Genomic DNA, 60,948 nt, shown 5'->3' on the forward strand with positions numbered 1-60,948 from the left:
GAAGAAGCATTCAGTAACTTGAAACTGGCATTACAGACAAATACAGTTTTGGCTTTGCCTGATTATGATAAGCCTTTCTACTTGCATGTAGATGGAGGTGCAGGTTATATGAAGGCTGTTCTAACACAGGCCTTTGGGGAAAAACAACGCCCACTTGCATTTTATTCGTGTAAATTAGACTCCGTTGCATCGGGTCTGCCTACGTGCGTGCAGACTTGTGCAGCTGCAGCAGAGGCAGTTAAAAAGTCCGCTGATATTGTTTTAGGACACACATTGATCATTAAAGTCCCACATGCTGTGACCTCCATCTTACTGCAAGCAAATCTATCATACCTCACACATGCACGACAACTTTCCTATGTAGGCATTTTACTCTCACAGTCACACATCAGAATTGAGAAATGTGGACAGCTAAACCCTAGCACACTTCTTCCCACTCTGGAAGATGGCGACGCACATTGCTGCATAAGAAAGCTAGATGAAGAAACCAAACCACGAGTTGACATTTACAGTACACCATTTTGCAAAAATCTGGCAAAATAGAGGCATGGTTACCTCCACAGGACATCCAGTACAACACGGAAATCTTCTAAAAACACTTTTAGAAGTAATAACTCTGCCAAGACAGCTAGCAATATGTAAATGTGCAGCACACCAAAGAGACAACTCAAGCATAACAAAAGGCAATAACTTCGCAGATCAAGCTGCAAAATCAGCGGCACAACAAACTGTAGACACACTAATGTCAACATCACCCTCACAAATACCACTTGATGTTTTAAAGGATGAACAAAAAGCAGCTCCCACAGCTGAGCAAAAGAAATGGCTGAAATGCGGAGCGCAACTAAAAGATGACTTGATGATTTGTGAAGGAAAACCAATACTTCCAAAATCTCTACACAAAACAGCAGCCTTAGTGACACATGGAGTTACTCGTGTGTCAACGGGAGGGACAGTAGATATAATCTCCAAAACACTTTTACACTCTAAATTTTGAAACTTCAGCGAAAGAATTTGTCAGAACATGCATGATTTGCCAAAAAACACAATGCACAAGGGAATCTCAGACCAAAAAGAGGTCATTTTCCCACACCACCTCATCCTTTCCACACAATCCACATGGATTTTATTGAACTAAATGAATGCCAAGGCTCAAAATACGCTCTAGTGATCATAGACGTATTCTCAAAATGGCCAGAAATCTACCCAGTAAAGAAAGCAGATGCCATTTCAGTAGCAAAATGCTTAGGTAACCATTTCATTCCAACATATGGCATCCCCACTCTGATAAGATCAGATAATGGGACACACTTTGTCAATGAGGTAATCAGCAAAGCCTCTGAAGCACTAGGATTCAGCATCAAAAATCACTGTGCTTATCACCTGCAAAGTCCAGGATTAGTATGTATGGAAGAAACAGGGAGACCATGGCCTGAGTGTATAGGCCTAGTAAAAATGTGGATGAGACTAACACAGGGTTCTCAGAAACTCACACCTTTTGAAATCATTCATGGCAGACCATTTCCACTGCCAATCACAAGTGAACCTTTAGATAAATCAATCAGAGAGACCACACTAGCAGAATGGATGTCGAAACTACTAGAAAACAAAGATATTGTTTTGAACAATAAATTGACTTCTGAATCTTCTCCAGTATCTTGCAGGTTGAAGCCAGGTGATTGGGTCCTGATTCGAGTTCTCCATAGAAAGAATTGGAGCTCGCCCCGCTGGGAAGGTCCCTACCAAGTGCTCATCACCACACCAACCGCCTGTAAGATAGCAGAAAGACCATCTTGGATTCACCAAAGCCACTGCAAGAAAGTGAGTGACAGCCTAGACTCATAGACTCCAGCACCCCTACCTTCTGGTGATCTACCTGGTGAAGAGAGGGCTGATTGGGTATATCCCGCCCTCTACTTCTCGCCAGTAGTCTACTCACCGGAGGATCTAGGTGTGTTTGGCTGTCATGAAGACACTCGCCGTCCTAGCAGCTGTCCTCCTGCTCCTAGCAGGACTCCTCGCACTTTTCGAGGACAATAAAGAAGACAAACAGCACCACCTGCAGACAAGATGGACACATGACAACTCACATCTTCGTGACATGACACAAGACCACATTCACCCATGGATGAATAACGCATGGTATCGCTACGTGCATGACAGAACCAAGGGAGAGCCTAACAACACTGCGTGTTACGTCTGCTCCCACATGCCAAGCACCTCAACGCATCCCACCTTTTATGGAGACTACATGAACAAAACACAAGCCAAATGTGCCGCCAGCTTTTCGGGCGTTGGCTATCAGCATAATAAAATCACCATCAACGATCTTTCAGGGACCACCCCAACACGAGATAATCACCATTGAAGACGCTGGACTTGACAATGGGACGTGTGACCAACTTTTCTGGATCAACTTCAACGTGACAAACCGGAACACATCCATTCACTTCCCAGTGTTCTTGGACCAAACCCCAGGGAAGAACCACTCCATGTGCTATCAGCAAAACAATGGTAACAGACCGCTTGGAAACACCACTAACTGTAATCAGACCGCTGGAAGTGGAGAAGGTGCCCCTGTGAACACGACCGGCCCCTCAAATGGCACTTACTGGGTGCAAGGAATGGCCTGGCTATGTGGACAACGTGCTTATTTCATACTACCCCCAGGCAGGACCGGAGTTTGTGCCCCCATCTTCATATCAGACCACACCTTCAGGATGACCGCTGTAAACACCACCCCAACCACACGACGGAAAGGAAGATCAACATCTCCAGGTATCCAACCACACGACCCCGTGTACGGCAGTGATGTGCTCGAGGAATTCAAACTATGGACCACTGGACAGAAGGTCCTCCACTCACTGTTTCCGTGGGTTGGAACCGGAAAAAACATGTTAAGGATTGAAACATTGGATTATCGCTTTGGACTCTTTCTGAACGCGTCATGTAAAATCAACGACGAACAAAACCAAGAAATCGACGCTCTGCGCATTGCAGTAATGCAACACAGAGTAGCATTGGATATGATTCTCGCCGAGAAAGGAGGACTATGTGTCCCCTTCGACAACACCTGCTGTACCTACATCCCGGACAATGTGCATTCCTCAAACATGACTGATGCTCTGAATGCCTTAAGGCAACTGAAGGAAGCCCAAAGTCAGGACTATGTGAAAAACACCACTGATTGGTTCACCTGGCTTTTCAACAGCTCATGGCTACAAGTACTGAAGAGACTACTCATTGGAGTTGGAGTGTTTTTAATTTTGTTCTGCTTCTTTGCCACATGTATTATCCCATATCTAAAAGCCATAATCAAACAAATGATTAACACCTCACTTGCAGCATACGTCAGTATTCCACTTGATTTAGAACCTAATGATGAGAGTGAAGATGAAAATGATGAAAATACCACTGTTTAAAATTATAACGTGAATATAACCATGTTTGATTAAAATCACATGCACAATGACGAGCTACTTGAAAATGCAGACAGCAAGAAAGTAGACTTTATTAAATCAGCAAAAACAGGAGGGAATGTTAAGAGATTTTTACATTTACTTACTTTGATAACCTTTATTTTGCTTAAGTATAATTTCTTGTGAGAACATGATGTGCCTGTAACCTACAGATTAAGGAACAGAAGCATGCGTAAGGAAGTTACAAAGTCACACACGCTCAGGCAGAGACAGTTCCAACCTGAAGCTGATATCCAGTCCAATCCAGTTTTATTTATAAAGCACTTTAAAATACCCAGCACAGGAACAAAGTGCTGTACAGAAAATACATTAAAACAATAGAATAACAGAAAACAGCAAAGATAAATAAATAAAACACATAATAAATAAAATTAAAACAGCCCTATATTAAAATAAAAAACAAGATAAAACAGCATCGACTCACCTAAAAACAACTGAAATAAAAATAAAAAATAAAATAAAAATAAAAACCAACATCTCACGTGGTGTCAAAGGCCAGGGTAAAGAGGTGGGTTTTCAAGAGTGACTTAAAAACAGGTAAAGAACTGGCCTGTCTAATCTCTAAAGGAAGCTCGTTCCACAGTTTTGGAGCTGCTACAGCAAAAGCACGATCTCCTCTAAGTTTACACCCACTCCTGGGTACATTCAGGAGCAGCTGATCAGCTGACCTGAGAGAGCGGGTGGGTGTATAAGGCTGTAGCAGCTCAGAGACATAAGATGGGGCGAGGCCGTGGAGAGCTTTAAAAGCAAATAAAAGAATTTTAAAATGAATCCTAAAAGAAATAGGCAGCCAGTGAAGTGAAGCTAAAACAGGGGAAATGTGCTCAAACTTTCGAGTGCCAGTTAAAAGACGAGCTGCGGCATTTTGCACCCTCTGTAGATGACTAATATATGATGCACTGACCCCAATATGAAGTGCATTACAGTAATCCAGCCGAGTGCTAACAAAGGCGTGGATCACTGTCTCAAAGTGCTGCCGTGAAAGAATTGGCTTTATTTTTGCCAGCTGCCTGAGGTGAAAGAAGCTAGATTTTACCACTGCCTTAATCTGATTTTCAAACTTCAGATCACAGTGCACTTTGACCCCCAGGTTTGTGACAGTTGGCTTAACATACTGGGCCAAGGAATCTACATACACATTGGGGGTCTCAGTGGGGCTACCAAAAACCATTACCTCTTTTTTTTTTATCATTGAATTTTAAAAAGTTAACAGACATCCAAGCCTTAATGTCGTCGAGACACTGAAGTAATGGCTGTGTAAGGTATCTGCCTTTTTTCTTTAGAGGGACATAGATCTGACAGTCATCAGCATAAAAGTGGAAAGTAATGCCGTGCTTTCTCAGTACAGAACCAAGAGGAAGCAGATATAAAGAGAAGAGGAGGGGGCCTAGAACTGAGCCCTGTGGGACACCACACAAGAGAGGAGCGGAGGACGACACATAGTCACCAAGACTGACACAAAAAGTTCGCCCCGCCAAGTAGGACCTAAACCACTCCAGTGCTGTGCCCCTAATGCCCACCCAGTGCTCCAAACGAGAGAATAAAATGGCATGATCCACAGTATCAAACGCAGCTGTCAAATCTAAAAGCACAAGAACAACACAGTCCCCAGCATCAGTTGCTAAAAATATGTCATTAAAAACTTTTAAAAGGGCTGATTCAGTGCTATGAAAGGGTTTAAAACCAGATTGGAAAACCTCTAACACATTTTGCTTTTCCAGGAAGGCCATTATTTGGCTGTAAACTACCTTTTCAAGAATTTTAGAAAGAAAAGGTAGTTGGGAGATAGGCCAAAACAAAAGATACTAGTTCCTGTTGTCTTATGGATAACGGCCACTCATGCGATAACCATATCTAGAGATGTTTTTCTATTACATATGCTCCACCTAGAGATGCTGTGTAATCTATTCTCTGCTATAAAATAAAGAATGGACTGAGGCTCTGCGCGACTTGCTTGTGTCTTGCCACGCAGTAAGCTTCGCCCGTGTACACGAAATAAACTGAGTTTGTGTTTCTTGCTCTCCTTCCAGGTTTTCCTTTGACATCAGGCTACGTCCACACGTACCCAGGTATTTTTGAAAACGCAGATTTTTCTGTGCGTTTGCACCTTTCGTTCACACGTAAACGACGTTTTCGGTCACTGAAAACGGAGATTTTTTAAAAAAACTCCTGCCAGGGTGGAGATTTTCGAAAACTCAGTTTTTGCGTTTACGTGTGGACAAGGAAAACGGAGAAAACGCAGCGTCAAAGGTGTGCGCCTTTTTAACGTCACACTGTGCGCCAGGTTATTGTTTTGGTGAAATGAATTTCTACTAGTGATGCGCGAATCATGAACGAATCGTTCAATACTCGAGAATCACTTTACTGACTCGTGAATCATGATTCACAAGCGCAACTGACTCACTGACTCATCCCTGTTGCTGTTAGCAAACTAATTTCATTAGTAGAAATATATCTAGCTTATAATTCAAATTGTGAAGAAAAACACAACATCCAGTATCTTAACAAAAACATTTCTGCTCTGAATTGGAAGAAAAAACCCTGAGTAGAAGCTCACATCAAGACAATAGCTCCTCGGTTCACAGTAGCATCGCTCTGCTAACATGCTAACAACACATTTGAGCTACTCACCCCCTCCCTTTCTGCGCTGAATCGTAGGGGAAGCAAATCACTCATGACTCACTAACCCCCTCCCTCCTGTGCTGAATCGTAGCGTAAGCAAATCACTCAGGACTCACTAACCCCCTCCCTCCTGTGCTGAATCATAGAGCGAGCGAATCACTCACTCACTCACCCCCTCCCTCCTGGCTCGCAGCTACTTCTTCTTCTTCTTGGTTGGCAACCAATGTTAAGGCGCACTACCGCCCCCTGGCTCACAGCTCAGTGGACATTTAGATGAGAAAATATATATTTGACACATGTAAGGAAAATACTAATAAAATAAAAATAAACAAAAGAAATGTTCCCTTTAGAAATTCTTTTGCTCTTTTTTGCTATATAAAATAGTTGTTTTCTTTAAGAATCACTCATCTTAGCAGTAGGATTTGCATTAAAAGAGAAACAAATTAAGTTTGAGTGAAAATGTACATTTTTTGCACTTTCTGGTCAACTGACTCAGTGACTCAAATGACTCAAAAAACCCGATTCACTTTGGTGAGTGACTCATTAAAACTCGATTCAATAAAAAGAATCAAATTTACCATCACTAATTTCTACAATGGTGGACTTAGACAAAATACCATTAATGTTCATTTTAATCTCTGCAGTGTTTAAATGCTTACATATAAGCACACAGTTACTGTCCCTCCACACACAGGACTCAGTTCTGCTTCTATGTGCCATCTTTGTTTACTCTTTCTCACCCAGGCTTCTAGACTTCTGATTGGCCAACATTTCTACACGGTTAGGAATATATCGCCACCTGCTGCTTTTGCATGTTCCTAGCAGCGTTTTCCTTTGTTTTTGCGTTTACGTGTGGATGGGATTTTCTTTAAAAACAAAAACGGAAAATCTCCGTTTTCAAAAATACCCGTGCACGTGTGGATGTAGCCCGAGTTACATGTTTCTTTATATTTTATTATGTTACAGATTAAGTCATTTGTTCATACTTACTTTGTTCTTTCTTTATAGTCTTCATGTGGGTCAAGTGTGGGGAAACGCATGCCTAGCATTTCCTCATTTTAAGTCCTGATGATGTCACACATGACATCAGCAGGTCAAACCAAGCGGAGGGGTTTCTTTGGCCATAGAAATGCTTCCTTTCGTTTGTTTCAAGGTCTGAATGGGTTTGTTGAATCTTTTTTTCCATAAATAGAGCCGTTTAGTTGCATAAATGTGCCAATTAGAAGTGTGAGGAGGTTTTGTGTCTTTTTTAATCATCTGTGTAGAGTTTTAGTTCCCTCAGCTCAAGTGAGTGGTACTGGCTGGGCTGGGCTAATTGAAGGGAAATTGATGGCCCTATTTAAAGCCAGTCTCTGCCAGATTCAGGGAGAGAGGAGAGGTGAGCTATGTTACCAGATCCATGTACTGTTGAGTTTTGTTAATTGACTTACTTTAGGGGGAAGTTTTGTTAAGTTACACATTAAATTGAGTTCACTGTAAATAAATTGCTCACCCCTGGAAATCCAAAATGTCTGCGTAGTCTGCTTCCCTACCACCTTCTTTGACGTTCGAGTCTGACTACCTCACAGTGTTACATTCATATAGCATTATTTTTAGTCCGTTTAGAATGGTCCTCACCTATCATATCGGTGGACGCATCAGGGCCAGTTTTGCGTTCATTATCTTGGCCCATGAAAACATCGAGATGCGGACTACAATCACTGAGATTGATCACTGACCTTCCGATTGGTAAACAACTCAATCATGGTCCCTGTGAGCCATAGCTTTACCAATAAACATACTACATATAAAGTTGTCACATGCATTTGTTGGTATTTGTCATGTTATTAAGATTTTAGTAACTTTACAGTGACCTTAGCTTTTATAATTTTTTTAATCTATACCAAACTCCTTTACACATCTCACTGCAGTGGAAGGTAAAATAGCTGAAAACTATATCTTCTATAAACTACAACTATATGCTTCAATAAACAATAATTGTGCATCAGCCACATATTTGCCACGAGTATTTGCCTTTGGCAATTCACCCTCTCTGAAAGAGAGGCAGACAGCACTAACCTCCTCTTTTGTTTCATCTCAAGAACAGAAGTTGTATTGTGGTTACGCTGTTTCACTGCAATGGAATGTTCTCCGGAGAGAAGCCAACTGAAAACACACACACCCAACTGTTTTCACTGCTGATAACATCATTGGTGTCATAATGACAGCTAATTTTTTTGGATGCTTGCAGATGAAGATTTATAATTTATCTATTGTTATGCTCCCTGGCTTTCTCCCCAGAACTATAAGTTTTGTATTTGAGTGTTTTCAGTTGGGTTCATTATTATTGGATTATCATTCCTGTCTTTTGAGTTTTGTTTTTGTTGTTTTAGAAATCTAGTTACTGTTAGTGCTTATACACTTCGTTATTTAGACTTGATTCTTTGTGCTCTTGTTTATTATTTTAACCTCCACTGTTTCCTTTTGTGTCATGTTTTTCTTTGTCATCTGCAGGCATTTGGTTTCATTGATACTCTGTCCTCTTAGTTTATTTTTGCTTACGTGAGGTTTAGATTTTTATGTATATTTGTATTTTGAGCATTTTAGTTCATGTTTTATTGAAGTCCTAGTTTTCAGTCTGGATGGAGTTTCTAAGTGTAGCTTGTCTCTCTGTTTATTAGTTTGCTTGAATTAGTTCCTCCTTTAGGGCCAGATTTACAAATCAGGGCAAAATAGCGCTGATAAGTGTGGTTAGTTTTGCAAAAGTTCATATTATTGTCATTATTATTATTATTATTATGTTCATATTATTAATTTTGATGAAAGTCACAAACTAAGGGCCACATTTACTAATTAGGGCAAAATAGTCTGTGAGAACTCATAGATGTGGTTATTTCTGGGTGATTTACAAAAGCTATGTTGTTTTTTAAACACAGGCCTACACAGTTCATTTCAATATCAAGTGCTGAAAATAAGACATGCATGTTTTTCAGCTTTACAATATTGGTGCAGTTTGCAGAAAAACTGCATGTCGCATCAGTTTGCACACCTGATTTAAGCATCCTCCTCTCTATATCTTGTGGCTTGAGATTGGAACTCCAAGAAGTACATTTGCATTGTCCTCTCTTTGTAAATACAGGCAGTGTTTTATGCCATAACAGAGTATCTTTACCTTTACTGTCATTGTAACAAGTACAATGAAATTAAGTGCAGTCCCTGCGGTTGTCACGGTTCTGGGTCATTTTGACCCAGCGTTTTCTGTTTGTTTTTTTATTTTGGTGCTTTTCTGTTTTATGATTTATGCTCTGATTCTTTCTTCGTTCCAGCTCCTCTGTTCAGAGTTTTTGTGCTGTTTTTTGTGAGTCTTATTTTGAGGGTTATTTTCCAGCAATAAAGCTGCGCTTTGAGTTTAACCTACCTGTTTGAGTCCTGCTCTTGGGTCCACTTTTCCTGCCTGCCTGCCACACAGCCTATCATAACAGCGTCAAGTGTCAAGAGAGAAAAGTTATATTGGTACATGTTTGTGTTTTACATAAACTGTGGAGTGTATGATTGAATCCTGTATGTCCTATTCTCAATCCAGTAAACAACATCTCTTCCTTTAGGTTTCTGCTCTGCACTCCCTTCAGACCTACTTACTTTTGGATACTGTACAGATGTCTTCTTGTGCCAGCTGTGTCCCAATATTCCTGCCAAGTATTCAACATATAATTCTTAATAATTTAAACCTCTGCTTTGCATAGCAATATTTTCATATTAATTTCATCATTTTTTTCCAGCAGTCTACCTTTTCATTCCCTTCAAAGTAATGACATTCCTTTTTTTTTTTCTTTTTTTTTTTTTTTTTTTTTTTTAACCTGTCCCGTTTGGTTCTTTTGCCATCAGAATTATTGTCTAAAGGCGAAGAAAGATGCCCAACGGATTTACTTTACCAAATTGACCATCCCAGCCTTGCCGTAATGGTCCATTTGTAGTTTGTGTGATCACCTGTGTGTACACCTGTGAGCATGGACGCGCTTGTTTTTTTTTGTTTGTTTGTTTGTTTGTTTGTTTTTATTAAAGGTTCCTTCATGTAATGATCTGCTAGAGGGTGTGGGGGGCCACTGCCCCGTCCTCCAGGGCATGACGCAGGTATGGAGGAGATCAAAACTCTAGACATCCAGAGGCCCCCAGAACACAAGAGACCAAGGAAGACCAACAGAGGGGCAGCTGCGTCACTATCCCAGAAAGAGCTGAGGAGAGCCCCAGATGAGGGGTCACTCAGCAGCCGCGGAGCAGAAGCCAGGGGGGGGTTGCAGTGACGTGCCCGTGAGCTCCGCCGGCAGCCAGCTGTGCCTGAGTGACCGAGCCCCGGGCCGAGAGGCCGAGGGCACCCCGCCTCCAAAGTGGCCCGAGCGAGCCCCAGGCTCCAGGCCCCGATAAGCAGCCGCCAAGGAGTGAGCCGGTGTGTACCTGGGCGTTCATTATGTAGTGACATTCAGTGACAGTAATGACATTCCTAAATTACGGAATTCCAAAAGCATTTGAAAAATCTGATAGAAAATACACATACAACATATAATTTATATTAATATTTTCCAGACTTGAGAGTGCTAATAAGCTATCAGAAGCTATGATGAAACTATGTTTTGTTATTTTCTTTCACCCACTGTAAAGCAAACATTATTCACTTTAATTCCACTTTAATTCCACTTGCCATTATACTGACAAATCTGTTCTTCTCTTCTTTGCTGCTGCTGCATATTGAATGAAAATTGTAAAAGCAACCGCCATCTGCCCAGTCGCTGATATTCTTTTTGATTTTCCTTTCAACTTCTCCCACAGACGTAAGAAATAAAAAATCTCCAGGGAGGTAGGACTGACAGTGAGACAGTCAGGCTTATTTTCAAATGTGTCAGACCTGCAGTTTGCACCTTTCCTATCCACCCACTATAATAACTGGTTTGGTTATGTTCCCAGCATTCCTGCAAAATACTCTAGCACTAATATTGCCTTGTATGTGCACCCAGTACGTTAACACAAGTTTTATGTTCCTCATTTTCAGTGGCATTTCTCCCATTTCCTCTTCCATTGTACATATTAGTTATGTGTTGAATGCTCTACTGTAAATTTGGGCCTATACCTGTTCAAAATCAAACTTTTTGAGGTGGGTTTCTGGTGTAGACATATAAGATATCCTAAGTAATTTAAATTCTTACTTATTAGACCATTTTTCAGATGTTCTTTTACTGTAGTTTGCATTTTGTTTCTTAGATATTGTAGATACTGACCACTTATCCACAATGCCCCATCAATAGCATAAAGTGGTTTTCCTGTGTTTTCTCAAACTGCTCAGAAATATTATTAATCATTAGTTAAATTATCTGTGACTGCCACTATCAACTATATGCTTGCTTGAATACTCTCCACCTACTTTTACCTCTATTGAAGTCTATATAATTAGCAATTTACTGCAGCTCAGGAGATCGAGCAGGTTGGAAGGTTGCTGTCTGCTCTAGTCTGCATGCCAAAGTACCCTTGGGCAAGATACTGACCCCACAGTTGCTCTGAAATGTATGTGTATGTATGTATCAGTGCATGAGTATGAATGTATGTAAATGTTGAAGAGAAAGCAGCACTTAGGTGTGAATGAGGTATGTTGCATGTAGAAAACTGCTTTGTCCTGTGCTTTTATTTTGAACACATGAAATAACTATCTAGGATGTACTGTGTGTAAGCAGGACAGGATTGTCTTTGTGTATATGGTACGTGCTACAGAGTTCTGCAATGTGCCTAATAAAGTACAGGTTGTTATACTCCACTCATGCCGTAGTTTCTTACACAAACACTACAAAATTGGTGACAAGATTTTGTTTACAACCCTGACAGCGGCACGTGCCATTTCCACCTATTTACTGCTGTGCCATTTAACCCTCTAAAGCCATCAGACAGGTATTTTGCAACATTTTTTAAACATCTGTAATGCCTGTAACTCCTGTCCACATGTTCATTTAGCCAATGGACCTAACTGTCCAGCAGGTACAGCAACATGCAGGCAATGCAAAAAACTGAACACTTTTCTAAAGTTTGTCGTTCTACTCAGTCTAATACAAAGGAAGTATGCTAAGTTAAACTCCCTGAAATTTTAGTGCTATACACAGACCATGCTGCTAGTGCAACTACTAAAATGTCTTGCACCGTGGAGATTTTAACCCACATTTCACAACCCTGCACAGCAGACTTCATTGTTGACTGGGTCCTCTGTATCCATCCTGCCTCAAAGCATCTATGTGCGCCATTTGAGCACATTCAGCCAACTTAGCTTATGGTCAAGCTTGTGTCTTACTCAGGCGAAAGTCACAAGTCTGTTGATCTGCACAAACTTTATTGTGGATGCATCTCCATTGCCCCATATGGATGCTCCACTGCTATCCACACACTTGGCTTAAAACCCCAGCCTGCCCTCTGACAGCAACCCTATCCTTACTCGGGATCCATCATCACCCACTGGATGCCAAGTAAGGCAAACAGACACAGTTATCTCAGCAGCCATTCTCCAGCTCCCCACTTACCAGTATAACCCAGGCTATTCATTAGGGTATGAGATTGGCGCTTGTTTAATTGTCATTGAATGCCCCACAGTAATGTTGGGGTGTGGTGTGTGGCAGACACCTGGTGCAGGTTAGGAATTTTATCTGCCACCCATTAACAACTCCTCCAGTGACTTGGCCTTTAATTCATGTTTATTTTGAGTACATATGCTGTTCCTTCATGCTTTCTCTAGTAAGATATTAGATCAACTGCTGTGATACTGTGATGTTAAGGAAAGAAGCTAAATGTTTGTGGACTGTATGAATAAGATTTATTACCAGGGTGATAAGGTGACTGGTAGCAGGTTAGTAGTAGAGCAGGCCTGATTGTCACCTTATTATGTCAGTGGTTGTGAAGCCAGTTTCAGAGGTACTTTGTGTATGCAGTAATCTCTTACATTTTCATGTGAATAGGCTTTGGTAAAGTCTGCTGCACACTTGTTTCTAAATACCTGCATAACAGTCAGCATTACAGCTTTGGGGCAGGTACAGATGTGTTACACTAGTACTAACTCCTATTCTCCCTGTTCACAGATCCTATCAGGTCCTCGGTACAGCCAATAGTTTCTGCCTGCCCAGTTCCTCCTCAGTTACCAAATACACTTAATAAATAAACAAAATAAAATAATGTCTGCTTTTTGGGTTCAGTAACAATGAAATCCAGCAATCCATGAAACACTGCAAGGTGTGTTGAGAAAGACTGCCTAGTAACACACATGACCTTGTGAAGCTCGAGGCAAATCTGATGCATATACACATCACAATGACATGCTTGCATCCATGTCAGAGCAGGTGTAGCAATGGGCAACAAAAATGTTTTGCATGTGAGACGGGATATTTTACTATTATTTTATCATTACATCAGAATTATATAATAAGCATTGCATTGAAGCATTTGTTGAAGCTATTGGCATACCTCCTGTATCCATCCCCAATATTTTGAACCTGTAACACATGTCAGGAAGTACTCACCCCTATTCCTTCAAACCCTGGAGGAGGTCCTCTTGGAGTCGGGGCTCATCCCACTCTTTTTATGATGCATGTATCTGCTGAAGAATGATCACGATATGGCCAAGCTGCTCATACTGACTTGCTAAAACCTTGTAAATTGCATGAAGTCACTTTTGGGTAATCAACAGGGTGGAACTTATAGCAGAGTATTTTTGCTTTGAGATTAAAGCTCAGTGAGAAGACTGATGATGGAGGGCTGACTACTGGCCCATTGACTCAAAACCTCCATCTGCCAGGAGCAGGAGCTGTTTATCTACAAAAGCTTTGACCTCAGCTTCTGATGCCAAACTCTGGAGACAGCTGCCAACATAAAATGACTGCATCGCAGTCTCGCAAGCATTCTCACCTGGGTGTTGTGGTCTTGCATGTGGTGCAGAAGGGGAGTGCACTCCACTCATATACAGGCGATTCTTCAAAGTAAGAATCCCATCACATGAATCAGAGCAGTGGCCATTCTTCCCTTAGTTGTCAGGCCTGATAAAATATCCTATGCATGTCCATGTGGTTGCTGATTGCAAAATGATGTTGTCTAAATCGAAATTGTTTCACTGTCAAACATTTACATTTGTTTTCTCTCATTTGATGAACAAGACAAAACAGTAAGTTTACTGAAAGATGACGGTTCTGGTAAATAGAAAAGATAAAGTGCAACCATTAAATGCAGATGCACAACTTGCAGGCTTCTTCTTGAAAGCTAAACAGAATACTAAATGTGACACTAAATGTGATTACTTTAGTATCCCCTCAGTCTCTCATCAAGTATAACAGAATTATCTACAGTTTAAAGGGGCGGATGTTAGAATGAGACACTGACCAATTTGAAGGTTGATAGATGAATTCTGCATGCTCAAGCATCCATGTCGAAAGCACTTAAACACTGATAAATGGTAAATGGACTCGTACTGAGCATTCAAAACCTTTGTTGATATGAGCTTCATTAACCCATTCACACACATTCTTACATGCTTTTTTTCTATACCTAAGCACCTTAACCTCCTAGGACCTGGTGTCCACCTGTTATAAAAGGTAAAACATTTCTTCCCTCCTACCTTTGTTATCTTAACTGCTGTTCAACTGGGTTTACATGATTAAATGAAATTTATAATGCTTAATTTTATTTGACTAGAGTGTTAGTGCCCTGGGACAGACTGAGTGTACCCTGCCTTTTGTAGCATGAATAGATATATATTACTTGGCTAAATGAATTCATTAAATTAAAAGTCAGCATATACAAGTTCGTCAGGTCCATTGTTAATAAATGCATTTGAAAATCACATGAATTGGCTAACACCACTGCTGAAGTGTCGGTATAAAACATTTCATTCATTTAGGATGGCCTGAATGGCCCCATCTCTGTGGAGACAGCTGCTCTCTGCTACTGCCACAAGTGGCAAAAAATATAAAGCCATGAAATGGGTGGATGCTATTTCAGTTTTGACTGCTACTCCTTCCTTCCCATGGCTGCAAGTGAGGAGTAGCATTCAAAAATGAGTTAGTGTGAGAAAATATGTTGTTTTTAATTTGCCAGTGTCTGGCAGGCGATACACACCTATGTAGTCAGAAAGTTTAAGGTATGAATTTGAAGAGCTGTCTGACAATGGCAAGTCTTAAAATAACAAACATCTGTACATGTTCCCTCAGAGCAGTGTTAAAACCTGTTTTTCATCCAGCTTGTATTCCAAGGGATATATGCATGACTGAACATGTAGGCTCCCCTCAACTGGTACAACACAACGAATGATAATAACGGCCAGAGACCCAGTGTAAACGGTTACTCTACAAACACATTCGGCATGCATGATTAGCTATGAATCATTTTCTTCACATTTAAATTTACGTATCTAAATGTTAATTTATATATGTATACATTTACACATGCTAATAATTATTCTATTACTATTTGAATTTACCAAGTGAATATTGCTGATTTACTTACGACGTATGTAGTTTATAAGCTTAAACATTCAATTGTCAATTCAGTTTTATTTATGTAGCACCAAATGACAGCAACAATTGCCTCAAGGCGCTTTATATTGGAAGGTAAAGACTCTACAAAAATACAAAGAAAACATAGAAAACCTCAACACTTTGGTGCTTTGGTGACAGTGGGAAGGAAAAACTTCCTTTTAACAGGAAGAAACCTCCAGCAGAACCAGGCTCGGGGGGGGCGAGGGGATGAAGACAGACATGCTGTGAAAGAGAGCTGGAGATTAATAATAAGTAATGATTCAATGATCACGTGGCGGAAAACTAACACAGCTTTTCATTAAAAAACTGGTCCCAACCAGTCGCAGCAGATGGCCGCCCCTCCCTGAGCCTGGTTCTGCCAGAGGTTTCTTCCTGAATGCCCACCCTGGAAGAAGGAGGGAGGCCCCACTTCAGGCATTCACAGCCAAAGTGCAAGAGCCCCAGATAACCAGAGGAAATGGGCACCACCCCACCAGAGGCTGGGGTACCACCCAAGACACCCATTACTGTTGTGCAGTAAAAAAAAATGTAGTGGTAATCAAGTAAATGGTAAATAGACTTGTACTTGCAGTACATGTACTACACTAGCTGTAAAATAAATATATAGTATTTAGTCTCTAATTTTGACTCGAACATATATGCACCATTCACCATTCTGTCTGCTCTGTGGCTGTGTCATTATCTTATGTCTCTATCTAGAATTTAAAGAATGAGGTATCTATAAACAAAAGCCTCCTTGTCCCACTCTGGCAGCAAACAATCCCAAAATGTGCCAAAAGCATGAAAGGTGTTTTCCAGCAGCATTTCTTTGACAAATAAGCATTGTTTGAAAATTGGCAGCTGAAAGTTGTGTTTCCACCATACAAAACATTCTCTTCGTATCACAAACAGCCAATTTCAAGCTCCATTCATTATTAAACCAATAAATTGTTGATAACATGACATGTTTTGACAAACAACACTGTATGGCAGCTTTTGCAATCAGAAATATGATCTGAATGCACAATTTTGCCTAGCATATTTTGTGTTCCATAACAGGCTCTATAAATTCTCTATAGGCTCCTCGTGTTTGTGTTTTTCTTTGTATTTCAATGGGGAGACCCTTCAAACCCTCTTTCAACTTCATCTCCACATACTTCCACATACATTCACCTACAGACACCATTCAAACTTTAAAATGAAGCCAAGCAATTGAACTATACAGCTTGTATTTACCTTTTCAATATCTTTCATATGTTTTCCTCAGTTCCAGTTTAAATTTCATGCTTTTTTTCACCCGTTTCAGAGTTTATAATGGGTATCTATGGGACCATTTGTGGTTGAGGGCCAACTGACACTGTGGCAGAAACCCAAAGATTCATCTTGAAAAACTTCTCTTTCAACAGTGTTTGGTCCACAGGCATCATTTTACTCTCAAAAACGTATCTTTCCAACAACGCGTCTCTCAAAGTTAAGAAATGTCAACTTTTTGGACTGTGTAGATCCAAGTGGAGATAGCACCTTCTAACCGACCCATAGAAACACATTTTATTTTGACACCGGGAACATTAAAAACACACTGTTGTGTAGAATAAATCCTCGGGATCGTCACGGTTCAAAAATGTCTTCTATAGAAATTACAGTTTTGGATTTACCAGCAGTTTTTCAACAGGTGCATCAAGGTGAATTTGACAGGGATTTGCTACAGAGAAACAGTCTGTTAGAATTTACTGGAGGCCAACTGGATAGATAGAGCATTCTGATTGGCCTGTTAACTTCTTGCTTATTTTTCATTGGAGGATTTGTGTTCAGCAGACGGGTGGTTCACACCTGGGCAGTTGGAGTCAGACTTTTAGAATCCTCTTTTCTGACGGGGTGATTAGAACTGAAACCATTTACCGGTCTGTAGCAGATTCTCCCACATTTCAACTCATCTAACTCTGTATAGTTTATCTCCCCACTAACACACAGTTAGTCTGAAAATAAACCCACAAATGCACACATGCAGACACACAGAGACATACACATGCACAGATGAAAATGCACACATATAGACGTGCATACAAGAAAACTCACACTCACAGCAGATATTCTGGTTTTTCTTTTAAGATTTTAAGATTCTTGAGTTTAGAAATGTAAAATTCATACTTTCACTCTTCAAGGGATTTAAAGAATATGAGGTTTCCACATTAATTCAGATCTTTTCTGATTTTAAATTTTCTTTTGTCATTTGTTATCTTTTTCTAATGTACATTTGAAAGATTTTCAGGAATGCTCCAACTTTTAAACTTCCTCTGTGTGAACTTCAGCTTTCAACAGTTCTGTACTTTGGTTTTCAGGTGAATGATTCGGCTAATTTGACATTTTTTAACTTAAGATTCAGAAATTATTACATTTCAGTTCAAAACATTCAGCTATCAGCATTCACACTGCATTTTCTTCAGAAAATGCATTCTATAGTTGTAATTACACTTGTAATTTAATAATGCCAAAGCTGACACAGGAAATTAAAAAAAAGAGCACATGTAGAAATGCACAATGGTGCAACAATAGCTACACCTGTAGGAAGAAACAAAAACAAACAGCACCTGGAAGATAAACATATGAAAAAATACAGATACACAAATCAAGAATCTTGTTATGATGTGTGTGTGTGTCAGTGCCTGTATATGTGTCTTTCTCACTAATCATATTTGATAATGAGCGTGAGAAGCCGCAATAACTCAGATCCACAAGCAGACAGAGGAAGACCCAGGAGACATCTGCAGCCCCCAAGTGTACTGAAGACCCAAGGCTGCACATGTTGATGACAACCGTGTGCCCACCCCAGCAGATAAAGCACTCACAGCCAGCACTCAAAAAAATGAAACGTTGACTTTAATTAAAATTATTTTGTCAACAGGTTCCACGAAATTGCATTGTGTTAGTTTAAAGCAAAAATCTTTAGTTCATCTAATTTTAAAAAACTACTTAAGATTAACAAGAGATATTTAAGACTACCTAAATCAAATTATGTTGTATGAACATAAATGATATATTTACAGGTTAGATAGTTTAGATTAGTTACTTCAACACATTTCTTATTTGTGGCAGTAAAATGTTAAATTTAAGTTAGATTAATTCAAATATTATATTTTCAGCCACCTTGTGCTTTACTAATTAGTTTTACATAAATCTATTTTGTCAACAGGTTCCACACAAATGAATTAAGTACATCCAACTTATTTTTTAAATTTCTTTTATTGCCAACACATTCAGTGAGCATTTGTGTAAACCCAGTCCAAAATAAAACACAACAGGTCATTAGGGTTAGTAACTAACAGTATGTAGACAGATGCAACATCAAGACTTTAAATTAAATGTCTGTATCTGCCAGAAATAGAAGAAAAACATTGAAGACCACATAACATGTTGATAAGATGACACTTGAGTTACGTATATGTGATGCTAGTAAGGTCTGTGGAGTGCTTTTTCTTTTAGTGTCTAAAATGGATAGCAAAGTTGGTATTTGCAATGATTGCTTAGGGTCAGTCCAGTAACACAACGCCAATGAAGTGTTTTCCTTTAACAATGCAAAGTGAAGTGTCCACCTCAACAGCCACAATTAAAAAAAATTAATGTTGTAATAATAATAATAATAATAATAATAATAATAAATAGTCCACTGATATTAGCAATCAAAGAAAATTATATCACCATCCCAAATAAAACTTAAATAAAGCATGCCAGCATTATGGTCTAACAATAAAACAGCTTGTCAGCGTTCAGTTTTTTTGCAACAGCACAAAAGTAACCATTTAACACTTGCCACCCTCAACTTTTATTTTACCAGTGTTTGGGCCAAAAACTTGGGTTGTAAACATTTTAACATGGAAACAATTGTTCGTCTTTAAAAGTCCGCAAAATATACATTCATCCTGCATTCCTAACTTACCCTTATTCTTAGTATGTATTGCAATTACCTTTACAATGCACACAATGTAACACAAACAGAATATGAACATATTTCCACCTCATAACAATATACCTTGAACGCTAATATACACACCACCCTTCAACATTTCTGGTGCAGTATCATCTCTCAATTAAATCCTTTAAATCTCAATACTTTTGATTGTCTCTTACTAGCCCCCCCCCCCCACAAGAGTAAAATCTCTCAAATTGTAGTAGTTTACAAACTTTTCAAAATTTCTCTTAAATGTAATTTTCCCTTTATCTGTCATTTTCAACAAATTACCGTTTATTCCCATTCAGCCTCTGAAAACTTCTGTCCATCTGACAGAACATTCATCATCCAAATTAAGGATTGGCTTATTCGTTCAGTTTATTCTTGAGTATCTGTACCTTGGTCAAGAGTCTGCTGACATACAGATGAAGGAAGAGCTTCTGAAGTACTTCAAAGAAAGCTTTCAGTCTCGAGGTCAACTGCGATTCAGTGCATACAGTATATCCCACCCATTAAGAGTGCACATGCAGAGGCCATGTCTTCCAGGTCATGCAGAACACCCTAGATGGTTATACCCACATCGGCTGGAGGAGTGCTGACATCAGCTTTTTCAATGGTGAAGATAGCAAGGGCAATTTGTTCCAGCTCCTCTGAACAGCTGTAGCTGTAGCTTAGACACAAAACAAAAGAAAATGGCGTCCAGTTAAATTTAAAAAGGAAAAGAAAAAAAAAGAGCCAAAGCTACCCTTTAATGAAGTAAACACAATATTAGGAACATGCACCCCAGTGCGCTACTATTTTAGACTACAGATTCAACAATAAATATAAATAGTTTGGGTATACAAGAAGATTCCCCAAAACATTTAAACAGGTTCCATGCAAATTACAACAACAACAACACTACAACATGCAACAACATTAGTTATTCAAAATTTGGTTTAATACAGATAAAAACTAAACTAAAATTACCAACCAATTATTCTTTGAAGAGGATGCTTGGGTCTTCATTCAGGTAGAAAGGTAGTGCCCTGAGGACACACTCCTCCCTTTTCAATAGTTTCCTTCTGTAGAGAGTGGCAGAGATACAGGAAGAGAAAACAGATATACTTTAGGATGACACAAACTCACATCATACATAAAATGAATGACATATTTACTGCACAGATAGACATGTACACAAGACCAACTAATCATCACATGGACATGAATAGTTAACCTGTTGGGCAGGGTTTCCACCACATTATATATGTCCATAATGGAGGTATAGACAAACTAATACATCATCGTTTTTGCATTCAAAAACTGATCTTTAACATAAAAACATTCACTTATGGTTTAACCCGAAATTGAGGGATCAGATTTTACTTATGTTTAGGTAATTTTAATTTTCCAAAGTTTTGAGTACCAAACTTTGTCTTGCTTAATATAAATGTAAGTACACTGTGCAGCTACCATACACTAGCTGTTTAAATTTGAAAGTGATCTTATTAGCCATAATATTTTGCTACCAACAGAATAATGCACCTTTGTGGCTGGAGCCAAAGTTTGTCTAATTTTCTTCACTGCAGTGCCTCCTTTTTTCTTGAAGACTTTTATGAGCTGGTCAGTGTATTGTTCAAGTTGTGCAAAAAGCCTTGGAACAAGTGGAGCAGTAGTAATCCTCACAAATTCTGCTTCCACCTGAAAACATGTCAACAAACACAACATACTGTACTGTAAATATACATACTATATGTACACATATACATACTTTATAACTGAAACTAATGTAGAAAGACCTCATTAAAGCTATAATTTTAACACAAACATTTACACAAAATGCTAATGGAGCCATTACAGCTTTTATTGTTATATATCAAGTTCCAAAAATATTGATCACAGCTGATCTGAAAAGAATTTCATACCTCAGGCCCTTGAACTGCAACCTTTACAATGGTTCAGATCTGGAGAAGAAATAACAGGGGCATTGAATGGGTCACTAAAGAAAAATTAACTTATAAAACAGTTTTGTTTTTAAAAGTATAACAGTTCACATACCACATACAAGCTCAGCGGTACCACATACACCACATCAGTATAGGAGGGAGCAGGTAAAGGCAGGATCTGAAATTTATACAGTAAAACAAGAAATTCATTACTTAATTTCAAGAAGCAAATTATTGATTGAATTACAACTAAATAAAATACTACTCAGAAGAAAAGCAAGAGATTGACACTGCCATGTACTAACTTTCTATAGAAGCAATTATCACCAGGTCTGTCGGCCTCCATTGTCTGTCCACTCATATGTCGTGAATAATTTTATTTAAAAAGTAAGTGTGTGATTTAACAAACTGTAATTTATAACTATGCTGATCTGTATCACTCCTAGGAAACATGCTGTATTTACAGACCATTTTACATAATACAGATTACTGATAGAGCATAACAATGGTGTCACAGTGGCTTTCGCCCTCGACTTTTTGGATTTTAAATGTCACTTTATGCTATCCTTGCTATCCTATTCGATATTTATGACTCTCGGATTACAGTAAAGGAATCCCAAGAAAGCAAATGAAAAAAATAACCCCATGAACCCCTGTAGCTAATCCCTTAATAAAACCAAAACAATAAAATGTTTCTTACACAGTCCACAAAATAAGCATGTTAAGCATGTCCAGGACCCAGTAAAACTAATGTAGAACAAGCGCACGCAAACGATATAACATGTCTTATAAGACAAACGCAAAATATAACCATGCTCGACATGTAGATACTACACAACATAGTCAAAGAAAAAGTGGTCTTACCTCTCAAAGAAACAGCAGCTTGGCGCCAAAACAACGTTTTTGTTAAATTTGAAGTCTTGCGCATGAGCAGGCCCAAGCCGTGAAACCTTGTTGTTCTTCGCGGTTTCATTACAACTGTTTTTGCATTACTGCCACCTTGTGGATATACAAAGTATATCGATCCTAATTGACTTAACTTAAATGTTATACCATCAAGTAACACATTAGTATTATGTACAGTGAATAATAGACACAATTACGTAGACTTGATTAGAAAAACATATGTTAACTTAACAAAAACATATATTTTAAGTAAAATGAAAATAAATAATTAATATACACTGAACAATCCACCTCATTCATTTTTTTGAGTGAGAGGGAAACAGCTCCAGAGAACCAGAGGCAATGGACATCCCACCCCAGCAGAGGCTGCCAATCCAGGCATGAGCCAAGAACAGGGTCCCAAGGTTCTAGTCACCTGGGAACCATCCAAGACCAATCACTACAAAATTCTTAATGTACATTTAAAAAGAACAGTGTAACAGACGTATGGCAGACTCGACTACATTGTTACACTTTTCTTTATTTCCGGTTAATGAACACTCTAACACACCCGGCTGCAGCCTACACACAACAACAAGACCCAGTTCATTCTTCTTAAGCAGGTGAGGCTTAATTGCTGATGCAGCTCTGGTGTGTCAGCCTGGTGCCGACCTCCAGCTCCGGCTGAGCAGGACTCTCCGGCGTCTGTGAGCAGGTCATGTAACTGGAGGTTGCTCAGCCGCCCTCCTCCGGGGAACAGGAACGAGTGCAGGCACCTGCTAGGCACTAGCCACTCCAACCAATACCCTGGGTCTTTCTCTGTCCCAAGAATCACCTGACATCTGCCAAGGTCCACCCCCTCCCCTACACCTTAGAACCAACAAGTACCCGGGAGGGGCAGCAACATGCAACACTCGTGCGTTCACAGTAAACAACTTTGAAATAGGTCAAATATGTTAAAGATATGCAAAATTAATTACGGTTCTTCACAGTGAAAAAGCAGTCCAAATGTAAGATATACGGTATTTTACTGTAAAATCTTAATTCATGGTAAAATACTAGCAGCTGTGGTGTCCAGAATTTCACTGTATAAAATACATTACAACACATAAGAAACTAAGCTTAAGTGTAAGTTCAATAAGGAAGATTTGTAATAACTCCTTGTGCCTGCTTTCCTTGGTGTTCGACTGCTTTTCTGTTCTTTATGAATATTGCTTTCCCATGCTGTCAATCTTAATTCTTACATCAATATTCTAGTCCAATCATCTTCTCGCCCACCTGCTCTGAGTCAATCAGCCTCCACTTTGCATAGTTTAAATTTGTGCTCTACGTCATTCTTCCTGTCAGACTCTCTTTCATGCAGCCTAGCTCCACCTCAGACACCTCAGTGAGAGGTGATTCTGCCATGATGGGTCATTGGAGTTTAATCACCAAATATATTAACTTCTCTCTCTTAGTCAATCAGGTTAGGTTCTTCCAAATGATCTCTCCTTAATGAAATTACAGTTAGGGTGACAGTTAGCGGGCATGTATTTTACAATCAATAACTGCTGTAATTTTTAATTACAAAGGAAATAACATAAAGTCTATTGTAGACCAAGATATATTGGTAAACATTTAGGTGTTTGTCCCATAAGCACGTAAAGCAGTGTTGAATATTTTTGATTCTGGGTTTTTGTTTTTTTTATCAATGTTTGCTGAAATAAGTCTTGCAGGAGTGCTGGACCTTTTAAAAGTATTTTAACTAGACAATATTTTTTGGTGTATTAGTCCTGATGCATTTTGAAGGTAAGAAAGACCAGTGAAAATTTGGGGGTTTATCTATAGTGAAACATTTGTGTTGAGAAATTGGTGTTTAATTGGTCCGAATGACCATTTGTCAGAGAAATATATCTTGAAAAGTATATGAAATAGAAAGCAAAAATTTCACAGCAGTCATTATTACTTTTTTGTCTGTCTTGTCTTTCAGCTTTTGCAATTAAAATCCTAATCAGAATTCACTGTTGTGCCAAATGTATTTGCTTTTCCAAGATGAGCTCTACAGGCTCCATATAGACTCCTCTTGTTTGTGTTTTTCTTTAAAATTAAATAAAATAAAAGTTGAATTTAGTCAGTTTATTAATCTCTATTATTATTAACATGATCACATGTGTTATGTAGCATTACTAATTTTGACCAGCAGGAAAAAAGAGAAAGAAAAGAAAAGATGGGAGGAGGAAAGAATAACCAAACAGAGCAATATCTGCACAAAACAAATACAAAAAACAAACCACGCTTGAAAAGGAAAGATGCGATAAAAAAACAAATACACAAATTTTGCTTTGTGTGTGTGTGTGTGTGTGTGAATGAGAGAGAGAGAGAATGTCTGAAGGTGAAAAGCCACATCAATGCCCCAAAGAGCCAGAGGCAGACAGTTATGCTTCTTTTCCACTAGTACATACTGGATTTGAGTCGACTCGAGTCGAGCCGAGTCAGATTTTAGAGTTTTCCATTAGGTAGTAGTGTCTGGTACCAGGTGTTACCGCCTAATCAGTCATTGTTCCAAGTGAGCTGAGTTGCAACAGACTGCATGCCACCAGTTGGCCTGTCAGTGGTGTCGCTCGATGTGTCATGACAGCAAGCCTTTCTCAAAATCAAGATCACCATTTTTGAAACGGCAACAAAACATCAATGAGGGAAATGGCATGGTCGCCATGACACCAACCATTGCTGTGTTGTTGTCAATGGAAAATTGTACTTAGTAGTCAGTATAAGCTTTTAATGATATGAGTTTCCATATATGCTTAGAGGTGTATAATCGATTGTGTAGTGATAGGATGTGTGATTTTTAGTAGGCTTTGTGTGATTCCAGAGTGTTCTGGTATTCACCCCCCACATCCTAGGAGCATGGGAAAGGTCGTACCTTCTTTTATTGTTTTATGGTAGGATAAACGTAGCTAAGTGCATTTTGTTTAGATGAACTGCTGGACTTCCAGGCCAGCAGGTTTAGGGAAGTCATATATGGGGTCATGCTTTGACCACACACACACACACAAACACAAACACACAAACCTAAACATCCACATTCCAATGTAAGGAACAAACACCCACTGATGTATAAATAAAGACCAGGGCAGTGGCATGGGGCGAGTCTCAGAGCCCGCACTTCTGTGCGAGTGCTGTGGCTGCCCTTGCTTGCAAGTAACTAACTACAGTGTGTGTTTCTCCTCTCTGATTCTCAACTGAAGAAGTAGTTTAGAATAATTCTCCTGACAGTTGTATTTGTGTCAAATACAAATGATGTCATGGGACTTTTGGCCACCTGTGTATAACAACTTCACACACATTGAGGTGGCAAAGGAAAATGACCAAAACCAAGTAGAGCAGGGTTAAGTCGAGCCAAGCCAAGCAGATAGAAGAAGGAGGTCCCAGACGGCACCAAAGGGCAAGAGACACAGAAAACCAACAGGCAACCTACTCTGCCAGAGGCTTACCATCTCAAAACAAGCTGAGAGAAGGCCCCAGGATGCCAGGCGGCATTTTTAAAAATATTTATCCTGAAAAGTATTGAAGTATATGTATGTATAGTATAGGAAATTTCAGAGCAATCATTATAAATGTTCACACTGTCTATCATAAAAATTTTATGCAAATTGAAGACAGAAAAGTCTCTTAAAAATTGGCCGATTTGAGCTGGAATGTTCATTGAATCAGTGTCTGGGTCTTGTGTTTCAGTCTACATTCTGCATAACTGCAAGGGATTAATCATTTTGCTATGGGTATGGTAAGATGCATGGAAAACAAAAGTAGTTTAGGAGTTCACAAAATCCACGTGTGACAGGAGTTGCACCATTTCCAAACTAAGGAAATAGTGAGAGTACAGGAACAGAACAATTCTAGATATAATAACTCATTAGCCACAACACATGATTTGGTTGCTGAACAAAACTAAGACATACATTATAAGGTATAACCTAATATGAAGGATTTAATGATTAAATCAAAGGTGAAGCTAATATGTGAGAAATGTGATCTCATATATACTAACTTAGCCTTGGAAAAAATATACACATGAAGTAGCTTTTCAGCTTTACTCCAAGACAGGATCTTTACAATTTTAAATATATTTTAATAATACTGTGCAAATAAATTAAGACACTCATTCTTACTTATTTACATTATATAATGTGCACATTGAAGGACATATCCTGAATAAATAGCTCCCAGGATCTTCAAGGTGCTGCTGTTGGCCAAGGTAAATGGTGCCTTCACATGTGCTGGTTTAGGGCAGCGTGTTGAGAAAGCGCCCACGTGTCATATGGCTGAGAGTGGCCAGTTCGAGTCTGACCCGCGGCCCTTTTCCACATGAATCTGTCAAATATAGCTGAAAAAGGCCCCAAAATAGTTGTACCTTTTCTACTCCACCTGAACACTCAAAGCATTTTATACTACATGTCTCATTCTGGCATTCAAACCCAGTAAGACAGGCACTTTGGTCTACGCCTAACTGCTTTCTATCTAACATTCACAGTCTGATGGATGCATCGGAGAGCAACTTGGAGGTTAGTGTCTTACCCAAGAATATTGGCATGGACACTGGAGCAGCCAAGGATTTCTAATTAGTAAATGACATGCTCTACATCCTTAGCTACAGCCACTCCAAAAAGGTAATGAGATTCAGAGTAAATATCTGGTTAACAACCATATTACTAAGCCTTTTTGGGCTGAATGCTCAACCACTACGAAAGTAAATTTCCCTCACTGTATCTCACAGCTCATTTTACTCTGTGATTAAAAAAATGTTTTCAAAGAGCCTGGCACACACCCTGGCCTCTTAGCGATGCTTGAGAAATACCTTTTCAGTGTATGATTGATCAACTTATTCCCAGCTGAGTCACTAGCAGTCATAATAGAAAGGCCCCAACAAGGTGTGGACAGCCACTCACGCTTCACTTGTTTCATATTTGAGTTTCACTGAAAAAAATGTCAACATTTGTCAACAGAAATGTACTTAACCAGGACAAGCTAAATGTAACGACTGCTTTGATCATGGGTTCAAAAGCAATATGCTGAAATAAATCAACACATGAAATTTCAGATTTACTTTGAACACGTTTTCATAGCCAGGCACTCTTACAGTTACATTGCCACTACAGCTTTACACAGTGGCATAGTTATCGTACCTCTTAAAGCATGTATGGGCAGAAATAACAACAAGTAACGTCTTAATTTCATATTAATTTTACTTTTTCATTATTTTTGAGAACATTTTTTAAGTAACAGGCATTTTGTAAGAACAAGGTGAAAGGACATTTACTTACAGTTGAAGACATTATTAGTCATCATTAGTCCTAGCAATTAATTTTCAGACATGGCATATGTAACATTACTAATATCATCTATTTGCTCATCTATTTTTAAAGCAACTGTATCTATTCAGAAACAGATCAATTTTCCGAGATGCAGTCTGTCCAGCACCAGAGCCTTTCTCTAGTGAGTTGGGTCTCCATCTCTGAGGGCAGTGCTGCTAAGCGGCTCCTAAATTTACGACAGGGCAAGTGGAGTGTTGCAGAATTTGTGGCTGATTTTCGTACCGCAACCACCAAAGCTGACTGGCCTGATCACACTCTGCAGGGGGTGATCAGATCAGATGAGAGATCATTTGGCTGCCTGGGATGAGCCATCCACCTTTGAGGATTTGGTCTCTCTCTCCCTGAGAACTAACAACCACCTGAGGGAGAGAAAGGCCGAAAAGAGCCACAAACCCTATTGCGTTTTCTTTTGCTTATCCCCAATTCCTGTACCACTTCCGGAACCCATTCCCACCTCATGCCTGGTACTGCCAAAAGGCTCTGCCCACTGGTAGACAATGGGCGGAGCAACCCTTTAGTAGAATCTGATTGACACAAACTAGTCAAAAAGTTGCACCTTCCCCTGATCCTTCCAAATCTGCCCATACCTGCCACCGCCCTGAACAACCAGGTGTTTGTCACCATAACCCACCAAACAGGACCCGTCACAGTAATCACATTACGCAACCACTGAGAGACCCTCACATTCGTTTGTCCTTTGACTAACTTGACACTCCCCTGATTTTTGCCTTCCCTTGGCTCAAAAGACACAACCCCAACAACTGATCCAGTTATAAGATCTCCGCGTGGAGCTCCTTTTGCTCGGGAAATTGCCTTATTTCTGCACAACCCGCTGGTGGACAAAACCCCCCTGCTAGTGCCCCTCAGTCTGTAGATCTCTCAGCTGTTCCAATGGATTATCACGACCTCAAGGAAGTGTTTAGCAAAACCAAAGCATTGTCTCTCCTCCTCTGCCTTCCAGGAGGCTGTACAATCTTTCCTAGCCTGAGAGGGAGGCCATGGAAGTCCATTCCAGAGTACCTGGCAGCTGGAATAATCTATTCATCTTTGTCTCCAGTGGGTGCTGTTTTTTTCTTTGTGTTTAAGAAGGACAGATCCACCTGTGCATTGATTACAGGGGTTTGAATGAGATAACGGTGAAGAATAAATACCTTCTCCCACTCATAAGTTCAGCCTTCAAACCCATCCATGATGCTACTGTGTTCACCAAATTAGGGTCCCCGTAACGCCTGTCACCTGGTTCGCCTGGTTCCGCCAAGGGGATGAGTGGAAAACAGCTTTTAACACTCCATTAGGGCTTTTGAGTATCTAGTCATGCCGCTAGGCCTAACCAATGCACCTGCAGTATTTCAGGCTCTTGTTAATGATGTGCTCAGAGATTTCCTCAATATCTTTGTGTTCGTGTATCTTGATGATATTTTGATCTTTTCCAAGGACTTCCAGGAGCACCAGGTGCACGTCCGTGCTGTACTGCAGCGACTCCTTGAAAACCAGCTGTACATAAAAGTGGAGAAATGTGAGTTTTATTCCTCGGTTATGTTTTAGCAAGACTTTCACCATAAAACAGTAAAGTATGGAATGGCAAAACTGACACACGAGCTTGACACAGGAGTGGAGGAAAGGCAAACAAGAGAGAGAGCGAAGGAACACGAGGGAGCACGAGAGAGAGGGGACAAGAGAGACATGACGGGCCAGGCAGGGTGAACATGGTATGACACACAAGGAGAGGAAACAAGACAAGGACTCACACAAACACACATCAACTGTCCGAGTCCAAAACAAAACGTCCAAAGAACAGTACTGGAGCCGAGGAGAGTCCAAAACAAAGCAGAAGAGCTGTGGCAGACCATGAGTCCAAGGGAGCAGAGTCCACAAACACAGTTCAGGGGGGCAACCCGAAGGTCAGTGGCACAGGAGTACAAGGCAAAGTAGGTGCGGGGGCTGCCTGCGTGGAAAGATAAGATAAGATAAGATACCTTTATTAGTCCCACAAGGGGAAATTTCAAATTTCAAAGCAGCTGTGGTGCAGGTGAAGCAGGTCCAGAAGCCAACTGTGTGAAAAGCGGCAGAGGTGCAGCAGGCGTGGGCTTGACCGGAGACTCATAGGCAGCTTGGCAGGTGGCCAGCATGCATGACCAGCCACCTGTGGTGTAGCTGCAGGTGACAGTGTGGCAGCCGCAGGTGGTGTCTGGACGGACTCTCCAGAGTCGCCAGCCGACGAGGAGAGCGGCTTGGAGGGCTCTTCAGAGCCCCCAGCCGATGAGATAGGGTGCTGGACTGGCTCACCTGGGCCTCCAGCAGGGGCAGTCGGCGGCGTGGGAGCCGCGCTTAGCTAAGCAGGTGGTTGATGTGGTGGTTGACTGTAAGCCACAGGCAGCTGAACTGATTCTCCTGAGCCTTTCACTAGCGAAGGAAGTGGCTGGACAGGCTCGACTGAGCCACCAGCGGAGACAGGGATGGGTGGAGGCACCTGCAGGACACTAGCCGCTCCCACCCGAGGAGTCTGTAGGGATGCGGAGATCGACAGTGTCCTGGGCTGGCCTCAGCTTGGGGGCTGGCATGGGTGCCGGTGCAGACCGGACGCCAGCCACCCCCACCCGAGGAGTAGGTATGGGTGCAGGAGTCCGGTGGGTCACTGCTGCCCTCACCCTGGGAGCCGGGACAGGGACAGGGACAGGCAATGGCTGGGCGCCGCTATTCCCACTGGAGAAACAGATACAGGTGCAAGAACGAGCGGTGTCTCAGCCGACCTGGGACTAGGAACAGGAATCACCTGAGCTCCAGCCACCCTCACCCGAGGCACTGGTACGGGTGCAGGGAAAGGCAGGAGCACTGCTGCCCTGGGGCAGAGACAAACAAATGAGCAGAAGCAGCCTTTACATAGTCCAAAACAGGTATATTTACACAGGCAGAGTCTACGTAAACCAGCTGGGAAGCAACACAGGGATGAAGCAATGCCAAAAACAGTCTCTAGAGATGCAGCACGAACAGTTTCCACAGAGACTGGCTCCAAAGCACAGTGAACAGGTTCGAACACATATGGGTGTGGGACACAAAACTCGACCTGATCAAACAGCTCCGAGGCACCCAGTCCGAGTTTCTTAGCCAGCTTAACAAGGGAGGCTGCCACCCTGTTGCCCTTCAAACTTGCTTGCTGAGAACCCGAAAAGGCAGTCACTGATGTGGCCCTAACTGTGCAACACAAGGAATTTTAGATTCAGGAGCAGGTTTACCAATGTCCAGGCAAGCTGGCTGAAAAACAGTCCATAGGAGCAACGTGGCTAACAGTCTCACTATTCTCTGGCTGGCAACCATTCTGCGTTTTTACCTGCTCGGGTGACTCGAGTACTGGCTCAGACAAGACACACAGAGCATAAATGAAATTTGCTGACTCGGAAACACAGGACAAAGAAACTAAAGAGCCACTTGAAGTAATGTCCTTATGGGTTAAAAAATCTGTCTCAGGGTTAGCCCATTCAACTTGAGGTGATTCACTGAAAAACAAAATGATGTTACTACTCACAGTGGAATTGATACTGGGAGCCCCAGCCACAGCTGATTTTATTTTTGCCTTATATACTGTGTTTGCAGGTATGCTTGGACATGTTTCAATAAATTGCTGAAACTGTTTCATATTTTCCTAGCACAAAAGCTAGCTCAAAACTTTTACACATGTACATGTATAATTTCTTGTCATAACTTGAGCTCCATTATTAACACGTTTGGACACAACTGCTCCAGAGACTCCAGACATGACAGCTGGGATAGGCTCCAGCGCCCCCCGCGACCCTGGAAAGGATAAGCGGAAGTGAATGGATGGATGGATGACCTATAGATTTTTTTGTCAGTCAGTCACCAAACAGACAATTAGTCTGATGTTGAAAATATTCATTTTTTTCCTGGTTTAATAATCTTGAAGAGCCAAAGCATTTTAAACATTTTTTAAAATATGCTTTAAGGTCAAAAATGATCACAGAGTCAATAATGACTCCAAACACGCCTCTTTGTGTTTTGCAAAAGACACAATGTGTTTTGCAACAGTTTACAAAACTCTTCAAGTTTTGTAAACTGACTGGTTCCAATACACATCACTGCATCCTGTTTTATTTTGTGGTTTGTCCCTGCTCACATCATGTATGTATGTGTCTCTATGTGTTGATCATTTAAGCCTCTCCATGTGGCCTTCAGGACAAAACCAGTGAAAACACAGCTGTGGATAGCCAGTCCTCTGACAGACCAGATCTCTAAAATAGAAGCCCCGAGGGGTTAAAAGTCCACGCTACATCCTTACCTCATGCCATTCACTTTATTTACTCTGTGGTCAAATGTTCCCTACTCCCCAATGGGCAGAAGCTGTTAGCTTCTCTTTATATCTCATCTTGGTATCAACACGTTACAATGATTGATTTTTAATTGGAGGGCCTTTCTTATCTTCTTTTGCAACAGTAAGCCGTTTCTCCACTGGCAGCATCAAATGCCTACAACAATGTTTCTAACAGCTGAATCATCTCCTTATGACTTTAAAGTAGCAAAATCTGTGAGTCCAGATTATAAAAATGCACTTTGATATATGTCTTGAAATGCAAGTAGTCCAATTAGTTGGAAATTTCCTTAAGCAAAAGTTTGCATGAACTCATGAGATGTTACATTGTTAATGCTTGTTTCTTCATTTATTAATGGCTTTTTAGTTTGCACCAAGCATCCATACAATACTTCAGCATGAACAGTAAAGATAGCAAAATAAAAGAAAAATCAAAAGCATTAACAGCAGCAGACTATCATATTTTATAGGACCCCCAAGAAATATTAAACATAGAGAGAGATCTACAGCTTGCTGCATTGCAGCCTTTTTTTATTTTTAGAATGGAGAAACACAAAAATCCGGAAATGAGCCATGTGTGTTGAAAATTATAAAGAATTGTAAAATGAACCCTTTCCCGTTTGTTTGTTTAAAAAAAAAAGACAAACTGTTATCTGATTTTATTTGATATACGTAAAAATAAAACAGTGGAATTAAAATAAAACTTGCTCATTTATTTTGTTGTCTCATACTCGTGTCACTAGAGGGAATGCTGTAGCTGCTATCATTACACGAATTGCAGGACTTTTTCATGACTCAATTTATAACTGACAGCTTTGTGCATAAGAATACTTATTTTGGTTTTGCTTCTGATCCAACAGCAATTAGCTAATGTTAGCTAAAAGTAACTTTGCAGTAAGCTTAAATGTTTAAAGTACACAGAAATATGATAGATATTTAAATGTTTCCAATAATCTTTGTTGCAGATATGATGTTTATGTTCTAAATAACAGAAAATCTGTAAATGATTAGCATTTTATATTTTACTATTTTACCAGTCAGACAAGTTAACTGCAGTAGTCTGTACATTACAGATGATGCAAACACTTCCAGTGTATGTATAATGTTAACAGAGCCAGTGTAATTGGCAGGTCTAGTTTATAGAGACTAGTTTCAAGGACAAGTATCACTGAACTGCTGTTAATGGGCATTATGCAAGGTCACCACCCAATAATATCTAAACTGAAAACAGATGAAATAAAAAACACACTTTGACTATAAAATCAGCCACATGTCAGGGGACACTGCTACCTTGTGATGAAAGGAGGCACAGCACCCTGGCACCACCCCCAGGACTGTGAAAATTTATTTAACCTGCACAGTCTATGGAGTAGTATTGAAACAAAGAGAAAAGCAACCTAAGAAACTCCCGCTGCACAGCCTCTCCAGCCACCAGTCAACGCCTCCAACACTTCAGGGTCCTCTCACTGGGCTCAGAATCAAGGCTCACGGCACCAGTGTAACCACACTCAATTACACTTTGCTGTAACTAACTGGTCTAAAAAATCACTTGACTCTGCATTATGTAGTAAATGATGTGCAAGACTTTCTTATCCGTTAGTGCATCTGTTTATCATCTGGATGAGAACAGCATATGTACTGGTCAGGCAGGTTGGCTCGTTACAGGTGGCTCAATCACAGGACACTACAAAACGAATAACATGTTATAGTAGCACATCAGCTTGCTAGCTAAGCTAGCCAGTGTACAATACTATTATGTGGCTGTTTTAGCACTTAACATTTGCAACAATTCTCTTCTTATTAACACTCAGACAATTTATAGTGGTCATGTGCTCCATATAGTGGTCACACAAATACAGATGTCTAATGATCATGCACAGTGCTGTGATCTAAAGCCCACCTCAGGCTCGTCCCTCGTAATCTGGCAACGTTTCAACGCCGCCAGTGGCATTTATGCACCATCTATGAGAGAGGGTGCCACTGAGCCAATAAACATCACAATACACAAATATGTGTGTTAACATGGCAAGTGTAATCACATACAACATAAACACTGTTACACCAGCATGACAGTTTTTCATCCTAAGTCTTTCACATCACAGTTAGAATGAGGTCCATGAAGATCCAGTTCAGTCCACTCCCTGCAAGCAGATCCCTACCCACTGATGATATTCCATTTACCTTCAACCCTCACATTCTGTTCCCACTGATATATCACAGCCCTCAGCCGGAATGCCAGCAGCCTGTTCCCAGCAAAATCCTTCCAAATATTAGTTTTTAAATATTCAGCTGTTCTCTATGAGTAAGATTTTTTTTTAAGACATCCCACCTATGCATATAGGTTTGATTTTATTTATGACCAGATTGATCCACAGGTCTGCCCATATTGCCGAAATAGTGAATGATAAGGTCGGAACTTCCAAAATAGTTGTCATTCCTTTTTTTGGAAGCTGAAGCCAATGTTGAAGGAACAAGAAGGTAAAAGATGCCTTGGACTTAGAGATCACAAGAAGAAGTTTAAGTTTTATCATTAGTCAAATTTATTTTCCTAAGGTTCCCATTACTGGCTCTCCAGAAACATCGGTTCCATCTCGGAGGATGACTTTATGGAGTTTTGATATGGAAAAAGAGCTAAAGCAAGGTCATTTATCTTGAAGTCTTTACACACATGGATACAAATTATAAGTCAGTTTACCTGAGATATTTTTAAAAAGAAAACTTGGATGCCCCACACACAGATACAGGAAAAACATTTAGAAATTCCACAATTTCAGTCTTCCTACACTTAAGTCATTCAATAGGTCAGTGAACCAACTCAAACAAGCAAATTAGAACTTCTAAGACCTAAACAATAAACCAGCTGTCTGAGCTTGCAAAGACCATATGCACTAAAGTAATGACTGACACCCAGGTTTAAAGGATGCCTTTGCCTGCCACATTTGCAAAGGTGTGAACGGCCTGGTAGGTAGAACAACAGTTTGGATACATTTTTTTAACTTCTTTAGTAGTTTTTTGTTAAACTGGTTTACGTGCAATTAGTATGGAAGAAATATAGTATCATCAGAATCCAACTATTTTTAGACATTGAATTTATAACACTGAATTTTTATCCTCCAAATTTCCCTGCAAAAATATTCACCTGCAAAAATTCACCTGCAAAAAATTCACCTGAAAAATTCACCTGCAAAAATTCACCTGCAAAATTCACCTGCAAAATTCACCTGAAAAAATTCACCATCAAATATTCACCTGCAAAAATTCACCTGCAAAAATTCACCATCAAATATTCACCTGCAAAAATTCACCTGCAAAAATTCGCCTGCAAAAATTCAACTGCAAAAGTGTTGAACTTAAATGACCCAAGCCAGAGCAATCAGCACTAGATCGAGTCGAGCGGCTCTCAGCCAATTAAATTACGCTGTTTGATCACATGACACCGTTAGCCAGCAGTGTGTCTCCTGAAAAGAGAGCTGTTTAGAGGTGAGTGATTAAGGCTGTATCCCAATTCAGGGCTGTATCCCAATTCAGGGTCTGCAGCATTAAAGTACGCAGCCTCAACGATCCTCAAGGGCCGCGTACTCAAAGACCGCTAAGGCCGGAAGTGCGAGGCTCGTGAAATGGGACGGTCTAGCCTCCGTCGCGCTTCCCAGGTTGCCTAGCAACCATAACACCAACCGCTGGAAACGTTTCGTACAGCTTTGTTTGACAGAAATGAAGGAGAACATATTTTTGTTCGTGTGTTTGTTTCTACACGAGCTTTGTGTGATTTAATAAGTATCTGATGCTGAGACCACAGGACTGTAAAACATGATTGTTGGCCTTCATTTCTGTACTGAACAGTCATTTAAGATTAGCTAGTAAATAACAATTAGCTAATGTTGTTCATGAGACTAAAGTCAGTGTAAATATGATATGGCCAATATCATAGTTATTATATTAATCATAAGTTATTGCAGCAGTGAGTTTGAACTCTCAAATCAAATCACTTCTATTGTCACATCACATGTGCAGGTACACTGGTACAGTACATGTGATGTGACAATCATGTGAATGAACTCTGAGTCAAATACGGAGCTTCAGTAAAGATTCAAGTTCCAGTTATTTATAAGTCCTGTCACCTTAAATCTTCACTCAAAGACAAATATCTTTGACAGTGTATATGTAGATGTATTATATATAAGAGACAAATGTTTGTTTAATATGTTGGCATTACTAAATTTGGCTCAATGCTTGCATATATGTGTAAAAAGAAAACGTACGAGCTGTGAAAACTGTTTCTGATAGAATGAAGATCAGACTGATACATTAAATATTCCTTTATTGGGTGAGAAAATCAGACCATGTCATAACTGCTTTAAGTCATACAGAATAGATATCAGAGCCTTAAACAGGCTGACTTCTGCTAAATGGGTCAAACTGGGCAGAAAGTCTACAAACACATAACATCCTTATAGAATATGATGTAACACTATAGATCAACTTACCTCAGAATATATAAAGCATACAAACAATTACAGCAATATGATGCAACAAACACAGCAGTGCTACTAATCCAAAATACTCAAAGCTTCATAGAACTGAAACAAACATTTATTTTTAGCTCCATTCTGCTGCTGATACATACTTTAGGTTTCTGAATATTAAACTTGTTGCTGCCTTTCATAGTGTGTAACTTGAAGGCCCTGAGTACTTTCTCCCACACTGAAAACACTGGGATGATAACATTATTTGAACATTACCTAATAAGACTGATTCAGGACAGACAATTAGTTATGTTAAACTTTCCTAGCAGTCCTTCACAAACAGGGAACAGTCTGTCTATTCTCTCCATCTGTCAGCTGCTGCTGGCTCTTCCTCCTCCTCTTCCTCACACACTGCTGAGTTTGTCCTGGTGGATCATCAGGGGTGCAAAGCCTCACAGATGATGTGCAGCAGTGGGTCCCTCAGTCTGTCCTCACTCTGGACACTTGCAGTTGTCACACATGGAAATCAAATGTGTGATAAGCTGCAGGATTCAAACACAAGTGTAACTTATAAATACATGTTCATACTTTTATTCCACAATCAGAGAGAAAAGAAACAGAGAGAGAGTGCAGGACAGACAGACAGGTGACAGTCTCAGGTGTACACACTGCTACAAAACAGCACAAGAGAAGGAGGATTTAGTGTTTGTGTTATTATGAGTGCTAAACAAGAAGAGTTCCAGATGGTCCAGTGGACACATGCGTGACTCCTGTGATTAAAGCATCTTTCTTTCAGCTTAACGAGTGAACCGTCAGCTCGTTCAAACACACGTTAAAGTCCGCTTTGGCTCGACACCACCGAACAGAGGCAGCAATATAACATAGCTAACATTAACAGTGCAGTGAATCCTGCTTGTGCCGTGATATTCAGGACTGCAAACCGAGCAGCATCACTGACTTTCAGCTTGTTGTGTTTGTGGATTTATGACTGACTTTAATTATCCATAAAATCATCACATTCTCTGTAAGAAAATCAATGAGTACTAAAATGTGCACCTTTACCTGTGTGTTTTCTGGAACAGGAACAGGGTGATATCTGTGACCCAACTCCCACAGCTGGTTGGGACTCATGTTGTTTTTTGTTCGCAGTGGATGGTTGTCCCATCCACTGCAAAATGTATTAAAATCATCCTCCAGTCGAGGAAGAAAGACGTAATGGCAGCAAAAGAGGTGTGCAGCATTTGAAATGTCAAGAAGGTCTTCTTCCTCAAGGTTGTGAAGAACATCGTAGTAAAGCATGTAATGGCCACCCAGAGGTCTCTCCACAGTCGCTCTATTCTGAAATAATATATAAAAATATTTAATTAGGTATGGCCTTTCTTTGGTGTGTATGAGAAATTCCTGCTTGTTTCTAACCCTACATGAAATGTGTGCATGACAACAGTAATAATACATTATCAGGGCATGTAGGAAGGACCCAGGCATATCACTTAAAAGGTGCCAAAAGGGTTGTAATGATCAGTGGCAACAAATGAGATGACAACCAGACCATTAACACAGAATGAACATTCAGGGAAGGAAGTAACAGACTGGAAAGGTGTGTGAATAACTAAAAATAGGGCAGAGTCCTGAAGGCTCTTTGGGGTTTGTAGGACCTGTCCAATATTTTCTTCCTTGAGGGGTAAATAATGGAAATTGAAAGAAACAACAACAACAACAACAAAAAAACACCTGACACATATCAGACAATATATCCTGCTGGATAGGGCACTGTTCTCTAAAGACATTTTACTATAAAACTTTTTTCATAAAGCTATACCCTTTAAATGTTTATGTATTTTTAAATAATGGAAATAAAGCTGCAACACCTTCCATCTTATGTCAGAAACATTGGAGGTTGACAGTATTTTATGAGAACAAACCTTTGATTGTGCTCACTCATTCCTGAAATAAAACTGCCTCTTCCTGCGCCATGAACAGTAAACATCAGCCGTGCAACCTCCACATTTTCCCCATCCGTGGTTGCCACGAACCCTGAAAACAAAGAAAAGTACCCCAAAACATTCAAGCTTTAAACAAACTTAGATCTGACAATAAAGAACAACTTATGCCTTAATCAAAGTGTTTAAAAAATGTAAAAGAATCCTTAAAATCTTTGATTGCTACTGCTCTAGAAGGCATAAAAAAAGTCTCATGAATGCACTTTCCAGCATGTGTCAGTATGAAGTTTAACACAGCTGTTAAAACATTTTCAGGATTTAACAGGATAGTAACAATTATTTAGATTTATTGAATTTGTAGGAAATTACACAAGTGCCATCTTGTATCATTATGATCTGTGTAAAGAGACAATTTTAAGAATATATTTGCAAAAATACGTTAAAGTTGGAAGTAACTGGCCAATGTTCCACTCTTGAAGATCAGCTGTGCCCATTTGTTGCACACTGTGGGAATGGAGAAGTTGAGGCCCTTGCAGGCTACCCACAATTTTCCCCAAACTGAGCGACCCAGCTAATTCAACACCTTTACCAAGCAGTGCTGTTATGTAATTGGATACAAGGGGTGAGATAGTAATATTTTCCTCCTTGGTTGTAGCTCCCTGACATTACAAGGGTAATCATTTTATGATGTCGGGTTCAGTGTTACACCAGGATTTCAAATACAATATCATCATCAATAAGAATTAGTATTATTATTTCAGAATTGTAGGTAACCACTTTTAAATGCCATAGACTACTTATTTGTTTAATTTGATGTATTCTCTCTAGGAGAATGCAGAGGAATATCCTGTTTAACTTATGCTATCTGTTTAAGTTTAGATAGTATTTGTAAAGATATTGACCATATCCTTTTCTGAAAGTGTGGATATAATGGAAGGGGTAAGGTACTGTCATGCCACAACTTTATAGTTGTTAAATTCTGGGTACAAGTATACATGCCCATCTTGTACATGTTTTTTAATATTATTATTATCATCATCATCATCATCATCATCATCACCATCCTACCCAATTACATGTTTCTTTTAATCAGGTTATGCTGTTTTAATGACTTTACAGTATAATTAGGGCCCGAGCACCGAGAGTGCGAAGGCCCTATTGTATCTGCTCTGTTTCTTATTATTATCATTATAAGGGCCCGAGCACTGAGAGTGCAAAGGCCCTATTGTATCTGCTCTGTTTCTTATTATTATTATTATTATTATCATTATTATTATTATTATTAGGGCCCGAGCACCGAGAGTGCGAAGGCCCTATTGTATCTGCTCTGTTTCTTATTATTATTATTATTATTATTATTATTATTATTATTATTAGGGCCCGAGCACCGAGAGTGCGAAGGCCCTATTGTATCTGCTCTGTTTCTTATTATTATTATTATTATTATTATTATTATTATTATTATTATTATTATTATTAGGGCCCGAGCACCGAGAGTGCGAAGGCCCTATTGTATCTGCTCTGTTTCTTATTATTATTATTATTATTATTATTATTATTAGGGCCGAGCACAAAAGTGCGAAGGCCCTATTGTATCTGCTCTGTTTCTTATTATTATTATTATTATTATTATTATTATTATTATTATTATTATTATTATTATTTCGGCAAATGAATCGGCCTTTTGAGGGCCTAAACATGCTCGAAAACTCATGAAATTTTGCACACGCGTCAGGTCTGGTGAAAATTTACGTATTTTAATGTCCGTAGACATGTCCAGATAAAATTGGCTCAGTAGCGCCACCTAGAAAAATGAGAAACGCGAGCCCCGAGATGGGTATGACCTACATGTATAAAACTCGAACACATATCTAACGTTCGGAGACGCACATAAAAGTCTATTATGGCCATGTCCTAAACCCAACAGGAAGTCCGCCATTTGGAAGTGACGGTGACATTTTGGCTCTAATTTTGCCATTTCCATGCCTCGAACTTTTGCGAACTCCTCATTGGAATTTCATCGCACAAGCTTCATATTTGGTCAGTGTCAACTACACACCTGGGCCATGTTAAATTGCGGAGCTTTTGAGTTTTCGGGTTACTGTGAGGCCGTGGCGCCACGGCGAATTTCGATGACTCGCCATGAAAATCTTATTGCCTCTCGTTCTGTCATACATTGTCCGACCTTGACCAAAGTGGACACATATGATAAGGCTCCACCCCTGAACATATTTCAACTGCCATATTTGACACCAGGGACAGCGCCACCTAGTGGGAACAGGAAATGTCATGTTTTACACTTTGGGGTACAGTATTGTAATGGGTGACATCTGCAGCCTCAAATTTCTCCAGGAAAGCCTTAAGGAGTTGGTCTTGGGTTACAGAGAAAACTGTGAGTTTTCGCTGAAGGGTGTGACTCCCAGCAGCATGGCGAACATTGAGGTCTCGCCATGAAGAAACAAATTAGTGTAACTCAATGAAATCCAATCTGATCAGTACCAGATTTTACAGGGATGATGTCAGACCCGCCCTGAACAGATTGATATGCCCATTGTCAGGAATACGTAGAGCGCCACCTAGTGGCACCAGGAAATGTCATGTCTTTCATTTTGTTGTACTGATTTTCACAGGTTCATCGTGGCCACCTCAAAAGCCATGAATATCACCATCAGTCCCTCTTGATGCTTCAGTGAGAAAATTGTGACTATAAACTGAACGGGCGCACCCTGGTGGCAGCGCAGTTCACCATGAAAGATGAAGTGGCTTTTGAGGGGCTTGAAAAGTTTAAAAGTCTTGAAATTTGGCGCACACCTCTAATGTGATGAGGGATTTCTTTTATATGTTCATTTTCCTTGAACAGCGCAAAATGGCTCCACAGCGCCCCTACAAAATTTCAAAACAACAGCCCCTGCTCTGTGTTTTATGTATGAGTTTGAAACCTGGCAAGCTTATTGGAGATATCAAGATGTACAAAAAAGTCTCTTGGAGCAGTATCCCAAATCCAACAGGAAGTCAGCCATTTTAAAATTAATGTGTAAATTTGGCGACATTTTCCCCTCTTTTCAGGCCTCATACTTTGACGAACTCCTCCAAGGGATTTCATTAGATTTACGCGATCTCCTGTGTGTGGAATCTAAAGACCTATGTGATGTTAAATTGCGAAGCTTTTACGCTCAGGGAAACGGGGTGGTCATGGCGGCACGTGGAGTTTCAATCACTCGCCAAAAAGCAGTAACCTGCTGTCGCACAAAAACACAATGTCCAATCTCTCCCAAAGGTCGCAGGCGTGATGAGACTCGAGCTCGGAAATGTTTGTTATGCCATTTGTCAGTAATGGTTAGAGCGCCACCTAGTGGGACGACTATAATAATGGTTGAATGAGATGAAATTTTAGCTGGTGGTTAAATGCATGAATTCCATCGATGTGACATCAGATCGGAAGCGCTGGTTTTAGGTGTTGGGCTTGGCTCGACGCGCCGGGGGTGCGAGGACCCTCATATCGCTGCTTGCAGCTTTAATTTACACTGTATTCCTTCAATTTTCCCTAATTGTATGTTATATTAATCCTATATTTCCGTTTTAATATTTCTAATGTTTGCCTTGTTTTCTTCACTGCCTGGTCTGCCTCTGTCTCGCCTGTATGGATGCATTTACACCTAAATTTCCCCAACAAAGGATGTTTTAATTCACCACTATTTCAGTGAAACACGAGTCTCCCATCTTCCTGCTACCGGTCTCGAGTTTTTGTTCACCAAAGCACACACCAACTTCATACTGACGGACATATCACTGCCCTATTCCCGCCTTGTCTGACCGTGTTTTGTGGCTTTGGTTCACTTCACCTCACTCTTCCCCATTCTTGTCATTAAATCAGGCCGTTCTGCAACCATGGCAGCCATTCACTCTATGGCTTTATTCATGGTGTATTTTACCCCTTCACCAAATGCCGTTCTCGTTTCCCACATTATATTTGCAGTGTTCGTCTATCTATCAATATCTGCGGAGTATGGTTTTGTACCGAGTATCCTATTTTGTAGAGCACAGCATGTAAAGGTTAGCTCGGTTAGCAGGATGCTAGCATGTAGCGCTTAGTGAGACACGCCTCAGACGAGTTGAGCAAAGACCCCGTCTGTGTACTTTATACGTGACCAACGGATTTAAATAAAATTAACGTTTCAAAAGACAAACTTGAAGATAAAACACAATATACTTACCGGAGAACCGCCAGGGTTTGCCGCTGCCATCTTGCCACTCCTAAATTCAAAACTGCCTCTGCAGACAGGCAGGGAGGCGCGGAAATGTTCGTTGAGTTAGTCAAATGTTTTCCTCAGTTCGAGTAGATGATAAAATAAAAGAAAATGAATGGGATTTTAAGTAGGACTAGGCGTTCTGTAATGATCTCTATTTAGGAGAAAACTTAATCACTCACCTCTAATCAGCTCTCTTTTCAGGAGACACACTGCTGGCTAACGGTGTCATGTGATCAAACAGCGTAATTTAATTGGCTGAGAGCCGCTCGACTCGATCTAGTGCTGATTGCTCTGGCTTGGGTCATTTAAGTTCAACACTTTTGCAGTTGAATTTTTGCAGGCGAATTTTTGCAGGTGAATTTTTTGCAGGTGAATATTTGATGGTGAATTTTTTGCAGGTGAATTTTTTGCAGGTGAATATTTGATGGTGAATTTTTTTTCAGGTGAATTTTTGCAGGTGAATTTTTTGCAGGTGAATTTTTGCAGGTGAATTTTTGCAGGTGAATATTTTTGCAGGGAAATTTGGAGGATAAAAATTCAGTGTTATAAATTCAATGTCTAAAAAAAGTTGGATTCTGATGATACTATATTTCTTCCATAAATTAGCAGTAATGATAGTTTTTAAAATCATTTTTTGCATAGCAACATAAATAAAGTACTTGAAAATTTGTTAAATTACTTCATCCCATTTATGTTGAATATTGCTAATTTGCATCATACCTAAATTTGTATCTATTTGAGCCACTTATGTTCAATTTAACCTTCTGTTAAGTTCAATTCAATCTTCACTTAATTTAGCATGTTTGACAGCAAAAACACAAATAATTACATTTTTTAATATAAATAAATTGAGGAGTTAAAGTCCTTTCAGCTTCATTCAAATATTCACATCATCTCAAAGTTTCAACTTTTTCCATCAGCATGATCGATTCCAACACACCAACCAAATCATTGATTATTGATGGTAAATGGACTCCCGGAGTACTATACAACATGCTACATTCACCCATTGAAAGTGATAATAAATCTGCAACATGATCACTGTCTCAAACCTTACATTAGGATGCCTGAATGACTGTAAAAGTGGACATGGTAAGTACAAAAACATATTAATGTCTGGCTTAAACTTCTGCAGATTACTTCTCTCCTCTTGAAGCTTCATCAGTGACTTTGTGAAAGAAGAAATGTACTGGTGTATCAGTCAGTTTAGGTTTAGGGTCAGTAGCAAGGGAGAAAAGGGTCAGAAAAAGAAACTGTTAAAGAAAACCTGAACGAGAGCAGGTGACGTTCAGTCTTCTACCTTGGTAACTGTCAAAGTTAACTCTCTTCCTGGTCCAGAAAACTTTCGAGTTTCACTCATCTCAGGGTTAACAAACTCAAGAGTTGTTAACCGAACGTTCTTGCTGCAATAGACCAGATCTCTCATAACTGTAGCACATTAGGAATATATCCTAACTGGACAGCTCATAAACCCAGCACATAGTAGGCCTATGTACCCCCTGGAATCTCTTTACCATTAAAGTGAAGCAGAATAATCTGTTAACGTTCTTATTCGTCCACACTTTTTTGGACATCCAAATTGTTTTTACCATTTTTTTCTCCATAAGCTCTTTCGTAATGATACCTTGTAACATTTCTTTGCCGTTTGAACACTTGAGTTCCAGAGACTTGGACAACAATGCCACCAAAACATTAAAGTGTCAGACGGTGGGCCAGAACCTAAGGCACTGGTTCTTACGGCTTGGGGGTTTTCCCCATTTCATAAAGCACCTTATGATAATTGTGATTTAAAGAAAAAATTGAACTGAATTTTGCACAAAAAAATAAACATTTGAAAGCATTTACATGAACATTGTTGCAATAAAAATGCAAACCTGAATGTGTTAATTGAATGTTAGCTTGTTGTTAACCAGTTTTTTTTAGAGATTTTTTTTTTTTTTAAATACCATATTTACATTTTCAAATGATATAAATCACATCTAAATATTCTCTGCATCCTTTTCCCATCATACATACAGCACTGTTACAGCAGTGCACAACTAATATCATGAAATGCTTAAAGCAAGACCCTCCAAAAAAAGGAAGGTTCAACTCCAACAATTAATAAAATAAAATACAAGTAAAATTTAACCCTAGTTGTAAAAAAAAAAACCCGACATTTTTAATTGCTTATAATTACAGATTTAATCAGACAAGAAATTCTACAAGAAATATCCGTTAATGGCACAAAGGTGTACAGAAAAACACAGCAAGATATGCACAGGTCTTAAATTTAGTCAGATCTGTTAAAGACATGAATGCAGAAGTACTGAGAGCATGAAGGTGAGCAGGGTGTGATCCAGATCATGTGACTGTGCAGCTGATATGTCACAGCTTTAAGTCACTTCCACCACCTGCCTCAGCTCCTCTATTAGTGAAGCCAGCTCTTTCTCCAGGCTCATTATGAGACCTGAGGACAAACAAGGACAGTATTGTACTGTTAGTCAACAAATATGATACACATGTGAGAAGAACTCATAATACACAGTGAGTACAGACACATAACATTTATGGGGGTTTTTTGTTTAAAAAAATAAGTATTATAATTCTTTTTGATTTTCATATATTTTACATACATTGAGCCGTGTGATAACATGTTTTCTATGTGTGTTTTTTAATGTTTAATGGTCACTAAAATTTGTATCCCTGACAGAATTGTTTTTGACTCACCAATAAATACAAAATACACTAAAAAAGGTCTACAACACTTAAAATTCAATTCAATATTAAGTGAGTATAAGAGCAACAACGATAAAGAGTGGGAGGAAAAAATTAACGCAGGACTTTCAAAACTGGTGAATGGCAGGCACAAGTGACAGGACCACAGCAGCCACATCCACAACTTCATGCACCTCATTGTTCAAAAATATATTGAATATATATTGGAGAACACCTGAAATTGTAGGCCCAACAGGCCCGTTCTCTTCACAGAGGATCTTGCAAGCGTAACGTTTGTCACAGCAACTCAAACTCCATCATTCCTGTCACATTTGCTCATTTTCTGTGTTTTATCCTCAGGTACTTTGACACAAAGGCATCTGCTGTGATGCTCACACCTCTGATGAAGTCTCACAAGTGTCAGCTTTGTTTTTATACAAATAGATATAAAAATATGGATGTGTCCTGATAAATGATCAGAATTATAATATTTCTGACTGTCTGAGTCAAAATAGAATAGAATCGACGATCGAAGTGAAGATCCAGTGATTTGGCTAAATTTAACTTGTAATGCTGATTTTATATTAACATTGATTGACAGTGATTTTTTTATGACATCTAAATGGCACTCTGATCGCTGGCTCAAACTTTACCTGTGTTGGCAGTGTTGCCGGCAATGAAGCTGATGACCAGTGGTAGCCGATTGAACTGCACAATCTGTTCAATCCAGAAACATTACATATTATTAAAAAAAGTTAAATGAACAAAGGATTACAAGATATACTTATAAAAATGTACGATCAGTGCTAACAGTGTTCTGAGTTGGTCGATCAATACCACCCCTGACCTGAGAACAAACTGACATAATGAGATTAAACTTGGATAGAGCTTGAAATTCATATCTAAAAATCGTATCCCCTCTACCCTTCTGATATACAGAAGAGCTGAAGACCATCATCAAAACAACCTGAGCCTCCATCCCACAGCACACTGATGCAGTACTTTCTGTGTAGCAAATATAGAATATATGAAATTTTACCTTTTTTTTTCAAAAACAAAACAGCACTTTCACAATATTATATTTTTTGAGCTAGACTAGGATATGACAAATATACCAAACTACTGATTGTTGGAAAGAAGGGGTCTGACCTGGTAGGCATTATAATAGCAGATGATGCTCTTGTTCTTAGAAAGGCCCAGTTTGCTGCCCTGATCAGTGGCCAGAGCAAACGTAGACAGGAAGCCAGGTCTCAAAGCATGAACTGGGGCATTGTCATTGGCAACTGCAAGGATACAGCAACGATGTCAGGGATAAAACATTCTCCACACAAGGAATAAATACTACAGCTGTCTGCTCACATTTGTTTCAAATACTGCCCAAACCTGCTTGATTCAGTATATTTATGATACAACTTATATGCTGGTTACATTTTTCTCTAAATTAATATATAACATTTCTTGGAAATTCAAATTTGAAAAGATATGAAACATTAATATATTTAGTAAAATAAAAAAAGCCCTTTTTTTTTTTGGTAAAGAAAAAACACTTATGCCAAACAAAGTAGCCAAGTCTGCTCTCTGCTCTGATGTGTAATAGTATGTGAGTCAGACTAACTGCAAGTTGATCTGAAACTGACAGCTCGTGGACTTCTGTCCTGGCTGACTTCCACCTTCAGGAGCAGCTACTCCTATCAGTGTCAACATGGACACTGGTTTTAGGCTCTATTCAAAAACACTGTAAGTCTACTACCAAATTTCTCTTCTGTTACTTTTGCTCTCATGGATTTTACAGTTTTCCACATGGCAGCAGTGAGACCAGCAATAACCAGCCATTCAGAATGTTTCTTACCTTTAATAACCGGGACACCATCCCTATCAGTGACCACAATAGCATGAAGACCTTCGATGCTGAAGGAGACAAACAACAAAACTTCCTGATTAAACACTGAACATCCTGATAGTGTCGACTGCAACACTGAAGATTTTGTTACTTTAATGATACACACCTTTGCAGCTGTTTGTAAAGATATCGTTTCAAATCCTGCAAATAATTTTACATTAAAAAAAAGTTAGACAGTTGGTCAGAGCTAACAAACCATACTTCATCATCCAGTAGAGGGAGCAGGTTTGCTGTCCGCTCCACTCCAGGGACGCCCCAGCTGGCTACAGTGAGCTCTGTTGTCAGATGGAGGCAGCGTACGACAAGTATGTGTTACAACTAGTCTGTGTGACAGCGCTATTATAGTCGACACATCGCTGGTGTCGCGCTGCGATTTTGACGTCATATCATGTGTCGTGTGACACAATTTTTGCGGGGCGTCAGCTGGTTATAACCTTTCGATAACTTGGCACTTTGCGCTGAGACCACTGTAGCTGGGTTAGAGATCCAGCTGTATACGATCACGCAGGTTTTTCCCATCATTTTAAGGGTATTCCAGCACAGGAGCTCAGAGACGCACAGATATACAGAAGGTGATTGAAAACTTGAGTGAGCAAAGCAAGCATTACAGCGCGTACGCTGCAGCCTGGTCACTTATGTGGACTTGGTGAAACCAAGTATTCCAGAATTCTGTTTGTCCAAAACTTATAATCAGCAATGGCGGACGAGAGTTGCTAGAAGTGTACGTAAAGTTTGAGATATTACCATTTCTGTGGAACAAAATAAACTCTTACATTATTTTCAGGCAAGGATGTAGATGCGTAAACTTCATATATCGCTTGATTTATCAAGACATCATCTATTTGCAAAAGTGCTCTGACATTTTTGCAAATGTCATTTTTGCTCTGACATTTTGATCTGTCATTTCATTTTTGTCCTCACCAGCTGTAGTCACTACAGCTGGTGAGGACGCACATCATTTTCAAAACTTATTGCAGTGTTTTATTTGTTCCTGAGCAAATCGGTTTGGCTGAGAATATAAGTTAAGCTTCATAACTGGTTCGTTTTATTTTAAAGTCTTACTTGGAGAGCTGTCAGCATACTGAGCTGAATATTTCACCAGTCTTTATCCCTGGATGTGAAAATGTCCGTTTTTATTTTAACAGCTGACTCTGAATTACATCTAACATTATAAATATTTTAATCCCACCAGGAGCAGAAACAGCATGTTGATTAGGGCTGGGCCATATTATACCGTTCACAGTAATACCGGTACAATGTTAGGCAACGATAAGAAAATGAAATATCGCGATAGAGTATGGGTAAAACGCGCATGTGCAGTGCCTTTGTTTTCATACGCACATGGCCGAAAAAGCACGGCAGCAACGGAGAATGAGAATGGGGAAAGCAGATTGTTGAGTGAAACGTATGAACCAGAATTGGTTTGTAAAAATGGCGCAACTTCAGTGATGTGGAACTGGTTTGGTGTTGGTCCGTCAGATACACAACAAAGCACATTTTTTTTTGCAGAACATGCAAGCTGGCCGTCATTATTGCCGTATTTGTCGGACTAAGGTGCTCATAAATTGTGGGCGTAATCTGGGTCCTAAACTCCGTCACCTTCAGGTCCTAAAGTCAAATGAACACTGCAGCATCACTGAGAGTTAAAAACTGTCTAAATTCTTTCATCTTTAATAAAACGATCAGCATTGCTGCTTTACCAGGTGTAATTATGAAGTTATGATCCAGGCATCCATGAAAACAGAATTTATTACATTTAATGGAGTTAGAAGTTAGCAGGAAGTTTTTTTTTTGTTGTTTTTTTTTTTCCTTTTTTTTTTTTCTTTTTCTTTCCCCCTGTCCCGTTTGGATCTTTAGCCATCAGAATTGTTGTCTTAAGGCCAAGAGAGATGCCAAGCGGATTTACTTTACCAACTGGATCATCATGGCCTTGCCATATTGGTTCATTTGATTGACCTTTATTATAATTATGTATTTATTTTATTTTCAGTTGTTACAGTCGGGACAGACATGACTGGGAGATAGGACAGGGAGAAAGAATGAAAGAAAGAGAGGGAGAGAAAGAAAAATTGAGGGGAGAAGAGATGGCGAGAAAGGAGAGAAGAAAGAAAGAAAACAAACAAAACACCTGGATCACCTGTATGGAGAGAAAAAACAGAAGAGACAACAAACAAACAAACAAACAAAAAAAACAAAAACAAAAACAGCTACATAATAAATACAGCACCATCACAATAAACTAGCTAGCAGTAGATAACAGTAGATACTAAATATTAAATGTTGTTGTGCAGCATGCAAGATAGATAGCGCACAATGTGCTTTGAGGTAGCAGCCAAGAAAGGTGTAGTTTGTGTCTGTGAACACCCGTGTATACACCTGTGTGGATAATCATGCTTGTATTCCAAAGGTTTCTCCATGTAACGATCTGCTAGGGAGTGTGGGGAGCCATAGCCCCGTCCCCCAGGGCATGAAGCAGTTATGGAGGAGATCCAGGCCCCAGACATCCAGAGGCCCCAGAGTATGAGGATCCAAGGAGGACCACCAAAGGGGGGGAACCGTGCCACCCTCCTGGGAAGAGCTGAGTAGACCCCCAAACGAGATGTCACCCAGCAGCCACAGAGCAGAGGCCGGAGGGGGTTGCAGTGGCGTGCCCGCGGGCTCTGCCGGCAGCCGGCTGCGCCTGAGAGGACCGAGCTTCAGGCCCAGAGGCCAGAGGCCTGAGGGCACCCCACCCCCCGGAAGGGGCCCAGCCGGGCCACAGGTGCCAGGCCCCGCCAATCGGCCACCACCAGGAGTGAGCCGGTACATACATGAGTGCCCAGCCCCAGTTGACAAGAACCACCAGCACACCAACGTCTGAGGGCATCAGCCACCGGCAGGGAGTGTGGTGAGGGGAGATAGGCCTCCGTACTTTGGAGGGCCTGAGATGTTCCCAGAGAGGTAGAGTCTAAGGCCCAACCTGACATATAGACACAGACAAACAGACGCACACAGACTCAAACGTGCATTCCCACCCCCATATACACAACCAAATACTTGGCACTTACCCAACATGTAGACAGACACAAATAGACACTGCCCAGACAATCACACTCCCCAAACATACTCTGTATCCCAGGTCCAGGTACCCCCGCCCCCGGAGGGGCAAGCCGCACCTAGACCCAGGAGGTGTAACCCTTCTCTCTGGGGTGGAGGCAAGCGGACCGCCCCCCCATCTGCAGTAGCAGGGAGGCCCCGCATCCCAGACCCCAATCTGACGGCCAGCACCTCCTCCCAGCCCCCCAGCCCTGACGGCTAACAGAACCGGGGTGAGTGAAGACCCCAAACCTTAGTTAGCAGGAAGTTAACGGAAGTTAGCTCGCTAGTTTCGCTAGTTACCTAAGCATGATATAGCATGTTCTGACTGAGAGATTTCTGGAAAAATTCAAACGTACAGCTCTGCTATCACTTCCAACGTAAATGAAGACAGAAAACTAAACAGCAGTGACGTTTGTAGGGTTACTGAAGTTGGACTAGCTGGTATATAATGATGTGCTATGTGATCGCTAGCGAAACAGCTATGTTAGCATAACATAAACAGTGAAGCTGGAAGATGAACGCTAACACTTTTCCACTCGATAAAAGTTAACGTGAGGGTTCCTGATGGTTATGGACAAATGCAATCGCATGGCAGGATGCTGTAAACGGACCAAACTTCAGTCAGGAGAACAACTGAGATAATCCATCCACAATATGAGGTTAGTCATTAATATACTGCAACAATATGGGAATAGAGCAGCTGTGATAGAACACAGCATTAATGATCAATGGTACAGAAGTGGAGGAAGCAAGAAGAATGAGTTGAATAAAGTTGGACTTATCTGACTGATTTGTTTCGCTTAATGTGCCTTATAATCCCGTGCACGTTATGGTCCGAAAAATACATATTTGACTTTTTTATTTGGCACACTGCAGTTTAATGTTGCAAAGCACCTCTTTTTAACTTCAGTGGATATTATACATGGTTATGCTGAGGATATGTCAGCCCATTTCTACTGGAAATGCCTTTTGGTTAAACTTTCAGCAAGGAATTTGCATTTGCACTGTTAAATTTTTATATAGCTTTAATGCACATAAAAAACAGCTGCTTGTTTAAGTGAAAATAAATGGATGGGGGGTTTTTTTGCGCTAGTAAAGTTGTGGAGTTATAATTTCTGCGAGACAAAATACATCGTCAGTTATATCGTTATCGCAAATTTTCAATTTTCAAATGTATATCGTGATATATATTTTTGGCCATATCGCCCTGCTCTAATATTGATACATGAAGATCCTGAAGACTGCTCCAGAGATGATCAAATTATGTTTTTTTATTTTTTTTTCAATTCTCTTCCAATCACTAGCTGTCTATTTTAAGATTTGAGTGTTGACTAAAATAAGAATAAAAGCATTCTGACATCGGACACGTTTGTTTTTGTTCAATAAGCAGCGTGAGCTGTGCATACGTGTATAATATTTTGAAATAAAGTTTGCGTTTCACTCAAGTAGGTGCTTAACTGTATGAAGCTTTTCAGACACTATGAAACAGATCATATCTAAAAGTAAGGTTTGCCAAAGTGCTTAAAATAGTTTTTTAAATTGTATTTTTTCAGAGAAAAAAATATATGAACTGCATCATGTGTAATTTCCATTGCAAATATTAACCACAGTTAAAAATTAAGGGGGTAGCAGTAAAAACGCTGGAACTGAGCTGTGATGTCATCAAATACACTGCCGTTACAACTGTAAAATGAGCGAAATCCAAACTTCCATGTGAACTTGAGAAGTACGGACTTGCATACTTGAGTATTGCGAAACTGCCGTGTATTCATACCACTGACTGTAGAAAACATGGACGACGCGACTCCGCCTCCTACCATTGTGCAAAAATGAAGCCAAAATATCCCGCTTGTGGAGGCTGCCATCTTGCAAATTTGGAGCCAGAGTCTGCGCAGTAGTGACTTGAGGTGGAGCGACTGTGTAACGCTCCCGCCCACACACCCGCTGGACATGACCACAAACACGCCCCCCTACACTTTTTACGTAGCCCGGCTGCTCGAGTTTTTTTGCTGGTTTACCGCGACTGACGACTCGTTTAATTAAGGTAAATACAACCATGTCACTGTTATAAAAAAGACACACAGCTTATTATCTTATAGTTCTAAAATCACTTTGTTGTTAATTCGTTGGCTAGATTAGCCGCTAGCATACGCGCTGTGTTGGAGGCTTGTTGCTAGCTAGTTAGCGATGCTACACACCTGCTACTCTAATAGTCTGTGTTATTGAAGGATTCAGCACTTCTTAGGTTTGTTTTTATACATTTTTAGACAGTGATGAGATCATCTGCACACTCTACAGAAGCCCAGAGTTACTGTTAATATCAAAAATATAATGCTGTCCTTTGAGATTTTAACATAAGACTGTGAGTGTAATGGATCTAAAACTGTTTAAATCTTCAGAGCCCTCTACAGCCTGGTAACACGGAGACTTTAAAAACATCAGCAGAACGTTTCAGTAGTGTAGTCTAATTTGTTCTTTTCATTTAATAATAGAGTCCATATAATATCCACAGCTACATTCACCCTGGAGAGAAACTAGTGAGGGAGACCATCAGGACCAAGCTGGGTTTCCTGGGTCCAGAGGTTTGGAGAAACTTCTTCCTTTTCTTTCATCACAGCTGTCCTGTGCCAGATGTTCTGTTGACCGACTGAGAGAGACTTCATTTAAGAAACACCAGGAAGACTGAAGCTCATCGCATTGATCAAGCAGGATTCATGATCTTCACCAGCAGCTCCCCCACAGGGAAATCTTCAGCACTCCTCCGTAGGCCCGATCCAGGAGATGGATAAACCCAGCATTTCATGAATACTGTGATGGAGACCTTTGGTTTGTGTAATGTTATAAATACTCGGATACTCCCCAGAGGCTCCAGACTTTTACATAAAGATATTATATTCAGTCCTGTAGAAAGTTATATATTTAAAAATATATGATCCTCTCTAGTTACTCTGCTATGAATAACTCTGAATCACTTTATGGTAAATAACACATTATCTGCAAAAAACTGTGAAAGAATTCCAGATGACAAGTTTGTAGTTCAACATACAAGTGACGACCTTTGACCTTCATCAGGTTTTATTTAATTGTGCCAGAGAAAATCTCATATGCTCTTCATGCAGCTGAGTACATCAAGTGTTTAAAACAGAAGCTGTGCAGGTCTGAGATCAGCAGCTTTGTGAAACACCAAACTGAGGTCCTGTTAATGCTGCTATATAGTGACACAGTTACATGAGTGATTAATCCTTTTGTTTTTTGTCTTTAACTTTATCAATAAAGCTGCAGCTTTCACTACAGCACGTGTGGTACTTTAACCTTTGTACTGTTTTCATCAGTTCATTTTGCAGTTAACATGTTGGATGATCTGTCTGCTGTCACTGGGTGGTGCTGAGGTCTGAATCTGAGGGCAGCTCCTGTAATCACAAAGAGAACAGAACCATCAAACTCAAATATAAATTTTATCCCTCAAAATTGAAATAAAGCTGATTCTTCTGTCCTCACACACTCAGGATCTGAAGTTCTTCTCTTACATTTTTTCAGTATTACAGTACACTACAGTACTTTAATCCATAGTTCCTGATTAATGAGGAGTTACTGAAGTACAAGTTTTTAAAAAAGATGTTACTGTCTTTACAGATGTGGCAAGAGCCTGAAAACATGCTGTTGTTTGCATATATTTGATATTCAGTTCTGCACAGGAGCTGCAGCAGGGTGCAGCCTGTTGCTTCTACAGTATAATACTTGTAATAAAAGTACAGTAACAGTAATTAGTGACTGATTAGCCCGGAACGTTTCTCTTGATTTCTTTAGTAAGTTCATTCACCTGCACAGATTAGCTAAACGAACCCTGACAGCCGAGTGCTCATTTTAGCTAGCTAGGTCTCAGGACCTAGCTAAGGACAGTAGTTACGGATTAGCTTACAAACACGATTAACTTACCGAAAAAGTGCAGCGGGGCCTCGGGTCCTTCTGTCAGGTAGTCCAGTTTACTGAAGAACACCTCAGGCTGTCAGGTTAAAACAGTCGGTCGTGTTTTCGTAGCGTAAACGCTGGCCCGCCTCTCAGAGTCTACGCTCCATCTGCTATTCCCGAACAGAGATACGCAAGTTTCTCCGTGACTGCAGCTGCCAGTCAAAGCTGTTATGATGACGTTTCACCCCAATTTAACATCGCCGCGGTAGGAATTAGAATCAAACTTATGGGAAAGGAGACCCCTTGGACATCAATGAGCATGATGAGAACTATTGATAACAAAAGAAAGAATCTTTGGAAAAAAATTATCTAAGGAGAATAAATTTATTTTAGTCTGACCCCAGTCCCATCCGCTAACATGGAAGAGGCGGGGTTTATGACCTATACTGCAGCCAGACACCAGGGGGCGATAGAGACGTTTTGGCTTCATTTTTGGGGAGCTGTGGCGTCGTCCATGTTTTCTACAGTCAATTGCCGTTTTTCAATTCTCAAGTACGCGAGTACGTACTCGTGTTCTCGGCGAGTACGTACTGGCCGAGAACGCACGGGAGTACGGACTCGCGATTTGTACAATTAGAACACCAGCGTACTTGATGATGTCACATGTCCGGAGTTTTTACTGCCGTCCCCTCTTAATTTAACTGTGAGTAACATGTTATGAGGCTTAACTTTAATCACAGCCAAACCGGTTTACTCAGGAACAAATAAAACACTCAAATAAACCAAACATTAACATTTAGAAGTGATCTAAGTGACTTATATATAATTTTAACCTCAGTAGTGAAATCTCTATTAATAAAAATAGTGTACATGTACATACGTGTACAGACCTTAATAAAAACAAGCAGGTGAGATGTTAGAACCCTTTTATTTTTATTTAAGTGGACACTCAATACGATAGACAGCTGCTGGGGTTTCTGTAACCTGAGTAGCGAAAAGACCGTTGGGGGGGGGGGGGTTTGAAAACGATGTGCCAGGAGTCCGCTGTTCTCGCCGGCTGTAATAATCCTCGACCTCGCTGTCTGCTATGGAGCTGGCGGGTCACAGACGTCTCCGAAAACGTCGGAGCGCGTTTGGAAATATATGATATCTTGATAAATCGAGCAGATATTTGAAGTTTACACAGCTACATTCTCGCTTGAAAATAACTTAAAAGTTTATTTTGTGACCCAGAAAGGGTAATATTTAAAAGTTTTTAGCCCCGCTCGTCCGCCTTTGCCGCGTTTGAGTTTTGGACGAAATGCATTCTGGGATATTTAGCTGTACCAAGTCCACACAAGTCACCACCGATGCATGCTCGATAAAGCGGGCGGAGCGAGAACACATCCGGGACTTTTTCGCGTTCTCGGCTTGATGCGTACTTCGAATTGAAGAGTACTTGGTCTCCGACTGATGACGTATCACGAGTACACGAGAACGCAAGTACGCACAAGTATGCATATTGAGAAACGGCTAATGATTCATACCCGCAGTTATGACAGCACTGCAGTATTCTCCTGAACGATAGGGGTCGCCGCTCAGACAATATCGCCACATAAGCGCTGACACAGGAAGAGAAGAGGTCAAAACCGGAAGCCGGAAGAGTTTTTCTTGTGTTTTTTCAAAAAACTCTTCCAACATCTCTCTCTCTGTATATCTGCACGTCTCCGAGTTTCTGTGCTGGAACGTCATAAAAACCGAAACAATCGTACACTTGTGCTTTCCACCCAGCTCCGGAGGCAGCGCAACAAACCGTGCACGACCACAGACACGTGATGTGACGTCACAATCGGCTCGCGCACAGACGACGCGGCTGCACTGTCCAAAATACACTCTGCACTGGTCGCCTCGACATCTTGATAAGGGCGCATTATTCTCCGACACCTCCAAAATTAAAGAGATCATAATAAAATAAAAATAAACAGTAAGTAAGTGCTTACTTTTGAGAGCACTTTTAATCTCGAACAGTACTTCACGTGTCCCTTTTTTATAGGAAATATCAGCAATACGCTTTTTCCTGCTTCTCCATTTTGGAGACGGGAACTCAAGAAGAATGACAAACATCTCATACTTACATCGGCCATGGCAGCTATCGAGGTATCGCGACCGCTCGACGACTGCAGGGAGATGACTGTAATGATAGTTGTTCACACAGAGGACTGAGTACGTCGTCGGAACTTCACATTCTTTTATGTCAAATAAACCACACAACCACATGAGCTGTTTCCCAGATAATACAGCGATAATATAAATGCGTCAGTTAATATCTCCTTATTAACCTACAAACACATGATAAAAATAACCAGGCAGGCAAATCGGAAATACACATTAAAATCTCAAACGAAATGACAAACCTTTGAACGACTTTAAAACAAAAACATAACCCTCGGTATCTGGAAAGGGAGATTAAAAAAACATAATCACGTGATTACTTCTTCTTCTTGATTTTAGTGGCTGGCAAACTACAAAGTGTCGCATTAGCGCCACCCACTGGTATAGACCTGAAAGGTGCTCAAAAATCACTTTCTTCTCTTTTTGTAGTACATTGATCACCTTTCACTTTACTGAGCTTGGATCGGTTGCCTATTCTCTATTGGTGTTTTTCGTATTTGATGTAAACTGCACAGAGAAAAACACCAACAGATGAATATATGAATATGTATTCATTATATGAATATGTCTTCCCTCCATCATTCCTTTCTTTTCTTTCCCTAGTTGCTTTTCTACGTTTCCCCAGTTTTGGTCTTATTATGCTCTTTATTTTATCCAGCTGCCGTTGGTAATTAGATCAACTGAAATTCTTTCTTTGGCTTCTTTTACAGCCAAATCTAAATGTTCTTTTCCTTTTATCCCATAATTTGCTGATAAGGGTGGTACATTGTTTCTGTGCTTTGCACTGTCACCTGAGAGCAAAAGATTTTCTGGCTTAAACCCTGGCAGGTTCTCCCTGTGCTTGCAAGGGTTTTCTCCAGCTCCTATGAGACATCCATGTAACATTAAGTGGTCATACTAAACTGGCCAAATGTGAACTAGATCATCTTAAACAGTGTATCTTGATTGTGGCCCTGTAAATTTACCCAGTTCCCAGTGATAATAGTTCTCTTTTGATTTCTAGTGGCATTTCCTTCATCTGTATCTCTAATACTGTTGCTGGGGTTGATTTAAACACAGTGTGCAACGTCTTAGAGGCTCTTATTGAATACAGTTTAACTTGTACAACTGTTGCTGAACCATACCCGAGATCACAGGTATCAAACTCCAGTCCTCAAGGGCCAGTGTCCTGAAACTTTTCCATGTGTCCCTGCTGCAACACACCTGAATAATATAAGTAGGTCATTAGGAAGACTCTGCAGTCAGCCATTTGATTCATGTTACAGCAGCTCATAAGTGAATGAACATGGTGCAATAAACGTACTTTTAGACTTTACTTCACTTTAATTTACTTCAGTAGGATTAGGGGTTGCCACCTCAGCATGCAGTGGAGTTCTATAGAGTCTTGCAAATGACCTACTAATTTTATTCACATGGAAAAGTTTCAGGACACTGGCCCTTGAGGACTGGAGTTTGACATCCCTGATCAAATACTGATCTGATTGACCCGGTGTATACAAATTTCTATCTATGCCCATTCGCTTCCAACTAAACACCTCGTTACATTTGATACTTTTTTGCATTCTTCTTGCACACATTGCTCCGTTGTCTGCAAAACATGAAATCCTCCAACCCAGGTAGATGAACTGCAGGTGAGTAATCATCCCAGAGAGGGACCTTCCACAAGTATAATTATTTGTTTCTTAGATGGGAGAATATAGGGTGGTACCCTGGTAAGTACAGATAAGTAAACAATGAATAGTTAAACTTGTCCTGTGAGCAAACACTGTGTAAAGGAAAAACTCCCTTTTAACAATAAGAAACCTCAGGCTCAGGGAGGAGCAGCCATTCTCTACAACCAGTAAAGGGAAAAAGGGAAAGAAGAGAGTAAAGAGAGACAGAATCAAAGGCAAACCATGTAAGAGAGAAATAATCGCTAATGATTAAATGCACCAGTGGTGTATAAACACAAAGAGATTGAAAAGAGATGAATAAAAAAGAAATGCTCAGTGCATCACGGGAAGCTCCCCAGTCTTTTGCAGCATAACTAAGGGGTGGTACAGGGTCACCTGATCCAGCTGATACACTTTATCAAAAATGGGAACCTTAAGCCTAATTTTATAAGTAGAGAGAGCATCTGCCTCCCTAATTGAAGCTGGGACCTAAAAGTAGCGCCTCAAAGCTAAAGGCTATGTTTTCCATTCAACTTTTGAAAAATCTAAGAATCATAAGGAACCCTGCAGTCTGAAAGCAAAGTTAGGATAATGAGGTATGAGGTCTTTAAGACACAGTGGGGCATAATTATTCAAGATTTTGAATTCTCTCTGCTGCAGCCAAAGGCTTCTCAAGCACCTTTCAGAGTGACCTGATGGAACTCTCTAACTGTGTGAAGCTGTGATTAAAACCACTTTGTTGCAGTTACTTTAATACCAACAGTTTGTATCTCTGCAGTAAAATACTGTGCTCAATAGTAATGAATGTTGCACTGAGCATCTAGCAGATGCTGAGTCTAGCAGAACAGGCACAGGGATGAGTTAACTGTCAGAGGCCATAAGAAGACAATTCACTAGTGCTGTTTCTGTGCTATCATGCACTCCACATCCTGACTGAAACCCTTGAAACTGTTCCTATGCAAATGATCAGTGAACTGCTTGACTGCTACTCTTTCAAGAATTAAAAAAATAAATAAAACAGGTGCGTCAGCCTACAGTTTTGGGAACAGGTAAGGCATCACCCTTTTACCTGTTCCCATAAAGAAACTGAGACTGCCTCTCTCCTTCTAGTATTCTCTCTGCACAATAAAGGGAGGGTCTGTATGTAAAAGCAGTTCTCTGACCAGACTGCTTCATGTGTATGGCGTGGCAGTGCGATTTTCCACTGTCTTTAATGAAAAATGGTACTTTTGTCACGGTACTGTGTCTGTGACCCAGTGTTTTGCGTGTTTTAGTTTTCTTCTTTGGTTAGTGTTATTTTCTCAGTGTTTCCTGGTTTATTTTGAAAGAGTCTTGTGTGTCTTTGTCATTGTGTTTCACTTCCCCTGTCTAGTCAGCTGTTTCCCTGTGTGTTTTCACTTCCTCTGATCACCTCCTGTGTGTATTTAAGTCCTCGGTCTTCCTTTGTTCATTGTCAGGTCGTCTGTTTCCCTCCACGTCTCGTCACAGTATTCACAGTCGTCATAGTTGATTCATAGTTCTACAGTCTTGTCACAGTTTTCATAGTTTTTTAGTTTTTCCCAGTTTAGGTTTCAGTTTAGCTGTCGCTCCTTGTTTTGCCTTTGCTCAAATTTTATGTTCATGTCTACCAGCCAAAATAAACGACTCGCTTTTGTTTATGATGGGGAGCTGAGCACCCCTAAAACTCTGAACCTAAATTTGCCCCTCCCCACTCTTACATGATCTAAATTACATTTTCATCTAGGTCAGCGAAAAGAGGTTAGGAATAGACGATAGGAAGTACCTTTAGAGAGTGATGGGATGCACTGTGCCAAGGCTTCGGAGTGTGTGTCGAAATATCCAGGAAGTATTTTATGAAACGTGAATCGAGGCTTGCTTCCTTAAGAGTGAGTGATGTCACTGACGACGCCTGAAGCCTGGCTGGTTCAGAAAGTGGTGGTGTGATTTTTGCTCATATATGGAAAGCCGTGGATTCCTGTAAAATTTGTGTGTTAGTGTTCGTGCTTGGAATCGAGAACTGGTTCTATGGGCTCAAAATGTGGTCATAAATATTTTGTACTTGTAAATCAGGATTTGTATGTGTAAAAAGAATTTGTGCGTGCGTAAAAAAGATTTGTATGTGTAAAAAAGATTTGTGTGTGTGTAAAAAAGATTTGTATGTGTAAAAAGAATTTGTGCGTGCGTAAAAAAGATTTGTATGTGTAAAAAAAATTTGTGTGTGGACTTAGCCAAAAACCCCCCTGCAAGTTACAAGTACGAATTTTGACCCTATTTTTCTTCCTGTCATCTGATTGGTCAATGTCATGTCAATCACAAATGTAACAATCCAATCAGAGAACAGATGGGTTTGGCTGTCGGATGGGCACTTTTTTGAACTGCAGGTCCTTGAAGGGTAATACAGTTTGAAGCTGGAGGATCTCTATATAAATATCCGATAGCAGCTAGGTCCGCTAACTTTAAGTAGCTGTTGAAAGGATAAAGTTGTGGTATGTCAGTGGTTAGAAATACCATTATTACTTTAGGATTAGTTTAACACAAAGTCAGGGCTGACCCGGGACCATTGCTGTGAGTCACAGTGCGCAGCATAAAGGTCTTTTCACATCGGACGCAGGATGTGCTGCTAATGCTAACTGCTAACTAAAAGCAAAGGATCCAGAATTTGTTGCGCTGGCTGCTGAGCTCTGTGGGTTTTTGCAGCAGCTCTACCTGTACTAGATGCACCTGCTCCTTGTCGTTTCTATCTCTGACTTTATGTCCTCTACAACAGTTTCTGGTTTTTTTGCTAGTTCTTCAAATGTTCAATAAAAACATGTATACGAAGAAAGCTTTGTAATGAAGACTGTCATTTCCAAAACACTGCCCCGCCCCCACGG

General features: G+C 40.2%; 1 protein-coding gene and 2 long non-coding RNA genes across 4 annotated transcripts; all 3 read right to left on the minus strand.

Annotated features, from left to right (window-relative positions):
• Window positions 1-21,086: 21,086 nt before the first annotated feature.
• LOC120435019 lies at window positions 21,087-22,374 on the minus strand. The gene is made up of 4 exons (XR_005609471.1): window positions 22,343-22,374; window positions 21,591-21,656; window positions 21,458-21,496; window positions 21,087-21,233 (listed from the first exon to the last, which is right to left on the minus strand). It is a non-coding gene; the product is annotated as an uncharacterized LOC120435019 (long non-coding RNA).
• Window positions 22,375-37,004: 14,630 nt separating this feature from the next.
• On the minus strand, window positions 37,005-42,917 carry LOC120434878. Its single transcript, XR_005609406.1, has 5 exons — window positions 42,868-42,917; window positions 42,653-42,710; window positions 38,421-38,532; window positions 37,561-37,836; window positions 37,005-37,040 (listed from the first exon to the last, which is right to left on the minus strand). It is a non-coding gene; the product is annotated as an uncharacterized LOC120434878 (long non-coding RNA).
• Window positions 42,918-44,824: 1,907 nt separating this feature from the next.
• lamtor3 (late endosomal/lysosomal adaptor, MAPK and MTOR activator 3) lies at window positions 44,825-59,937 on the minus strand. 2 transcript variants are annotated; one of them, XM_031759283.2, is made up of 7 exons: window positions 59,859-59,937; window positions 56,387-56,442; window positions 47,392-47,426; window positions 47,235-47,293; window positions 46,535-46,668; window positions 46,039-46,102; window positions 44,825-45,137 (listed from the first exon to the last, which is right to left on the minus strand). In XM_031759283.2, the coding sequence occupies exons 2-7, from the start codon at window positions 56,393-56,395 to the stop codon at window positions 45,064-45,066; spliced, it is 375 nt and encodes a 124-aa protein (XP_031615143.1). In that variant the 5' UTR covers window positions 56,396-56,442; window positions 59,859-59,937; the 3' UTR covers window positions 44,825-45,063. The 2 variants fall into 2 exon arrangements, with proteins under 2 accessions (XP_031615143.1, XP_031615142.1); XM_031759282.2 differs by lacking the exon at window positions 59,859-59,937 and adding an exon at window positions 56,666-56,774 and having other exon boundaries at window positions 44,847-45,137.
• Window positions 59,938-60,948: the final 1,011 nt, after the last annotated feature.

The sequence above is a fragment of the Oreochromis aureus genome, linkage group 19, assembly GCF_013358895.1.
Source record: "Oreochromis aureus strain Israel breed Guangdong linkage group 19, ZZ_aureus, whole genome shotgun sequence".
Taxonomy (NCBI): Eukaryota; Metazoa; Chordata; class Actinopteri; order Cichliformes; family Cichlidae; genus Oreochromis; species Oreochromis aureus.

Excerpts from the sequence above, each read along its gene's own strand:
- lamtor3 (XM_031759283.2), bottom strand. Across the intron at positions 46,669-47,234 it reads TGGTGTCCCGGTTATTAAAG|TTGCCAATGACAATGCCCCA; the intron begins GTAAGAAACATT and ends GTATCCTTGCAG. Across the intron at positions 46,103-46,534 it reads GCTATTATAATGCCTACCAG|ATTGTGCAGTTCAATCGGCT; the intron begins GTCAGACCCCTT and ends TGGATTGAACAG.